The following is a 72,089-nucleotide window of genomic DNA, read 5'->3' on the forward strand; positions in this document are numbered from 1 at the left end:
GCATCATTTGTTTTGTTGACAACATTATACTTATCCTAAGGGAAGAATTGGCATTTTCTAGAAACATTTCACATTGCTTCCATAATTAGAGTCTGGCAGTCTTTTCTGTTGAATGTGTGTGGTTTGTCTTTCTGTGCAGCCTCACAGGATAGAAACTGACAACTATTTGTTGTATTAAGACCACGCCTACAAACCTTTAAAAGCCACATGGGGATGCAAACTTTTACATGACCCTTTTCCCCACTGCTTTTAAGATTTTTACGTGATCAGATATGGGCATACAGGTAGTTATTAAGTCTGTTGAAAAACAGTCTTCAAGAATCAATGAAAGAGGCCATTAAGTCCTTTGTATCTGCTGTCATTCTCTGAGTATTTTAGTGACAATCTCCTGCCTTTTCCCCATAAGCCTGCACATTGTCTCTATTTAAATAATCATCCAATCCCTCTTGAATGACTCAGTTGAATTTTCCTCCACCACATTTCAAGGCATTGCATCCGTAACTATTTGCTATGTGAAAAAGTCTTTTTTCCCTATTCACATTTGCTTCTTTTGTAAAACACTTCATAACTGCCCTCTGGTCCTAGATCCATTTACAAGTGGGAAGTTACTTCCTATCTGCTCTGTCTAGACTCCTTGTGATTTTGAAAACTTCTATCAAATCTCCTCATAGACTTCTAATCTTTCAAGTAAACAGTCCCAACTTCTCCAACCTTTCCTCATAACTCAAGTGTCTCACTCCTGGAAGCATTTTTGCAAACTTCTTCTGCAGTCTCTCCAATGCATTTGCATCTGTCCTGTTATGTGGCACTCAGAACTGTACGCACTACTCTAGCTGAGGTCTAACTTTTATACTTTTGTTATTAACCTCCTTGCTCTTGTATTCTATGGCCCGATTTATGCAATCTAGAAAACTGTATACTTTATTAACTGCTTTCTAGATGGTCGCAAGCCCCTCTAATTTCTTTGCAGATTCATTTCTCTGTATCCTTTCCACTAGCTAAAAGTCTACATGTAACACCACTTAATGCAATTGCACTCTTTTTTTTCCCTTAGCTGTAGCCAAATCAGTTCTATTCTTGGACCCTCTTAAACATCCTCTTTCTCCAGTACTGCAATTCTCACCTTAACCAAAAGTGCCAACCTTACATCTTTTTCTTTGTTTTCTATTGTTTCCAAACATTTTTTAACCAGACATAAGATAACGTTGACAGTCCGGAATCTTTTTCCCCAAGTTGAAATGTCTAATACTACAGGGCATGCATTTAAGGTAAGAGTGAGAAAGTTTAAAGGAGATGTGAGGCGCAAGTTCTTTACACAGAGTGTGGAAAGTGCCTAGAACATGCAACCAGGGATAGTGGTTGAGGCCGTTATGATAGGGGTGTTTAAGGAACTTTTAGATAAGTATTTGTCTAAACAAGAAATGGGGGAATATGGACCATGGGCAAGCAGAAGGTATTAATTTACTTTAGTGTCATGGTCTGCACAACATTACGGGCCAAAGGGCCTGTTCCTGTGCTGTACTGTTCTATGTTGTATGAATATTTAATGCCTTTCCTTAACCAAGATCATGTTATCAGCAGAACATCATAATACCACAAAGCAATCTATGCCTGTAACACTCCTGTCTTATTAACTATATTCCTTGCATTCATATACATGCAGTGTAACCAAAATTTAGCATTTATTACCTTCTCCCTTACTCTCACTCTTCCTATTAACTTACTATTTTCTATTTTAGTGCTCTATGTCTTATAGCCAAGGAAAAATAAAGAGATAAGGGCAGCATAAAACTAAAAGTACTTGCAAAAATGCTAAAAAAAAGCACAGATCCTTATAAATGAGAAAGATATAAAGACCAACAAAGGGCAAAGCAACTTATGAGACCTATAAAAAGGGATTATGAAAGGAAACTTGCCAGGGATATCACAATCATTATATAAAGGGAATGTGGGTGATAAAGAGCAATGTCATCCTACCAAAGTCTGAAAATGTGGACATTGTCAATGACTCTAGGAAAATGGCGAAATGCTGAATATTACTTTGCCTCAGTATTTAGAGTAGAAAAGGAGGATAGATTGCTGGAAGTCCTGAGGAAAATAATTGGGAACAGTGAGTGAATAAAGTTAATGTAAGTGAAGTATCTGTAATAAGGAAATTAATGGAATTAAAGAGTGAAAAATCCTCAGAAGCTCTCAGTTTCCATCGGAGGGTGACAAAGGAAGGGATATATTGTAGATGTTCTAACCATTATCTTTCAGAGCTTCCTCGATAAAGGAGTTATCCCCCTTGATTAGAAAATTACATGTTTCATTCATCACCAGGGAATTACACCAGTTAGCCTTGCATCTGTCAAAAAAACCCAAAGAACTGCAGATGCTCGAAATCAAAAACAAAAATAGAATTTGCTGGAAAAACTTAGCAGCATCTGAGGAGAGAAAGAAGATTTAATCTTTCAGTTCCAGTGACCCTTCCTCAGAAAAGCATTCTGGGTAGATCAGGGTACTTTCTAGATAGTATGAAGTTAAATATAGTGGATGTCCAAAAGAGACTTGAGGGTTCAGGTGCAGAAAATAATCAAGAAGACTATTGGAATGCTGGTCTTACGTCAAGAAGGCTCGGGTATAATGACACATAATGAAAATATGCTACAGCAATACAAAACCCTGGTTCGACCCCACTGGTAGTACTGTGAGCAGATCTGGGCACCACACCTTAGGAAGGATATATTAGTCTTGGAGAGAGTACAATATAACTTCACAAGACACCTGGATTTCAGGGATTAAGTTATAAGGAGACATTTATCAAAATTTGGCCTCTCCTCTAGAATTTAGAAGATTAAGGAGTGATCTGATTGAAGTTTTCAAGATAGTAACAGGAAAAGTCATGGGAGATAAATGATTTCCCCTGGTTGGGAACTCGTGAACAAGGGTGCAGAGTCTAAGAATTAATAACAGACCATTCAGGAAAGGTGTTTGGAAAACACAAAGCATAGTAGATGTTTGGAACTCTCTTCCACAAACGGCAATGGATGTAGGATCAGTTATTAATTTTAAGTCTGAGCTAGGTACATCTTTGTTGGCATGGGTATAAAGGGTTACGGGCTAAAGGCAGGTATATAGAATTAGTCCACAGATCAGCCATGATCTTATTTAATGGTGGAACATGCTTGAGGAGCTGAATGGCTTCCTGTTCATATGTTTTAAGAGCGCTGCTATTATTTTTTAATATTCTTTTCTGCTTCCCAAATCTGCAGCTGAGTTTGTTTAAACTTTTCTCGACAGCACAAACAAATGAACCTGCAAGGAACTCAATTCCAACTCAATTCAGATTCAACCTGTTTGGCTTGTACAAGTACCATCTTCACCATGGACATCCAGTCCCTATACACTTCCATCCCTCATCACGAAGGCCTCAAAGCCCTCCGCTTCTTCCTTTTCCGCCAAACCAACCAGTACCCTTCCACTGACACCCTCCTTCGACTGACTGAACTGGTCCTCACTCTGAACAACTTCTGTTTCCAATCCTCCCACTTCCTCCAAACCAAAGGAGTAGCCATGGGCACCCGCATGGGCCCCAGCTTTGCCTGCCTCTTCGTCGGATATGTGGAACAGTCCATCTTCCGCAGCTACACTGGCACCACCCCCCATCTTTTTCCTTCGCTACATCGATGACTGTATCGGCGTCCCCACGAGGAGGTTGAACAGTTCATCCACTTTACTAACACCTTCCACCCTGACCTCAAATTTACCTGGACCGTCTCAGATTCCTCCCTCTTCTTCCTAGACCTCTCCCTTTCTATCTCGGGCAACCGACTCAACACAGACATTTACTATAAACCAACCGACTCCCACAGCTGCCTAGATTACACCTCCTCCCATCCTGACCCCTGTAAAACGTCATCCCATATTCCCAATTCCTTCGCCTCTGCTGCATCTGCTCCCAGGAGGACCAATTCCAATACCGAACAACCCAGATGGCCTCCTTCTTCAAAGACCACAATTTCCCCTCAGACGTGGTTGACGATGCTCTCCACCCCATCTCCTCCACTTCCCGCTCCTCCGCCCTTGAACACCGCCCCTCCAATTGCCACCAGGACAGAACCCCACTGGTCCTCACCTACCACCCCACCAACCTCCAGATACATCGTATCATCCTTCGTCATTTCCACCACCTCCAAATAGCCCCCACCACCAAGGATATATTTCTCTCCACTCCCCTATCAGTGTTCCAGACAGACCACTTCCTCCGTGACTCCCTCGTCAGGTCCACACCCCCCACCAACCCAACCTCCACTCCCGGCACCTTCCCCTGCAACCGCAAGAAATGCAAAACTTGTGCCCACACCTCCCCCCTCACTTCCTTCCATATCCGACACAAATTCACCTGCACCTCCACACACATCATTTACTGCATCCGCTGCACCCGATGTGGCCTCCTCTACATTGGGGAGACAGGCCGCCTACATACGGAACGTTTCAGAGAACACCTCTGGGACACCCGCACTAACCAACCCAACCGTCCTGTGGCTGAACATTTTAACTCCCCCTCCCACTCCGCCAAGGACATGCAGGCCTTTGGCCTCCTCCATCGCCAGACCATGGCAACACGACGCCTTGAGGAAGAGCGCCTCATCTTCCGCCTAGGAACCCTCCAACGACAAGGAATTAATGCAGATTTCTCCAGCTTCCTCATTTCCCCTCCCCCCCACCTTATCTCAGTCCCAACCCTCGGACTCAACACCACCTTCTTGACCTGCAATCTTCTTCCCGTCCTCTCTGCCCCCACCCCCTCTCCGGCCTATCAGCCTCACCTTAACCTCCTTCCACCCAACACCCCTCCTCCCTACCTTTTATCTTAGCCTGCTTGGCACACCCTCCTCATTCCTGAAGAAGGGCTTATGCCCGAAACGTCAATTCTCCTGCTCCTTGGATGCTGCCTGACCTGCTGCGCTTTTCCAGCAACACATTTTTCAGCTCTGATCTCCAGCATCTGCAGTCCTCACTTTCTCCTAGTCCATCTTTCCACAGTAAAGGTATTCCACTTGGTCAAGCTGCCCAGACATACCTTAACTTATACTTTTAAGTATACTTACTTACTATAATTTTAGTTACTTTAACATGCATTAACCTTACTCTTGTCCTCTTGACTAAAAACTAGAGATTAGAAGAAAGTTGAAATTTTTTACCCTTACAATCAGCTCCCTCACCTGTTCCTAAAAATTCTTTCCTTCCTTGCACACATGGAAATGTATGTATTTTTAAATTACAAGAGTTGAAATACAGTCTCTAACACCAGTGCTTAATAACCAAGGAATTTATGACTTGCCTCTGACGTCACTGATATTTTTCTCTTTTCCTTGTGCTGATTCTTGTGGAATGCAGAAGATCTTTAAACTTGTTGCAACATTGCTGAGAATGGAAAATAGACAATGCACTAATCTGGGTGGCTACTTCTTGCTAGCTTGGCAGCTTCTGATGCTGTGGTCTAATTTCTTGCTTCTGGAGAAAGATGATGGTCCTTCTCCCATCACCACGTTCACCAGGACTTCCAGTTTCCTGTTGATAAAGCAGAGTGTCAACCTCCTTCTTTCCACCATGTTGTTTGGAATTATATAGTAACACACTAGGGCAGTTCCTGGCTTTTAGTGTTTGAAATGATGTGATTTAAATATGGTTCCAATCATGAAAACACTTGAAGATCACAGCACGGATATGCTTCTGTATATGCTGAGTGCAAGGTTGCTTGATAGGAGTGGTTGAATGGTGGTTGGATGTATAATTAATGAGAGGAGCACTGGAGAATTGCACAAAATAGATACCAGCTATCATTGTAGTACCAACTGGTCTGGTCTCCTATACTGTATAGATGAGAGACAGTGTAGTATGGAGAAGATCAACTCTTGGCAATCAGAATGAATGTGTCAAAGACAACATTAATCAAAGTTCCACAAATAACTGTAGCAAATAAAGACCTGAATATACCTGAGGACAGAAGTGTAACTGGGGCATTTGAGGGAGACAGTACCTTAGTGGTGAATACCACATCATGATGCAAATCTCAAGAAAAGGCAATGAGAAATGGTGTTCCCAATACACTTAAAATACCAGATGTTGAAGCCAATGAGAAAAATAAACAGACTTCTGAAGTGTGCCGACAGCCATACATGATTTGACGTCCTCCAGAATGTCTTAGCTACCGACTATTATGTATATGGTTGCAAATATTGTGAATGGTTCCATTGCAGGAACATCTGATGTAAAGATGTAATGTTGTGTATTTGGTAAGTATGGTAGACTGACATTTTGCAAGAGTCAAATCCTGTGACATCATGATGATGATGCCATCAGCCATGTTGGGCAGAAAATAGCTTAGACTAACATTGCTGCTTACTGACTGAACACCTTAAAAAAGCTTCTGCTGTTGAACACTTTGATCCTTCTTGGAAAGTAACAATCCTGATTTGGCCATATATTGCCATTACTTCACTTTCACTGGGTCGAAAGTCTGAAACTCGTTGCTTAACAAAAGTTTGAGCACATCTACGTCAGTTGCTTAACAAAAGTTTGAGCACATCTACGTCAGTTTGATGATGGTGGTTCAAGAGGCAGCTCACCACTATCATCTTGAGGCAATTAGGGATGGACAACAAATACCTGTGTTGCCAGAAGTGCTCATATGAAAAGATTTTTTTAAAAAGCAGACATTAAACTTGTGCTTTTAGGTTATCAAAATTTAGCCAGGATTCCCTTTTCTGATCAACATTTTCAATCTACTGCACAGCAACAAATTTGTGGTGATGTAACATTGAAATAGGTTGTGAGAACCTCAGAGAAAAGAAACCCTGCAGACACCTACCTCCAGTTAAAACATAACTTTCACTTACTGAGTTGGAATATAAAACCTTTTCAAATGCATCAATGTAGCTTCACAACATAGAGGAACTTTCATACGCAGGGTAACCCAGCTGTGTACCCAAATATAATTAGAGAAAATAACAATTGGAGCTAATATGAACTTTCATAGAAGTGACTCATCCTATTTTGAAATAAGTGATAGTTTGCCCATGGTTGTTCCTCCATATCTCTTGGACCGCATCTATACTAGGTAGGAATGGTTATATGTTTCTGGCAACCCTAGCTTGTAACTCCAGTGCGAGATGTTTTGAAAACAAGATAAGACTTTCAAAATTAAGGCAATGTTTGTATGGATGTATGCTTGGACAAAATGAACAGCAATGGGTCAGAATGAAAATCAGCTGCAAAGTTAATGGTACTCCTTCAGAAATAGAAGTTAAGAATAGTGCAACAGAAAATATAGAAGAAACATAGAACAGGAAAGTCTAAATAAGTTTACTTTGTTAATTTTGTGCATATTTCATAGTTTCTTCATGGCTCTTCATTGTGCACATCCATTGGATATAAATTTCTACCAGTTTGTTTCCAGAATTGTTTTGGTGCACTTATGCTAAAATGAGTGCACAAAAAAAGCAATAATAATATAACAAAAATGAATTGCCTGCAAGAAAGTTTAAAACTAAATTGTGACTTATAGTATTTATTATTTACTAGTTAGCTTTGACTCCTCTAGTTATCTTTATTTGACTTAGACTATGTAAGCTTTCAAAATAATAATGTTCTAATGTTTGATTTTGGAGGTAGTGTTTATTTTTGAAGCTACACCATCTGAAACCTGTAGAATTAAAGTATGTCATTTTTCATGCAGGGCATTTGGGGATGTTTTGTTGGACTGTTGGCTTCTTCAGATGATTGACAAAATCAGCCAGAGTTATGAAACTACTTACAATATTTCAATTTAGCCTTTATCAATTGGTCAAATCAGCAAACTAGAGTTGTCATGCGGAGCCATGTCAAAACTAACATATGCTAATTTCCTGTGGTGTGGTCTCAACCTGCTGTTCAGTAAATGTTCTGCTTTCAGTGGGGATTCTGAATCATTACAAAATGAGGACTGTGGGAATTAGTATTAGGTAATTTTTTATACCCTTACTGCAATCTTAGGACAGAAGCTTAAGTATTTCCATATGGAAACATGCTGTGTCTTTACTTTCCATGATGTTTATCCATTATCCCAGTAGTTACGTACAGTTTGGCAAAAGGTATTAAAAAATCTTGGGGGAAGGGAGTTATGTTCTCAACCTAATGCAAATCCTGCAAGTTTAACATTGATCTATTGATTGATTAATTTCCAAAGCCCTCCTAATATACTAAACATTAAGTGATTATTTGTCTTAAAAGTTAGGTTTTTAAAATCTTCATTTGATGTATTCTTATTATGAATGATTTACTACTTAAAATATACTTTCGATATTTGTTTAGGATATTAAATAATTTACTCAAATTAAAGCATAATCCAAGTGTTGGAGATCTGAAATAAAGATAGAAGTACACGAGAAACTCAACAGGTTTGGCAGTACCTGTGGAGTGAGAAACAAAGTTAATGTTTGAAGCCAATAATTTTTTTTCAGAACTAAAATGATTTACCTTCCTCTGTAGTTTTATTTCTTACATAATAACTCAAAGATACAGCTTCTTCCTGTTTCAATCAGTAATCTAATGTGGACTCTGTTGGAGTTTTAGGGATTAAAGGCAAATCATTAGTTTGTTGCTTCATATAGGTGGCAATTTATTGTATTACCTAACATAAAGGAAGGTATTTGTGGCTGCAAGACACTATGCATTGTCAATCTCACACCTGCAGCCTGTGCCAGCAAAACACTTAGTAAACACATAGTATGAGCTTCAAACAAATGACCATGTCTGAAAGTCAAAGGGGATCAGTCCAGTGTTGTGAAGGTGTACAATGGCCAATTAAATCGAGGGTCTCATCTGATCTCAGCCTAGGAAGTTGGCCATGGTTAATCAGATGCTTGGTCCTATTAGAGTGTGTAACCTTGTGTCCTTGTAATTTGGGAGTTAGGCCATGGTCAGTCCTCTTTGTTAAGTGCAGCTCATCTAGGGATAAGAATAGAACAGTCAGGGTGCTGTGCAGACACCACCCTGGGAACTGTGCCACCTTTAGTTGGGGCAGTCCTGCCAAATCAGTCCCAATGTTGTTGGGCCTTAGTCAGTCTCTGGAGGCAGATTAACCATTAAGAATCGGAAGCCTTATAGAGATAAAACAGTACAGCACAGAAACGGGCCCTTCAGCCCTTGATGTTATGCCAAACATGACGCCAAATTAAACTAATCCATTTTGCTTGCCCTTGGCCCATATTTCTCCATTGCTCGCATATTCATAATGTATCTGCCTCTACCACTACTGCTGGCAATGCGTTCCCCACTCCTACCACTCTCTTTGTAAATAAAAAAGTTGCACCTCATATTTCCTTTGAACTGGTCCCCTCTTACCTTAGATGCATGCCCACTACATTGGACATGTCAACTCTGGGGAAAAAGATTCTGACTGTCAATCCTGTTTATGCATCTCATAATTTTATAGACTTCTATGAAGTCTCCCCTCAGCCTCTTCTGCTCCAGAGAAAACAACCTGAGATTTTTTTATCCTCTCCTTATAGCTTATACCCTCTAATCCAGGCAGCATCCTGGTAAAGCTCTTCTGCATCCTCTCCAAAGCCTCCGTATCCTCCCTATAATGTGGCAACCAGAATTGAACACAATACTCTTAAGTGTGGCCTAACCAAAGTCTCATAAAGCTGCAACATGGCATCTGACTCTTGTACTCAATTCCCTGACCAATAAAGGCAAGCATGCCATATGCCTTCTTTACTACCCCACCTACTTGTGTAGCCACTTCAGGTTGCAGTGGACTTGAACCCTAAGATCCCTCTGTACATCAGTGCTTTTCAAGGTCCTGCCATTAACTGTATACTTTTCCTTAACATTTGATCACCTAAAGTGCAACACATCACACTTACTCAGATTAAACTCCATCTGCCACTTTGACAATCATCTACACTATCCACAACTCCACCGATATTTGTATAATCTGCAAACATACCAACAGAGGTCCCAGTACGATCCCTGCAGAGCACGCCTGGTCGTGGACCTCAAGCCAAAAAAACACCACTAACTTTTGCCTGCTATGGACAAACCAATTCTGAATCCAAGTGGCCAAGTCACCATGGATCCCATGTGTCTTAATCTTTTGCATGAGGGACTTTGGTGAACGCTCTGTCCTCATCAACCACTTTCGTTACATCCTTGAAAAATTCAGTCAAGTCTGTAAGACTTGATCTGCACCGCACAAAGACATGCTGACTGTTCCTAATTAGGCCATGCTTTTCCAAATATGCATAAATCCTATCCCTAAGAATTCTCTACAATAGCTTCCCAACCACTGATGTGACACTCATGTATCTATAGTTTCCTGGATTATCCCTATTTCATTTCTTGAACAGAGGAACAACATTAGCTACTTGCCAGTCCTCTGAGACTTCTCCAGTGGCAAGTGAGGATATAAAGATCTTGGTCAAGGTCCACTTTTGCCTCTCACAATAACCTGGGGTAGATACCATCAGGCCCTGGGGACTTGTCCATTTTAGTGCTCTTCAAGAGACCCAACACCACATCTTTCTTGATCTCAAAATGCCCTAGCATATTAGCATGCTCCACACTAATCCCACTGTCCCCCATATCCTTCTCCTGGATGAATACAAATGCAAAGTACACATTTAGGATCTTGCCCACATCTTCTCCCTCTAAGCACAAGTTCCCTCCCTTATCCTTGAATGGTCCTATCTTCTCCCTAGTCATCCTCTTGTTTGTAATGTGCATGTAGAATGCCTTGGGATTCTCTTTAACTTGCCAAGGTCATTTCATGGCACTTTCTCGCTCTCCTAATTCCTTGCTTGATTTCTTTCCTGCTTCCTTTGTATTCCTTATTAGCCCTGTCTGATTTTAGCTTCCTAAACCTTACATATGATTCTTTTTTCCTTTTGACTAAATTCACAACCTCCCTCGTTGTACAAGGGTCATCCTTGTTCTTCCTCCTACATGGAACATGGCAGTCCTTAACTTTGATCAGTAGATCTTTAAACAACTCCCACATGTCAAATGTGGACTTGCCCAATAACAGCTCCTCCCAATTAACATTTCGTAGCTCCTGCCTAATACTGATAATTTGCCGAACCCCAATTTAGTACCTTGCTCCAAGATCCCAATTTATCCTTATTTGTAGCTATCTTAAAACTTAAGAGTTGTGATCACTGTTTCCAAAATGCTCTCCCACTGAAAGGTCAGACACCTGGCCAGGTTCATTAGTCAATACAAGGTCCAGTATGGCCCCTTCTCCAGTTGGACTATGCACACGGTGTTTCGGAAAAACCCTCTTGGATGCATTTAACAAATTCTGCCCTATCTAAGCCTCTTGCTGTAAAGAAGTCCCAGTCAATATTGGGGAAGTTAAAGTCACCCATCTATTGCATCTTTCCATAATCTGCCTACATATTTGTTCGTCAATGTCTATTGGGGGGGTGGGGGAGCAGTTGTGGTTGTTATATAATCCTACCAGAGTGATTTCACCCATCTTATTTTTGAGCTTGACTCATATTGCCTCAGGAGATGAGCCCTGTAGTGTTTCCTCTGAGTGCTAATGAGATATTCTCCCTGATTTGTAATGCAACTCCTCCACCTCTTTTACTTACCTCTCTATCTCATCTAAAATAACGAGAGCCTGAAATGTTGAGCAGCCAGTTCTGTCCCTCTTTCAACCAAGTCTCTGTGATGGTCACAACCATATAGTTCCAGGCTCTAAACTCATCTGCTTTATATATAATACTCCTTGTGTTGAAATAAACACACTTCAGCCCATTAGTACCATGGTGTTCATTTACCTATCTTTGCCTGTCCATCCTTTCTGACTTACTGATCTCCTCAATCCCTCCACTTGCTGACCTGCTGCTCTGGTTCCCAGCTCCTTGCCATCCAAGTTTAAACACTCCCAAGGAGCACTTGCAAACTTCTCTGCGAGGATATTGGTTTCCATCCAATTTAGGTGCAACCTGTCCCTCTTGTACAGGTCACCCTTGCCCCAGATGATGTCCTAATGATCCAAGAATCTGAAAATCCTGCCTCTATCACCAACTCCTGAGCCACACATTCATTTGTCTCTTTCTATTCCATGCTTCACTAGCATGTGACACTGGTTGTAACTCAGAAATTATTACCCTTGAGGTCTTGCTTTTCAGTCTATTTTCTCAGTGTACACACACCGTAGGACCTCATCCCTCTTTCTAACTATGTTGTTCGTACCAGTGTGCACAATGACCTCTGGCTGCTCACTCTCCCCCTTAAGAATTTCATGCAACTGCTCAATGACATCCTTGATCCTGGCATAAGGGAGGTAAACATACCATCCTGGAATCTTAAATGCAGCCGCAGAAACATTTGTCTGTGCCCTAAATAATGAGTCTCCTACCACTATCACTTGCTTGGACTTTGCCTGAGCCTGCTCTATAGCAGAACCAGTTGTGGTACCACAGACCTAGCTGCTGCTGTTATACTCTCCCATCAGTATCCAAAAAGGTATACCTGTTAGAGCGGGGAAGTGCAGGGGAGTCTCCTGCACAACCTGTCTGCCTCTCTTGGTAGTCAGTCAGCAATCTGACTGAACCTGTGGTGTGACCACCTCCCCACAATTAGTGTCTATCACACACTCTCTGCCCTTGTATGCTCCTCAATGCAAGTCAAACTGAATCCTCAATTTGTGAGGAGATGCAGCCAGTCACATTTACTGCAGATGTAATCATCAGGGACTCTCTGATCTCCCACATCTGGCAGGAGGACCACATCACTGCCCTAACTGCCATCTCTACCCCTTTAGACTAAGAAAGATAAAATAATCTTATCAATTCAAAGCCTGGGAATCCAAGGAAAAGTGGGAAGCAGAGGTTTGGTGTTTGGGTTCATTAGTCTGTGTTGCTGGGGAAATAATTATCATGAAATGGGGCTTTTTGACCATAGGGGTTGTTTGGGCAGCTCTGATATTTGGAGGTTCTCACAAGTCTCAATAGCTGTACCCCACCATGAATAGATAACATGGATAGATTTACATTGCTTAGAGCTCCAAATTAAGGCATGACATTGGTGTCCTTGCGAAGCCTCCTTAACATCCTCTGTCAGGGCACAGCATGATATTTCATAGTGATTGATGTGAGGGATGAGGAGAACCATTACTGATAAAATGTTCTATGTCTGAACTTCCAACAGATTGACACATCTGAGATGGATCCCATAGTTAGAAGAATCTTTGTGGTCTTGGTTCAACTCCCAATGAAAGCATCAAAGGAGAACAGCAATTGTAATGTGGTCAATAAACCCAACAAGATCAGCAAGTTTCAATATCTACCATACAATCTGGAGGGTGAAGAGCCCCCAAAGTGATGAAGAAAACTGACCAGGCTCTGAATCTACCGACCTTGCTGACATTATTTATAGCTCTTGAAAACCAAGTTCAGTCAGGCAACTAAGGATGTCTCCGGTTGAACTCACCAAACTGTGTCAGCTACTACAGCAGGACCTGTGCTCAGAAGAAATGGGTAGCCATCAAGGCTACATCTACCCTGAATATTTATGTCACAGATTATTCCAAGAAGCACCTAGGGACCTGTGTAGCATCTCATAAACCTCAGCCCACAAATGCATTTGGATGTCATTTATGCCATTTTCTCCAGATTATACTAGTTTTATCCTTCTCTTATGATAAGAGTCAAGCACTTCAGGCAATGGGAGCCTCCAATACTCCTGGCCTTCCCCAGTTCCACATATGTCACTTTGAGAGAGCCTAATCATCAAATTGCAGAGCCTGTCAACTGAAAAGGCATCCATTCAATCAATGTTCAACTTATCTATGACAATGCTGACTATTCTTCTACCACAGCAATCTATCAGGACAACAGTGAACAGACAATAGTTTTCCTTAAGATGAGGATTTGAAGCCTGGACCACTCCAGGTAGGATTTTGCAGCACAACCGAAAAATCAGGTGCTATATTTTGTGCTCTTCAAATCTTGAGCTGCAAAGAAAGGGATGTCCTGGTTGCAGTGGAAATGAGGAATCAACAGGATGAGCATTAGGACATTGATCGAGAGAGGGAGTCAAAAGACCATGAGTTCCAGAAGTGAGGTGAGAGTGACCACTCTTGGCATCAAGTCAGTATTTGACTGAGTGTCGCAGCAAGAAGCCCTAGCAAAACTGGAATCACTGGTAATTAGGGGGCAACATCTCTGCATATCGGAGGATGTTTGTGGCTGTTGCAGATCAGTCACCTCAAATCTATGAATTTGTCAAGGTAGTGTCCAAGACCCAATCATCTTCAACTGCGTCATCAATGATCTTCCCTCCATCATAAGGTCAGACGTGGGGATGTTCACTGACAATTGCACAATGTTCAGCTCCACTCGCAACTCCTCAGGTGCTGAAGTAGATCATGTTCAAATTCAATAAGATTTGCACAATATCCAGACTCGGGCTAACACACCACACAAAGGCCAGGCAATAACCATCTCCAAAAAAATAGAATCTAACTACCGTTTCTTGACATTCAATGGTGTTACCATCACTGAATCCCCCTGTCAACATCCTGGGGGTTACCATTGACCAGAAATTGAACTGGTCTCACCACATCAGTGATCCCATATTCTCACTTATAGAGCAGGAATTATGAATAATTTTAATTTTAATTTGGAAAAGTACATAGAAAAGTACAGCACAGAACAGGCCCTTTGGTCCACAATGTTGTGCCGAGATTTAATCCTAATGTAAAATATAGTAACTCTAAACTCACTGCTATCCATGTGCATGTCCAACAGTCGCTTAAATGTCCCCAGTGACTCTGCTTCCACCACCACAGCTGGCAACGCATTCCATGCATTCACTACTCTCTGCGTAAAGAACCTATCTCTGACGTCTCCTTTATACCTTCCTCCTAATATCTTCAAACTATGACTTCTTGTACTTCTCGTACCAGTCCATCCTACCCTGGGGAAAAGTCTCTGGCTATTGACTCTATCTATTCCTCTCATTATTTTGTACACCTCGATCAGGTCTCCTCTCTTCCTCCTTCTCTCCAGAGAGAAAAGTCCGAGCTTATTCAACCTTTCTTCATAAGGCAAGCCCTCCAGTCCAGGCAGCATCCTGGTAAACCTTCTTTGTACCCTCTCCAAAGCCTCTGTATCTTTCCTACAGTAGGGCGACCAGAACTGGGCACAATATTCGAAGTGTGGTCTCACTAGGGACTTGTAGAGCTGTAGCAAAACCTCGCGGCTCTTAAACTCGATCCCCCTGTTAATGAAAGCCAAAATGCTTTCTTAACAACCCTATCCACTTGCACACCTAGATCTCTCTGTTCCTCCACACTGCCAAGAATCCTGTCTTTAATCCTATGTTCAGCATACGAGTTTGACATTCCAAAATGCATCACTTTGTATTTATCCAGGGTGAACTCCGTCTGCCATTTCTCAGGCCAGCTCTGCATCCTGTCTCTGTCATGCTGCAGCCTGCAGTAGCCCTCTATACTGTCAATGACACCTCCAACCTTTGTGTCATCTGCAAATTTACTAACCCACCCCTCAACCTCCTCATCCGAGCCATTTATAAACAGCAAAGGCCCAAGAACAGAGCCCCGCGGGACCACTGACCTCCAGGCAGAATACTTTCCATCTACAACCACTCTCTGCCTTCTGTCAGCCAGCCAATTCTGAATCCAGATAGCCAAATCTCCCTGTATTCCATACTTCCTGACTTTATGAATGAGCCTACCATGAGGAGCCCTATTAAATGCCTTGCTGAAGTCCATATACACCACATCTACTGCTCGACCGCCATTGACCTGTCTTGACACCTTCTCAACGAACTCAATAAGATTTGTGAGGCATGATCTGCCCCTCACAAAGCCATTCTGACTGTCTTCTCAGTTTTGGAAAGAATTCTGAGAATTCTGAGGGATGTAGTCAAGAAGATACTTTTTTGAAAGTAGTCAACTTCTACATGCTACAGATTTTATCCTGCACCAGAAACATTATTATACATCAATCATGTGGTAAGCACAATATTTGACACAAAATTGACCAGTTCTGAGGAAGGGTCCCTGGACTTGAAACATTATCTCTGCTTTGTTTCCACAGGTGCTGTCAGACCTGCTGAGCTTCTTTAGCAATTTCTGTTTTTGATTCAGATTTCCATCATCCACAGTTTTATTGTTTCGTGTACAGCTCTTTGAAATTTCCCTAATATTGGTTGTTAGCATACTTAAAAACTGACTGAAAACATCACAAAACTACACCCATGAACTCTGCTGCTTCTGAATGCCATACATTTAACTGCAAATCCCTTTATTAAAGAACTCATGCTGAGTTTGTTTTCATGACTATCCAAAGGTGTCTTTGTATGTCTAGAAAAAATGACCAAAGCTGCAGTTGAATACCTCCAACTGTCTTCACAGAACTCAGTTTCCTACCTTTTATTCAGGCATTATATTTCATGTGAAATTATGACCATACGAACAAGGAGCAGGAGTAGGCAACTCAAATCCTTAAGCCTGTTCTCTCATTTAACAAGATCATGGCTGATGTATTTATAACTTAAAATCCACTTTCTTGCTTACCTCCATTAACATTTCACTCCCTCTCTACCTCAAAAACATTAAAGATCTTGCTTCCACCACCCTTTCAGGAGAGGAAAGTTCCAAATGCTAACAAGCCTCTGAGAGAAAACATTACACTTCATCTGTGTCTTAATTGGGTGACCCCTGACTTTTAAATAGAGACTCCGAGTTCCAGATTCCTCAATTAGAGAAAAATTACTCTCCGCATTTACCCTATAAAGACCCTTCAGAATCTTATATGTATTAATCAAATTGCACCACAATCATCAGAATTCCAACAAAAATCCAAGTGGAGTCCATCATTCTTTCCTTATAAAACAACCTACCCATTCCAGGTACTAGTCTAGTAAACCTTCTCTGAACTACTTCCAACACCTTTCATATAAATCTGCAAATATGGTGACCAATACTGTACATAGTACTCCTTAGATGTGGGTCTCACCAGTGCTCTATTATTGAAGCAAAATCACCATACTTTTGTATTCAATTTCTTTCATAATAAATTATAACAATCTATTAGCTTTCCTAATTACTTGCTGTACCTGTTTACAGAGTTTTGTGATCCATGCACTAGAGACCTCAGATCCTTCCAAACCATAGACCTTTGCATTTTCCACCATTTAGAAAATATGGTTCATTTTTAAATTCTTCCTGCCAAAATGAATAATTTTTTTTCAATGCCTTTATAACATGAAGTGTCATCCTGTGTAAAGGCAGCAGGACAACTGATCAATATGTGAATTATTTGCAGGATTAGGCCACTTGGCCCTTGAGCCTTCTTCTCCATTTGATAAGATTTGTGTCGATCTGATTGTATACCCTTGTATCTTGTATCTAACTCTGCTGTAAATTTTTTCAAAGACCTGCGACCACTGGGGAAAATAGTTCTAAGGCACCAGGCATCTAATGAGAAAAAGAAAATCTCCTCATTCAGTCTTAAATAGGAGACTCCCTTAATTTTTAAAAGTATCCCCTAATGTTAGTATTGCGAAAGAGAAAACACATTCTTGATTATCCATTCTGACATTTTATGTTTTATAAAATCTCCTCTCATTTTTCTAGTCTAATAGATACATGCTCAGCCTGTCCAATCTTTTCTCATAAGCTAACTCATTCATCCCATTTGAGTGAACACTCTCTGAACTGTTTCTAATGCAATTACATTTTTCCTTAAATAAGGAAACCAAAACTATACACAGTAGTGTATGAGGCCTTTCCAGTACATTGTGCAATTGTAGCATATCATCACTACTTCATTTTTCCAATCCCCTTGCAATAAACAACATTATATTTAATTACATAATAGGTATAGTTAGTAAGTTTGCAGATGATATCACAATTGGAGGTGTCGTGGACAGCAAAGAAGGTTATCTCAGACTACAACGGGATCTCGATCAGATGGGCCAATGGGCTGAGGATTGGCAGATGGAGTTTAATTTAGATAAATGTAAGGTGCTGTATTTTGGAAAGGCAATTCAGACCAGGATTTATACACTTAATGGTAAGGAACTCTGGAGTGTTGCTGAACAAAGAGACCGTGGAGTGGAGGTTCATAGTTCCTTGAAAGTGGAGTCGCAGGTAGATAGGATAGTGAAGAAGGCACTTGGTATGCTTTCCTTTATTGGTCATTGCATTGAGTATAGGAATTGGGAGGTTATGTAGTGGCTGTACAGGACGTTGGTTAGGCCACTTTTGGAATATTGTGTGCATCAACTGGTCTCCCTCCTATTGGAAGGATGTTGTGAAACTTGAAAGGATTCAGAAAAGACTTACAAGGATGTTGCCAAAGTTGGAAGATTTGAACTATAGGGAGAGGCTGAATAGACTGGGGCTGTTTTCCCTGGAGAGTTGGAGCCTGAGGGGTGACCCTACAGAGGTTTGTAAAATCATAAGGGTCATCGATAAGGTAAATAGACAAGGTCTTTTCCTTGGGTTGGAGGAGTCCAGAATGAGAGGGCATAGGTTTAGGATGAGAGATGAAACATTTAAAAGGGAGCTAAGGGGCAACGTTTTCATGCAGAGAATGGTGTGTGTATGGAATGAGCTGCCAGAGGAAGTGGTGGAGGTTGGTACGATTGCAACATTTAAAAGGCATCTGAATAGGTATGTGAATAGGAAGGGTTTCAAGGGAGATGGGCAGAGTGCTGGCAAGTGGGACTAGATTAGGTTAGGATATCTGGTCGGCATGGGCGAATTGGACCGAAGGATCTGTTTCTATACTATATCTCTCTATGACCCCACAAAGAGTAACCCACCCAGACCCATTCCCCTCCAAGGTGTGCCTGCATACTAACTTTATATGGTCATGTACCAGGATATCCAAATTCCTCTGTACCTCAGATTTCTGGAATCGTTCACATTTAAATACTATGCTGCTCATTTATTCTTTCTTCCAGATTGGACAAGTTCACAATTTCCCCTATTGTACTTTATCTGCCAAATTTCTGCACTTACAGTTAACCTATTTATGCCCCTTTCAGACTCCTTAAATTGTCTTTACAACTCATTTTCCTATATATTCTTATATCATCAGTAGAGTTAGCAATTTTAAATTTGGTCTCTTCAGGCACAGCATTGATATAAACTGTAAATAATTAAGGCCTTCCAGCGCTGATCGCCATGGCATATCACTCATTACATCTTGCCAACCTAAACTCATTTATGCCAGTGATCAGTTTCCTTTTAGCTAACCTATATTTCATCCATGTTAATATGCTGCCTCCTAGATCATGAACTTTTTTTTAAATGTAGTAATCTTTGACATGGCACCTTGTCAAATGGCCTTGCAAATCACCACACTCACAGGTTTCCCTTTATTCACATTATTTGTTACTGTCTGAAAAGAACTCTAATAAATTAGTCAAATACAATTTCTATTTAAAAAAAACACATTGACTCTAATCTATTTGCATTGAGATTTTCTCAGTGCCCTCGTGAATTGTCTTCAAGGATAAATTCCAACATGTTCCCAATGACTGACATTGAACTAACTGTCCTATTGAGACATATCTTCTCCCTCCTTTCTCAAGTAGAGAAGTTATAGTCACTATTTCCCAATCTACTGGGATCTTCGCAAATTCTTTGCAGTAAAAAATTTGTTTTTGAAAGGGATCATCACTTTTCCTAAATTCTGCAATCACAGAATTGCTGAATTGTTATGCTAGAGGAGGCCAGGCTTATTCCCGAAACATCGATTCTCCTGTTCCTCAGATGCTGCCTGACCTGCTGTGCTTTTCCAGCACCACACTTTCGACATTTGGCCAATCATGTTTGCATTAACTCTCCAAAAAACAATAAGACTTAGTGACATTTGCCTGTCTTTTTCCCATACCCTTGCACATTGTTTCTATTCAAATAAGCATTCATTTCCCTCTTGAATGTTTCAGTTTACTCTCTTGCCACCACCACATTTGTAATCAGTGCCTTCTGAACCTAAACTACTCATTGTGTAAAAAAAAGTGTTTCTGACGTCACATTTGCTACTTTTGTAAATCACTTTAAATTTGTACCTTTTCATTATCAGTCCTTTTACAAGCAGAAACCACTTTACCCAGTCTCCTCTATCCTCACTATTTTGAAAACTTGTATTTTCTCTTAATCTTCTTCTCTCCAAGGAGAGCACTGGCAACTTCTCCAATCTCATTTCTAGGATCTCTCACTCCAAGAACCATTTTTGTAAATCTTCCCCACACTATCCCCAGTGTGTTCACATTCTTCTTATAATATGACATCCAAAATTGTACACAATTCTCCAGCTCAGGTCTAACAAGTGTCTTGTATAAATTCAGTATAATATCACTTTTGTAATTGTGCATTTATTAATGAAGGGATACTGAATACTTTAGTAACTGCTGTCTCCACCTGTCCCACCATTTTCAATAGTCTGTGCACATATACACCCAGGTCCCTCTGCTTCTGCAACCCCTTAAATATTATACCCATTATTTTATGTTGTCTTTCCATATTCCTATGAACATGCATCACCTTACACTTCTCTTAATTGCACTTCAATTGCCACTTATCTACTCACTCAACAACTTGTCTATGTCATTTTGAAGTTTTACACCATCCTCTGCACACTTTGCACTGTTTCCAAGTTTTGTATCATCTGCATGCTTTGAAATTGACTCCTGCATTCCAAACCCTAGAGTATTAATATCAGGAAAGCAAGACACCCAATACCAATCTCTGGGAGACTCCACTTCAAACCTTCCTCCACCCTAAAAAATATCCGTTGATCATTGCTGTTTGTTGTAACAGAAGAATAATGAACATATGAATAAGGACAAGAAATACCCATCCATGAAGCAATGTATTAAACTGATGCCATTTCAGTCTGGTGTAACTTCTGCTCACCATCGCCTCTGGAGAGCTGCTGTCTCATTAGAGAGAAAAAACTGGTGATGGTTTATCCTGAGGATCACCATGCTTCAGGCAAGGAGAGTGGTTGAGAACGTGAGTCCTTCATGATAGCTTCAGCCAGTACAGGGATTGAACCCACTGTGTTGGCATTACTAACCATCCATTCAGCCAATCAACTAACCAACCCTTATCATCTTTATTCCCCTTCCATCACACTAATGTCTGGAATAAAAAGTAGACCAACATATACATTACCCTGTATTACACAAACCATCAGATTAGAAAGTATAATAGAATTAACTTACAGGCAGTGATCTTACCATGATTAACTTTTTTTTGGAGTAATGATCCCGCAAGCCTCTTTTAAGATCAATTTGAAATTTGGGATATAAATCTATCACTTTTACAGCTATGTTACCAATAATTCTAAAGTATTAATTTACATTCACAATCTAATAATAAAATATTTGATTATTCATTAAGCACATCTAAATATGATATTAAGCAGTTTAAATTAACATGAGGTCAAGCTAAAATTATTAACCATTCAGCATATTTTTAAGCACTAAGTTTGAAATGAATATTCTTCCTGAATGCAATTTGCAAAGCATTTGTTCACCTAGTGAGAGCAAGTGAACTAGTTAGTACAGGTCCGTAAGGTTCGCAACAAACATTGTTTTTATCACATTCATAAAGTCAGTGTCAGTATATTGCTATTATCAATTCATTTGGAATTCTTTTGAAGTGCAAGATTTAGTTTAAAAATAAAACTATGGTCTAAAGGATTGAAGTAGTTTAGAAGAGAAATCCCATGTGAAAAAAAGGCTGTAATTTTTTCCTCATGATTGTAAAGCAGATACACATCCTCAGATCTCAAGGACTGAAACTACCAGTTAAAGTAATGCACTAATAAATATATTGAACATACGGACATAGTAACTTCTATCTGTACAAGGTCACTGAAATACAACAATTGACCAAGTGCCATATTTCAAAAAGTGAACTTTCTACAAATGCCATTGCTTTAAATGGAACTGCAATCTCATAAAATTTCGTCCTGATTGTCCTTCAATAAGTATTTCCTCTTTATGTATTAATAACCATCAGACTCCATTTTTAAATGTTGCAGAAAACACAAATAGTTTTGATAAAAGCAGTGCACATCTATATCACTGATTTGGATGAGAACATACAAGGCATGATTAGCAAGTTTGCAGATGACACTAAAATAGGTGGTATCGTGTACAGTGAGAAAGTTTATCAGAACTTGCAGCAGGATCTTGATCAGCTGAGGAAGTGTGGTGAGAAATGGCAAATGGAGTTTAATATAGGTAGGTGTGAAGTCTTGCATTTTGGAAAGACAAATCAAGGTAGGAGTTTCATAGTAAATGATAGGGCCTTAAGGAGTGTAGTGGAACAGAGGGACCTTGGAGTTCAGGTGCACGGTTCTCTGAAACTGGAGTCACAGGTAGACAGGGCAGTGAAGAAAGCTTTTGTCACACTGGCCTTCATCAGTCAGGACATTGAGAATAGAAGTTGTTGCATTTGTACAGGACATCGGTAAGGCTGCACATGGAGTATCATGTTCAGTTTTGGTCACCTTGCTGTAGGAAGGATGTTATTAAACTGGAAAGAGTGCAGAAGAAATTTACAAGGACATTGGCAGGACTCAACATTCTGAGTTATAGGGAGAGTTTGGACAAATTGGGACTTTTTTCTTTAAAGCCTAGGAGATTGAGGGGGGATCTTACAGAAGCGTATAAGATCATGAGAGACATAGATAGGGTGTATGCAGTCAGTCTTTTTCCCAGGCTTGGGGAATCGGGGATTAGGGGTCATCAGTTTAAGGTTAGAGGGGAAAGAATAAAAGGGAACCTGAGGGGCAACATTATTGCACTTATGGAATGAGCTGCCAGTGGAAGTGGTTCTGGTGGGTACATTAACAACATTGGGCAAAAGTGAAGACTGCAGATGCTGGAAACCAGAGTTTAGATCAGAGTGGTGCTGGAAAAGCACAGCAGGTCAGGCAGCATCCGAGGAGCAGGAAAATCGGCGTTTCGGGCAAAAGCCCTTCATCAGGAATGAAGGCTTTTGCCCGAAACGCGATTTTCCTGCTCCTTGGATGCTGCCTGACCTGTCGTGCTTTTCCAGCACCCTCTGATCTAAACATTAACATTATTTAAAAGGCATTTGGACAAATGCATGGATCGGAAAAGTTTAGGAAAGTGTGGGCCAAGTCTATGAAAATGGGGTTAACGTGGATGGAAATTTTCATCAGCATGGACTAGTTTGTGCCAAAGGGCCTGTCTCCATGATGTAGGACTCTATGACTCTTTGATTCAATGACAATGTCCCCGTTATTCCATGTCTGTGGCTCTAGAACTATGTTGCTGCTGTAGAATTTATCTTTGCTGAAACTGCTGTATACAAATTACTGCAAAACTCAAGCAATCAGCTGTATAAAATTATCAAGCACCACCATGATATGAAGAGTTAATTATCATAGTAGGAACAATTCAGATCTGGTGAGTCCTGGTAGTCAATGGAATTTGGCGAATTGAGGTATTTCTCAGTCAGGGATTTGGATGCTGAAAACTACCTTTCTGCCCTGGCCTCCAACCCTCTTGTAACTTCTAACAGTGAGCCATATTTCACCATGACTCATGTTTGCCTTGGTTCCACTTACCACTAGCAGTCACTGCTCCCACTGGCGCTTGTGGCATGAGGCCCTGTAGGCTTCAGTTTGTGCAGCTGCTGTTAGTGGCTGGGACTTCTGCAGCCATGACCTCAATCATGGGGAAATTGTGCTGGTGACAGTTAAGTGCTTGAAGGGCATTTGATTCCATTGAATGCCAACAGAATTGAGATGTCTTTCCTGTCAATTCTTCAACCAATGGGCAAAACCCCCACTGCCCTGACAAAATCCCAGAATTGTACCATAGGAACTATATATGTACTGTTCAGTTTATAGGATGAATTGTTATTAAATGAAATTTGTGGACACAGGAAAAGAAATAAATGTAATTTGTTTGATACAAAAACAGAAGTTGTTGGGAATACTTAGCAGGGCTGACAGTACCTGGACTGTTCTGAAGACAGGTTGTTAGACCCGAAATGTTCACTCTGATTTCTCCCCATGGATGTTGCCAGACTTGCTGAGCTATTCCAGCAATTTCTATTTTTGTTTCTGATTTCCAGCATCTGAAGTTCTTTTGATAATTTGTTGAAGTTTGTCTTTTAATTCAGGATTGTTGGTCTTCATCTTTGGGAAGTGGAGTAAATTGGACATGTTGGAGTCATTTTTACTCAGGATCATGGTGAGTTTGAAAACATAAAGGAAAGAGTGATATCTGAAGAAAGTCATAAATGTATTGGTTGAAGAGCAGGAAAATGGTCAGTAACATACAGGTGATTATTTCGACTGTATAGTCTTTAAAAGATATACTTAAATTGTACAATTCTGGTGTCTCTCCAATTGGAAGGAGAGAGTTCTTCAAGTGCTCCTTATTAATCTTTCCTGCTATTCGTATATCATCCAGATAAATGGAAAGCTGGAGTCGCGCTTGTAAAATGTTCTCCATGGTGCGCTGGAAAAGGGCACTAGCTGATGATACCCGAAATGGCAGTCTTGTATATTGGTATAAACCTTTAAGGGTATTAATTGTAGCATACTTCTATGAATCTTCATTTAGTCACAATTGCAGTGAATCTTTTTAAAGACGGCTTCTGCAATCACAGATACAGCTGCCTCAGTATCGACCTCCATGGGAATTGGATGACCATTTAACCAGACTTAATTTTAATCGTTCTGATTTGGACATCGCTATGCAATTTAATTGTTCCAACCCACATATAGGGCACTCTCCTATACAAACACGCTATAAGTTCCCTTATTCAAATCAGGCCTTGTAAGACTCCTTTGCTGTCTTGAGTCCACATACCAGAAGCAACGACAATGGCTTAGATGAATTAACATTTTGTGATAATGTATACCACATTACACAATTGACTCGTGTCCAGCATCATAAAGGGCAGCCCCTTCGTGAATTTTGCCTCTATGTGAGAGATTGGTGTGAGAAGCAGTTTACCATTTGCTTAAAATCCTCACAAAGGCGAAATGAGCAGTAAGGTTTCACAACTGATATGACGGGTGCTGCCCATTCTGCAGACTACACTGGCTTGATGATTCCTTAGATTTCCAGCTACCTGACTTCGGCCTCTACTTTTGCCCACAAGACAACTGGCATCGGGTGGGCCTTGCAAAGTCCTGATTGCTTACTGGTCAACATGTAAAGTAGCTTTGGCCCTTTTGATGGTCCCAAGCCCTTCCTGAAAAACTCCAGAGTATTTCACGAGGACTTCATTGAGGCAGCTATTTTCTAAACGAAGAATGTTGTGCCAATCTAGGTGAATCATTCCCAATGAATTCTGCCCCAATAGTCTTTTACTACCATCAATGGTACCTGCACCAACTGCTTCTCATAGGAGACCAGAACCAAGATCTTACCCTTAATCTGTAATGGTTCCCCACTGTATGTTCTCAGTCTGGCTGAGGTCTTGTGCAAACGTAAGGTTTGGAGTCCTGAGTGAATCTTTTTAAAGACGGCTTCTGCAATCACAGATACAGCTGCCTCAGTATCGACCTCCATGGGAATTGGATGACCATTTAACCAGACTTAATTTTAATCGTTCTGATTTGGACATCGCTATGCAATTTAATTGTTCCAACCCACATATAGGGAGAATTTCCAGGGTATGCACTCTCCTATACAAACACGCTATAAGTTCCCTTATTCAAATCAGGCCTTGTAAGACTCCTTTGCTGTCTTGAGTCCACATACCAGAAGCAACGACAATGGCTTAGATGAATTAACATTTTGTGATAATGTATACCACATTACTCATTTATGTGATGGGCAGGATAATCTGTGGTAGACTAAGCACTTTTCAAGACCAAAAGCAGTTACCTTAGGTTTATTCATGAGTCTGTGTGAGAGACTGTGAGGAATGATCCAATTGAGTAGCGATTATCTTGCAGGTAACTTTAATATGCCCTATTTCAGCAGGTTCTACAGTGATCTGGTCTCACCAGGTCCTGGTTGTGATGGCCCTTCTGTTTTGTCCATTACCACCAGCTGTTTTAGTTTTTCCAGGACTGGATCTTTTTGTGTTCACAATCAGATATTGTCAGCGGTGACTGGAAGGGTGTCTGCCAGTGGGAGGCAACTGAAGACATCTGTATTAGCCACTTGGTCTCCTGGATGGTTTTACAAATTGTAATTGTGTGCACTGAGAATAAGGGACCAGAAACTATGGCAGCACCACGTTGTCTTCTTTAAGTAGCCCTGCAGGGTTTATGGCCCATTACTATGACAAATTCATATCTGTAAAGGTATTGGTGGACCTTTCTTACTAATTTAGTTTGGGAACAAGGTCGACATGGACTAGTTATGACTCTATGACTATGACTTTCTCTGGGAATATGGGTGTTTGGTATCAGCCAAATTCAGGGAAACATATGCTATCGAGTGTTTCCCTCCGTTGGGTCACCGGTGAGCCAACACTACCCTGATACTATTCAGGAAGGCATTGCATGTCAGCATCACCTCTCGCTTGGGATCATAGTGGGCCAACAACTTGGATGATGATATTTGCTTTTTCACTTCCCTAAAGCTACTTCTTGGCTACGTGACCAATTCCAGGGTTAGCGCTTTTCCAATGGCAGGTATAAGGGTACCAAGATGGATGCCTGATGAATTTCCTGTAATAAATCACCAACCCGAGGAAAGACCTAAGCTCTGCTACAGGTATGGGAGCCGGGCATTTTTGATAGCCCTCACATTGTCTTCCAAAGGGTGTAAACTGGCTTTGTCGACTCTATAGCCCAAGTAGGTCACTTGGTGCACCTAGAACATACATTTTTCCCTTGTAAGGCGTACAACCATCAGGGAGAAATGTTTAAGCACTACGTCCAAGTTCCTCATATGCTCCTTATTGGTCTTCCCCATTCTTACAAGTCATCCAGATAAATGGCAACCATCATCCACTGGAAAAATGCGCAGGCCGATGATAACCCAAATGGCAGTCTTGAATATTGGTACAAACTTTATGGGTATTAATTGTGGCATACTTCTGGGAATCCTAGTCGCAATAGCAGGTGGGTGTGGCTCATGTCCAGCTTCATATAGGACAGACTGCTGCTAATTTTGTGTACAATTCCACAATGCGAGCGATTGGGTATTATTCCAGCTGCGAGAAGCAGTTTAACATTTGATTAAAATCCCCATCCCGGCAACTGGTGCTGCCCATTCTGTAAACTGTACTGGTTTGATGATTCCTTCGTTTTCCAGCTCCTGATTTCTCCCTCTGTTTTTGCTTGCAAGGCAAATGGCACTGGGTGGGCTTTGCAAAATCACAGAATTGCTTCCTGTTAAACATGTAAAGTGGTCTTGACCTCTTTGATAGTCCCTAGCCCTACCTGAAAACCGTCCGGGTTTATACTTAGGACTTGACTCAGACAGCCAATTTCTAATCAAAAATATTGAGTTGATCAAAGTGAATATTTCTCAACCAATTCCACCCATGCTTCTTACTAAAATCAGTGGTAACTGCACCAACTGCTTCTCATAGGAGAATGGAACCGAGATTGTACCCTTAATCTGGGTTCCCTGGTGCACATTCTCAGTCTTGCGCAACCTTAAGGATTGGAGTCCAGAGTGAATCTTGTTAAAGACTGATTCTGCAGCCATTAATGCAGCTATAATGTTATTGACCTCCATGCACACTGGGTGACCATTTAATCAGACATTAATTTCAATTAATTCTGATGTTTCAAAGCAATTTAACTTTACAACCCACACGTAGGATGGGTCAATCTTCCCAGGATGTCCACTCTCCTGGATACCATGCTATGAGGTCTCCTACTCAAGTCAGGCCACGTAGACCTCCTTTGCTGTTTTGAGTCTGCACATTGGCAGCTACTACAATGGCTTGCTGGCCTGGATCTTTAAGAACGTTTTAGCCATTTGGCCAAGGCTCAGTTTTGTTCTGGGGTTTTGCTGTGGGTTGGCCTAACATCCCCCTGCTCAGGAAATGCCCTGCGTGATGCTCTGCAATTGCCTACACTCAGGTAGTGTTCCCTCAGCTCAGTTTGACAGGTAAGGGTGTCCACTTCTGTTGGGATGCCCTGCAGCTCCCATGCTCCTCTAGCCACATTTTTTAATGACAAAGCCAGTTGTAGTTTGAAGTCCAGTTGGGGTTCAGCAATCAGGTGCTTTTGTATAGCTACATCATTAATCCCACATATCAAACTGTCTCTCAGCAGCTCGTTCAGGGTTAACCCAAAATCACATGCCTCTGCCAGTCGTCTTAACCTTGTCAAAAATCCCAATGCCATTCCTATGGCAAATAAAGCCAATAGCATTTCAGAATTGGAGAAGGTTATAGCGTTGTAATATTCCTTGACTAAATCCATCAACTCTCAGAAGGTTTTAGTGTATGGTGCCTTGGGAAAGTTAAGCCCCTAATAACTGAAAATGCTGCAGGTTCATTCGCAGTCAGAAGGATTACTCATTGCTTTTCATCTGCCCCAATGTCATTTTCCTGGAAAAAATATCACATTGTTTCCACATACTGGGCCCAGTCTTCGATGGCAGGATTGAATGAGTTAAGCTTCCCAAATAAAGTCATGATGACAGAAATGCCTCCACCAACTCAAAGACAACAGTTGTGAGTGAATGTTCTTTAGGTACATACTGTTTTCTCTTGTTGCCATTGAAAAAACTGCACAGGGGTCGGTATCCCATCACCAAGTTACCTTTTATTTACTTGTGCATAGTTCACTGGCTCTGACCAGCCAGCTCCAAGTCAGTCCCTAGACTGAGGAGACCTTTTGAATCACCTATTTATATCTGTCAGCCTGGGCTCCCTGATTGGCACAGGTTAACAACCCCAAACAGGAATCACATAGTCAATGAGATCCAACTGGCCCTGCTTCCAATCTCTACAGATATATAGTAGGAAAGAATAAAAAAAAGTTTTGAAGAAGGATCACAAGATCTGAAATGTTAACACTGCTTTCTCTCCACAGGTAGTACCAGACCTGCTGAGTTTTTCAAGTAATTTCTGTTTTTGTATTAAAGAACACCCCGGTAGATTTCTCAATGAATGTTTATTTCATGGCTCCATTTCAAATGCTTGTTCCCCTTTACATTATTATTCTTGTGCATTGTCTTGATGAATGCAGGACAAAAGCTTCAACAGTATGTATAAATTATCAGCAACACACAAATATAGCTTCATTATATTTATTGCTGTAGAATGTTAGAGGATAAATAATATGATTGCAGTCATTAGGTTTATTACCAAAAGTATTTTTTTAGATTACTTACAATGTGAAAACAGGCCCTTCGGCCCAACAAGTCCACACCAACCCGCCGAAGTGCAACCCACCCATTCCCCTACATTTACCCCTTCACCTAACACTACGGGCAATTTAGCATGGCCAATTCACCTGACCTGTACATTTTTGGATTGTGGGAGGAAACTGGAGCACCCGGAGGAAACCCACGCAAACACGGGGTGAATGTGCAAACTCCACACAGTCAGTCACCTGAGGTGGGAATTGAACCCGGGTCTCTGGCACTGTGAGGCAGTAGTGCTAACCACTGTGCAACTGTGCCGCCCTCGTGCCACCGTGCCGCCTAAATGCATGCCCTAAAACTATCTTCTCTTTTGTTTGGCTGAACATTTTGGATGATTTCCAAAGATGAGGAAGCATGTCCGCTTGAATCAAATCCTAGGGAAATTTCAAAGTGACTGAATGAAATTTGCACTTTCCATTCATTCTTCCATTTACGCAATTATGTAATTGGTTCGAGAGGGTTACTTGTGAAGCTTTATGTGCAGCGCAGTATGTTGACCCTATTCCATATAATTAGGACATGATAAAGAAATTGAGTTGGAAATTTCTGATATCAGATGCTAAATGCAATTTTTTTTTAAGAAATGCAAGAGACCATTTCACTTAAAAAATGTTTTCCTTCCAGAAGATGAATAGTGGTAAGTAGTGTGACCTCTGCCAATATATCTACTTCCTATTTGTGCTTGGGACATTGAATCAAAAAAACTGTCATATCCTTGATATGATTAGTTTTTGAATGAAAACTTCCTGTTTACTATGCACATTTAATGGTTGTTAAGAAATTTGCTGAATTGTAGTTTCCTTTCAGGTTTGCTGCATCCGCTTTAATTCTATTCCCTGCTTTGAACATCCTTACTTTGATGCCAGTTGATAAGAATCATAGAATCTCTACAGTGTAGAAACAAACTTTTCAGTCCATCCAGTCTACACCGTTCTCACGAAGCATATCCCACCAAAACCCACCCCTCCTATCCTATCGACATTTCCCATGGCTTATCCACCTAGTCTGTGCATCTATGGACACTATGGGCAATTTAGCATGGCCAATCAACCTAATTTGCGCATCTTTTGGACTGTGGGAGGAAACCAGATCACCTAAAGGAAACTCACACAGCTATCAGGAGAATATGCAAAGTCTATATAGACAGTCAATCGAGGGTGGAATCAAACCCAAGACTTGGCACTGTGAGGCAGCAGTGCTACTTACTGAGCCACCATGCCATACATAAGGTTTAATGGTATCTAGTAATGGGGTATTTTCATACATGTGAAACAGGCAGGTTAATTTTATTACTTGATGAACAAAAGTGTTAGTTGATTTGTCAGTTCTGATTTATTTCTTTCATAAAGTGAATGAAAATAATAAGTAGTTCTGCAGATCCTTTACGACCTTACCATTTGGAATGTTTGCTTTTTTTGCACCAACAAAGCAGTAAGATTTATTAGGAAACAGGCTTGTACAAATGGAGTTTGTCTTTATGTTTTTATGTCATCTTTTAATGCTATATGGACTTCAGATGATAGTACCAATGTTTTTAAGCCATAAGACATAGGAGCAGAAATTAGACCATTCAGCCCATCGAGTCTGCTCTGGCATTCAATCATGGCTGATAAGTTTCTCAACCTCATTTGCCCACTTTCTCCCCATAGCCCTTAATTCCCTTGACAGTCAAGAACCTATCTCTGTCTTAAATATAGTCAATGGCCTGGCCTCCACAGCCTTCTGTGGTAGTGAATTCCATAGATTCACCACTCGCTGGCTGAAGAAGTTTCTCCTTATCTCTTTTCTGAAAGATCTTCCCTTTACTCTAAGGCTGTGTCCACGAGGTCCCCTAGTCTCTCCTATTTATCGAAACATCATCCCAACATCCACTCTGGCAAGGCGTTTCAATTAATTCCCCCTCATTCTTCTAAACTCCATTGAATTATAGACATAGCGTCCTCAAACGTTCCTCATTTGTAAATCTTTTCATTCCTGGGACTATTCTCATGAACATCCTCTGAATGTGCTCCAGGGCCAGTACATCATTCCTGAAAAATGGGGCCCAAAACTGCGAACATTTCTCCAAATGGTCTGACCAGAGCCTTATGGAGCCTCAGAAGTACATCTCTGCATTTATATTCAAGTCCTCTCAAAATAAATGCCAACATTGCATTTGCCTTCCTAACTACTGACTCAACCTGCAAGTTTACCTTGAGAGAATCCTAGTCTAGAACTCCCAAGTCTCTTTCCACTTCAGATTTCTGAATTTTCTCCCCATTTAAAAAATAGTCCATGCATCTACTATTACCTAAGTGAGTGGCCTCACACTTTCTCACATTGTATTCCATCGACCACTTCTTTTCCCACTCGTGTAATCTTTCCAAATCCTTCTGCAGCCTCCCCACCTCCTCAATACTATCTGTCCCTTTACCTGTCTTTGTATCATCTGCAAACTTAGCCAGAATGCCCTCATTTCCTTCATCTAGATCATTAATGGAGAAAGTGAAAAGTTGTGGTTCCAACACTGATCCTTGCAGAACACCACTTGTCACTGGCTGCCATCCTGAGAAAGACCCTTTTATCCCCACTCTTCTGCTTTCTGCCAGACAGCCAATCTTCTAACCATTCTACCTTGCCTCTAACACTATGGCTGAAAAATGTGTTGCTGGAAAAGCGCAGCAGGTCAGGCAGCATCCAAGGAGCAGGAGAATCGACGTTTCGGGTATAAGCCTTCTTCAGGAAGAAGGGCTTATGCCCGAAACGTCGATTCTCTTGCTCCTTGGATGCTGTCTGACCTGCTGCACTTTTCCAGCAACACATTTTTCAGCTCTGATCTCCAGCATCTGCAGTTCTCACTTTCTCCTAGTTGATTCTAACACTATGGGGCCTTATCTTGCTCAGCAGCCTCCTGTGCAGCACCTTGTCAAAGCTCTTCTTGAAATCGAAGTAGATAACATCCATTGGCTCATTACTTCCTCAAATAATTCTAGCAGGTTTGTCAGGCATGACCTCCTTTTGATGAAACCATGTTGAATTTGCCCTATTTTACCATACACTCCCAATTATTCAGAAATCTCATTCTTCACAATGGACTCCAAAATCTTATCCAAGACTGAGGTTAGGCGAATTGGCCTATAATTTTCCATCTTTTGCCTGACTCCCTTTTTAAACCAGGGTGTCATGTTAGTGATTTTTCAGTCCTCTGGGACCCACCCTGACTCTAGCGATTCCTGAAATATCACCACAAACACCACTAGCTCTTCAGCTATCTCCTTTAGAACTCTGCGGTGTAGTATATCTGGTCCAGGTAATTTATTCACCTTCAGGCCATTTACCTTTTCTAACACCTTCTTCTTGGTGATGGCCACCATAGTCAGCTCTGCCCTCTAACTCTCTTGAATTATTGGGATATTACTCATGTCTTCCACCATGAAGACTGACACGAAGTAATTATTTAGTACCTCAGCCATTTTTAAAATTCGATTAGATTAGATTCCCTACAGTTGGAAAGAGGCCCTTTGGCCCAACAAGTCCACACTGACCCTCTGAAGAGTAACCTACCCAGACCCATTTCCCTCTGACTAATGCACCTAACACTATGGGCAATTTAGCATGGCCAATTCACCTGCTCTGCACATCTTTGGATTGTGGGAGGAAACCGGAGCACCCGGAGGAAACCCATGCAGACACGAGGAGAATGTGCAAACTCAACACAGACAGTCACCTAAGGCTGGAATTGAACTTGAGGCCCTGGTGCTGTGAGGCAGCAGTGCTAACCACTGAGCCACCGTGCCACCCCCAGTTGCCACACAACTGCCTTTCTAGCATCATTTTCAGCAGTGCAATGTCCACTTTTGCCTCTGTTTTGCCATTTATACATTTAAAGAAACTCATATAATCTTCCTTTATATTATTGGCTAGCTTACCTTCATAGTTAATCTTCTCCCTCCTTTTCTTTAGTTGCCCTCTGTTCATCTTTATAAGCGTCCCAATCCTCTGGTTTTCCATTGTGCTTTGCCACATTATATGCTTTCTCTTTTGTTTTTATGCTATACCTGACTTCCCTAGTCAGCCATGGTTGCATCATCCTCCCTGTACCATGCTTCTTTTGTCTCTGGATTAATTTTTCATGTATCTCCTGAATCACTCCCAGAAACTCCTGTCATTGCTGTTTCACTGTCTTTCCTCTCCCAGTCAATTCTGCCCAGCTCCTCCCTCATGCCTCTGTAGTTGCTTTTCTTCAGCTGTAATACTGTTACCTTTGATTCTGTCTTCTCCCTCTCAAATTGCACAGTAAATTCTATCATATTATGGTCACTGCCTCCTCAGGGTTCCTTCACCTTAAGCTCTGTTATCAAGTCTGCCTCATTGCACATCCAGTATTGCCTGATCCCTAGTGGGGTCCACTGCAAGCTGCTCCAAAAAGCCATCTTGTAGGCATTCCACAAATTCCTTTTCTTGCAATCCACTACCAACCAAATGTTCCCAGCCCACCTGCATATTGAAATCCCCCAGAATCACTGTTACTTTGCCTTTTTTTTCATAGATTCCCAACAGTCTGGAAACAGGCCATTTGGCCTAACAGGTCCACACTGAAGTTCTTGATTGTCATGGGGAGCAAAGGTTATGGGGAGAAAGTGGGAAAATAGGGTTGAAAAACCTATCAGCCATGATTGAATGGCAAAGCAGACTCGATTGGCTGAATGACCTAATTTCTGCTCCTATGTCTTTTGGTGACTTCTCTCAGTCAAATTTGACATCCTTGCTTCAGATCAAACTACCTCACTTTAAACCATAATGTTAAATTCTATCACATTGTGACTACTCCTCCTTAAATGTTCTTTTACTACAAGGTTATTAATTAGTCCCTTTTATTTTAATCATTCATGGGATGATGGCATACTTAAAGGATCACTCCATTTATACTCACTAGCATTGTTACCCATCCCTAATTGCCCAGAGGGCAATTAAGAGTCAAGCACATTACTGTGAGTCTGGAGTCATGAGTGGGCCAGATCAGGTAAAGACGGCACATTTCCTTCCCTAAGGAAGGTAGTTTTCCAGATGGGTTTTCCCAACAATCGACTCATGGTCATCATTAGATTCTTCATTCCAGATTTGTATTAAATTAAAATTCCACCATCTTCTGTATTGGGATTTGAACCCAGATCCCCAGAACATTACCTAGGTCTCTGGATTAACAGTCCAGCAATAATACCACTAGGCCATCACCTCTGCTTTCATTACATAATACTAGATCCAAAATACCTTATCCCTCAGTTGAGTCTTCAAAATGCTGCTCTCATAAATGATTCCTAAGGCAATCCAGAAACTCATCCTCCACAACTTGTGTGCGTAGTTGCTTTACTGTATCTATATGCAGATTAAAGTCACCACGGTTACTATGTTGCACATGCTACAAGCTTCTTTGTCCTGATTTATAGCATGCCCAAAACTACCATTGCTCCTTAGTGGCCTATAAATTACTCCAACCAATGTCTGCTACCCTTTGCTATTTCTTAGTTCTACTCAAATACATTCCATACATTCTACTTCTGATCTGAGATCCTCCGTACTAGTATACTGATTCCTTTTTGTCTGTCATTCCTAAACATCAAATATCCTTGAATATTCAGTTCCTGGTTCTGTTCACCATGCAGCCATGTTTCTGTAGTGGTAATTATATCATAATCACTTACCTCTATTTGTGTCTTCAGATTATCTATCTTGTGTTTCCTGCATTGATTCAGGTAGAATGCCCATAACCTTTTCTTTTTGACATCATTCCACATTCAAAGCATACTTAATACCTGTCCTTCTTTCTCCCTCACAGATGTTTTACTTCCTATTACTAGTTTAACTCTGTTTCAATTTCAGTTACTCTCAAGCTCCCATTCTCCTGACAAGTTTGGTTAAACCAACCACAGTATCATGAGTAAATCTCCCTGTGAGGATATCAGTCTCAGTCCTGTTAAGATGTAACAACTTGTACAGGTCCCACCTGCCCTTGAACTGATCCCAAAATCTCAGAAATTTGATGCCCTCCGTCATACACTAGTTCTCCAGCCACGTATTTAAAGGATCAATCCATTTGTTCTTATACTGACTAGCATGTGACACTGGGAGTAATCCTGAGATTACTGCTCTTGAGGTTCCAATTTTAAATTTCCTTCCTAATTTCCTGAATTCTCCTTTCATGACTTCATCCCTTGTAGGGTACCCAATGTCGAACATGACTTCTAGTGGATCTTCCCTTCCATAGATGGATGTCCTGCATCTATTCTATGACAAGCTTGGTCTTGGCAACCTCAGTAAGGCAACACACCAACTAAAGTCATAGTTCATGCTGCAAAAACACTTGTTTGATCCTCTGATGATGGAATTTTCTATCACTAATCCATATTTATATCTTCCCCTGTGCAGCTGAGATGTACTTAGTGCCATGGACTGGCTGCACTTCCCTGAGGAATAACCATCTTCACCAGTTTCCAAAATAGAATAATGATTGATAAGTACTATAAACCAGCACTGCCTGCTAGACACCCATTCACTCTTTTCCTGTATACTTCTAATCTGCAGTGTGACCACCTCCCTATGCATGCTATCCATATAGAGCTATGTCTGGTAGATGAACAACAGTGACTGTAGCTACTGCTCAAGTTCTGAAACCCAGAATTCAAATTTGAATTGCCATTGACACTTACCATAGGTGTGCTTGCCTGGGACATGTGGTACATTCATGATTTCACACATACCACAGGCTATATACTCTAGTAGTCCACGGTGACTTGCCATCCTACAACACAGAAAACAATTTCTATGCTTTAAATAAATATAAATTTACTATAAAAGCCGACAAGTTTATTAACTTCATTTGCCTTAATTTTTACTTCATTAGTTTACTTTACTTTTTCTTAATTTTACCTGCCTTTAGATTGTGTTCATTCTTGAAATCTAGGTAGCTGCTTTTCCTTTATAAATAATGTAGCTTTTACGTTTAAAACATTTAGTCTCCCTCCATATTGGTATGTGATCATCAACCAATAAAATTACAGATTTTCTGTGCCATCTTTAGTAGCAAAAACAGGAAGATAGATTATCACCTGAATGGCATTAGATTGGAAAAAGGAGACATGCAATGAGACCTGGTGTCCTTGTACACCAGTCACTGAAAGTAAGCATGTAGGTGCAACAGGTGGTGAAGAAGGAAATGTTGGCCTTCATTGTGAGAGGCTTCCAGTACAGGAGCAATGAAGCCTTGTTAAAATTGTACAGGGCCTTGATGAGACCACACCTAGAGTACTGTGTGCAGTTTCAATCTCCTTATCTGAGGAAGTATGTTCTGGCTATGGAGAGAGTCCAACAAAGATTTGCCAGACTGATTCCTGGGTTGGCAGGATTGCTGCATGAAAAAAGATTTGATTGGTTAGGACTATATTTACTGGAGTTCAGAAGAATTCTAATACAATTGTTTTAGGGGACACTCTAGTCTAAGGCACAGACCGACATTTCTGTGGCCAGCAGCGAAAAATTAGAATGGTGTGTTGCCTCCTTGGTGCAGGATCAAGGATGTCTCAGAGAGGGTGCAGAGTGTTCTCAAGGGGGAGCGGGCCCAGCAGGAGGTCATTGGACACATTTGGAACCAATGACATTGGAAGGGAAAAGGTTGAGATTGTGAAGGGAGAATGCAGAGAGTTCGGCAGGAATTTAAAAAGGAGATCCTCGAGAGTAGTGATATCTGGATTACTCCCGGTGCTGCGAGCCAGTGAGAGTAGGAATAGGAGGATACAGCAGTTGAATGAATGGCTGAGGAGCTGGTGTATGGGAGAAGGATTCACGTTTTCGGATCATTGGAATCTCTTCTGGGGCAGAAGTGATGTGTACAAGAAGGACGGATTGCACCTGAATTGGAAGGGGACTAGAAGACTGACAGGGAGATTTGCCAGAGCTGCTCAGGAGGATTTAAACTATTAAGGTGGATGGGTGGGACCCAGGGAGATAGTGAGGAAAGAGATCAGTCTGAGATTGGTACAGTTGATAAAAGAAGTGAGTCAAACAGTCAGGGCAGGCAGGGGCAAAGCAGAGAACAAGTTAAGGATTGATAAATGAAACTGCATTTATTTCAATGCAAGAGGCCTAACAGAAGGCAGATGAACTCAGGGCATGGTTAGGAACATGGGATTGGGATATCATAGCAATTATAGAAATGATGCTCAGGGATGGACAGATTTGGAAATGTTCCAGGATACAAATGTTACAGGAAGGATAGAAAGGGAGGCCAGAAAGGAGGGGGAGTGGCACTTTTGATAAGGGATAGCATTACAGCTGTACTGAGGGAGGATATTCCCGGAAATACATCCAGGGAAGTTATTTGGGTGGAACTGAGAAGTAAGAAAGGGATGATCATCTTATTGGGATTGTATTATATACCCCTTAATAATCAGAGGGAAATTGAGAAACAAATTTGTAAGGAGATCTCAGTTATGTATAAGAATGATAGGGTGGTTATGGTAAGGGATTTTAACTTTCCAAACATGGACTAGGACTGCCATAGTATTTAGGGTTTAGATGGAGAGGAATTTGTTAAATGCGCACAAGAAAAATTTCTGATTCAATATGTGGATGTACCTACTAGAGAAGGTGTAAAACGTGACCTAATCTTGAGAAATAAGGCAGGGCAGGTGACTGAGGTGTCAGTGGGGGAGCACTTTGGGGCCAGAAAAAGAAGGAAGCATATGTCAAGTATAGACAAGATACATTGAATTCTTAGAAGAGTATAAAGGCAGTAGGAGCATACTTAAGAGGGAAATCAGGAGGGTAAAAAGGGGACATGAGATCATTTTGGCAAATAGGGTTAAGGAGAATCCAAAGGGTTTTTGAGGACAAAAGGGTAACTAGGGAGAGAATAGGGCCCCTCAAAGATCAGCAAGGCGGCATATATGTGGAGCTGCAGGAGATGGGGGAGATACTAAACTAGTACTTTGCATCAGTGTTTACTGTGGAAAAGGATAGATAGAGAATGGAAGATAGAGAATGTAGGGAAATAGGTGGTGACATCTTGAACAATGTCCATATTACAGAGGAGGAAGTGTTGGATGTCTTGAAACACATAAAAGTGGATAAATCCCCAGGACCTAATCAGGTGTATCCTAGAACTCTGTAGGAAGCTAGGGAAGTGTTTGCTGGGCCCCTTGCTGAGATATTTGTATCATCGATCGTCACAGGCAAGGTGCCGGAAGACTGGTGCTGGCTAAAGTATGCCACTGTTTAAGGAGGGTGGTAAGGACAAGCCAGGGAAATAAAGATGAGTGAGCCTGACGTCAGTGGTGGGCAAGTTGTTGGAGGGAATCCTGAGGGACAGGATGTACATGTATTTGGAAAGGCAAGGACTGATTAGGGATAGTCAACATGGCTTTGTACGTGGGAAGTCATGTCTCACAAACTTGATTGAGTTTTTTGAAGAAGTAACAAAGAGAATTGATGAAGGCAGAGTGGTGGACGTGATCTATATGGACTACAGTAAGGTGTTCAACAAGGTTCCCCATGGGAGACTGGTTAGCAAGGTTAGATCTCACGGAATACAGGGAGAACTAGCCGTTTGGATACAGAACTGGTGCAAAGGTAGAAGACAAAGGGTAGTGGTGGAGGGTTGCTTTTCAGACTGGAGGCCTGTGAGTGGAGTGCCACAAGGATCGGTACTGGGTCCACTACTTTTCATCATTTATATAAATGATTTGGATGTGAGCATAAGAGGCATAGTTAGTAAGTTTGTAGATGACACCAAATGTGGAGGTGTAGTGGACAGCAAAGAAGGTTACCTCAGATTACAATGGGATCTTAACCAGATGGGCCAATGGGCTGCGAAGTGACAGATTGAGTTTAATTTAGATAAATGTGGAGTGCTGCATTTTGGGAAAGCAAATCTTAGCAGGACTTATATGCTTAATGGTAAGGTCCTCGGGAATGTTGCTGAACAAAGAGACCTTGGAGTGCAGGTTCATTACTCCTTGAGAATGGAGTCGTAGGTAGTTATGACAGGTAGAAGGCGTTTGGTATGCTTTACTTTATTGGTCAGAGTATTGAGTACGAGAGTTGGGATGTCATTTTGCGGCTGTATAGGACATTGTTTAGGCCACTGTTGGAATATTTCATGCAATTCCGGTCTCCTTCCTATTGGAAGGATGTTGTGAAACTTGAAAGGGTTCAGAAAAGATTTACAAAGATGTTGCCAGGGTTGGAGGATTTGAGCTGCAGGGAGAGTTTGAATAGGCTGGGGCTGTTTTCCCTGGAGCATCGGAGGCTGAGGAGTGACCTTATAGAGGTTTATAAGATCATGAGGGGCATGGATAGGGTAAATAGACAAAGTCTCTTCCCTGAGGTTGGAGAGTCCGGAACTAGAGGGCATAGGTTTAGGGTGAGAGGGGAAAGATATAAAAGAGATCAAAGGGGCAACCTTTTCATGCAGAGGGTGGTACCTGTATAGAATGACCTGCCAGATGAAGTGGTGGAGGCTAGTTAATTGCTACATTCAAAAGGCATCTGGATGGGTAGATGAATAGGAAGGGTTTGTAGGAATATGGGGCAGGTGCTGGCAGGTGGGACTAGATTGGGTTGGGCTATCTGGCCGACATGGATGAGTTGGACCGAAGGGTCTGTTTCCGTGGTGTACATCTCTATGTCTATGACTAGATAGGGCAAATGTAGGAAGGATATCCCTGTTGACCAGACAGTCCAAAACCAAGGACTACAATTTAAGGATACTGGGTAGCTATTTAAGGCTCAGATTAAAAAAATCTTCGTCTAAAGAGTGGTGAGCCTGTGGAGTTCTCTGCCACAGAAATCAATTGAGGCTTAAATATTGAATATTATCAAGGAGTTAGATATAGTTCTTAGGGCTAAAGGGATCAAAGGGTATGGGGAGAAAATGGGAATGGGGTACTGAGTTAGATGATCACATTGAGTGGCAGAGCAGGGCTGAAAGACTGAATGGCCTATCTCTGCTGTTTTCTATGTGGAGTCAATGAGCAAATGGCAGAATAGATTGTTGACTGGTTTCTAGATAGAAAGTGGGGAGTGGGAATTTAAGGGTGCTTATTTTATCAGAAGACGAGAAATGATGTTCCACAGGGATCAGCCTTGGACCACTACTGTTGGGAGTTTACATTAACGATTTAAGCTTAAAAATTATGTTTTTGATTCAAAATCTAGAAATGAGACCATGTTTGTACGATAACCAACATTGAGGAAGACTGCATGAACTGCAGGAAGATATTAGTAAACTTATAGGATGGTCAAATTAAGTTCAATACAGTTGGGGTATTCTGTTTTGGTAAGAAGAATAACAAAGCCACATTATTCGAAGTACAAGTATAGCAGTCATGACAAATTGCACAACAGATTGGTAAGGCCATTAAGAAACAACAAGCACTAGACTTTATTTTTTAGTCATAGAGATGTACAGCACAGAATCAGACCCTTCAGTCCAACTCATCCATGCTAACCAGATATCCTAAATTAATCTAGTCCCATTTTCTTGAGAGATAGAATTGAAAAGTGAGGCAGTCATGGATCTGGAAAGAGTGTCCTGAAGTGAACATCATAGTGAAGGAATCTGGAAAGAGTGTACTGCAATTAGCATTGCAGTGAAGAACTCTGGGAAGAGTATCCTACAGTCAGTCAGTTCTTCAAAAGTGACATCTCAGTTCATTGGCAGAAGTATTGAAGTTTTGGAAGGTTACCTGAGGAATCAGAGAGACCACTTATCTAAGAAATCTGGTTAGACCTGTGTGAGTAACTACAAATAGAGTGAGTAAAACAAAGAATGACATCACAGAAAAACCATAAGTTCATTGGCCTATAAGAAACTGCTGGTCAGGATTGTCAGCAAAAGTGTTGTATAAAAAATGGTAAACATAATCTTTGAATTAATTAACTCTTTGAAGAAAGTGGGGTGTCTTTCTGGTTTATTTTGATTACAAAATAATAATAAGAGTATTCATCACATGAACCAGACTGAGAGGATAGGACAGTTATAAATGTACATTAGTGTGAAAAGAAACTCACCAGCTGATCTACGAGTAAGGCTCCTGAGTAATACAGTTTTAAGAAAATTCTGTCACTCATTAACAGTAACGCCACAGATCTTTCAGTGTTTCAAAGTTCTCCCTCCACACCTAGCTGCTTTTACTGCTGTTTCTAATAATTACATTGCATTGTTAATGTTAGAAAATTCATAGATATACAAAATGTTTTTATCATGAAAGCTATATCATAAAAAATCGCCAGAATCTAATCCTAAAATAGTAGGTCAAGGAATCAAAGGCAAAGTCTAACATTGCTAATAATTACTTCTAGGTTTCAGTTTAATGCATTAGTTTTTTTAATTCCAATTGATTTCAAATAACATTTTGATAATTTTACAAATTTCCCTGGTGAATTTAAAGTCATAAGGTTCAGTATAAGAGGTGTTATGACTTCCAGTACAACAATTTATTTTACTGCAACGACCTTCTCAGAAGATAGACACACAATATGACCGATAGAGTACCCTTCATCTTCCAGTAGTTCCGCAGAGTGGAGAGACTATGCAATGGGCATCACAGCATTCAACATGTCATCGATGATGATGAGCATCTCGTCAAATCATCCCTACGTCTCCACTTCTCGCCTTCAAACAATTGCCAAACCTTAAACAGACCATCGTTTGCAGCAAATTACTCAGTTTTCAGGACAACATTGACAACATTACACAGCCCTGCCATGGCAACCTCGACAAAACATGTCAGATCATCAACATGGATACTAACATTACATGTGGGAACATCATCCGCCACACATGGCAGATACTCATGTGACTTGGCCAATGTTATCTGTCTCACACACTGCAGGAAAGGATGCCCCGAGGCATGGTGTATTGGTGAGACCATGCAAACGCAATGACAACAAATTAATGGACACCGCGCAACAATCGCCAGACAGGAATGTTCCCTCCCAGTCGGGGAACACGTCAGTGGTCAAGGACTTTCAACTTCCGATCTTTGGGTAAGTGTCCTTCAAGGCAGCCTTCAAGATACACAGCAATGCAGAATCACCTAGCAGAAGCTGATAGCCAAGATCCATACCCATGAAGATGGCCTCAAACATGATTTTGGCTTCATGTTGCGCTACATGTGACCCCACCACACCACCTTGTATCTGTAAAATCTTCCTTACTGTCTGTTTTGACACCATCACCTCGATAACTTGTTATGATCGCTTTAGTTTGTATAGTTTTGGATTACTTATTATTTTGGTTAGACCTTTGACATGCAACTGTTCTACCTGTCATGTTATTTCAGTCAAATAAAAACCAAAGGAACTGAGGATGCTGGGCTTTTCCAGCAGCTTCTGTTTTTACTCCAGGGTCTGGGTGAGGGAGCTCTCCCGTCTCCCTCACACACACACACAACTCTCCCTCACACACACACAGCTCTCCCTCACACACACACACACACACACAGCTCTCCTGTCTCCCTCACACACACACACACACACAGCTCTCCCGTCTCCCGTCTCTCACACACACACACACACAGCTGTCCCGTCTCCATGTGGGCGGCACGGTGGCCCAGTGGTTGTGGGCGGCACGGTGGCCCAGTGGTTGTGGGCGGCACGGTGGCCCAGTGGTTGTGGGCGGCACGGTGGCCCAGTGGTTAGCACTGCTGCCTCACAGCGCCTGTAGACCCGGGTTCAATTCCCGACTCAGGCGACTGACTGTGTGGAGTTTGCACATTCTCCCCGTGTCTGCGTAGGTTTCCTCCGGGTGCTCCGGTTTCCTCCCACAGTCCAAAGATGTGCGGGTCAGGTGAATTGGCCATGCTAAATTGCCCGTAGTGTTAGGTTAAAGGGGTAAAGGTAGGGGTATGGGTGGGTTGCGCTTCGGCGGGTCGGTGTGGACTTGTTGGGCCGAAGGGCCTGTTTCCACACTGTAAGTAATCTAATCTAATCTAATCTATTCCTACCATTTGGTTTGTCTCCAGCACCACTCTATTTTTAATTTATTGTAATTATCTCTCTACCTCATTTAATTGAATGATAGGTCATCCCTTTTGATTGTTATTCAACTATTGACACTTTACTCACACCCTTGGTCACCTGCAGAAACTTATTATTCAATGCTCCAATCATTCCAATTATGTGATCTTTTGATTTCTCTGACCTTGATCTCTCTACCCATAAATTCTGGGTTCTGTGTGATTTCCTCTCATTTCACCTGATGAAGGGACTACACTCTGATAGCTTGTGATTCCAAAAAACCTGTTGGACTATATTATGGTGTCATTTGATTTCGGAATTTGTTTGGTTTAATTCTTTTTATTATGATTTGCAGCATGTAGAATCTATCATTTAAAAGTAAACTATATTGCTGTGGCTCTGGAATCACATGTATGCCAGACAAGGTAATGTTTGCAGATTTTCCTTCCCTGAAAGGCATTAGAGATGCCAATGGTTTCATGAACACCATTAAAATAGCATCAAATGTCATAATCTGTCATTGTGGGATTCAAATGCTTATCCCCAGAGCATGAGTCTTGATCTCTGGATTGATAGCCCACCACCACCTGTCCCTATTGCCTGTTATGGATTATCTGCAGTTTTCAGTTTCAGTTAGAGACCATAAGACATCGGAGCATAATTAGACCATTCAATGCGATCATGACTGATCTGATAATTTCAACACCGTGTTCCTGCCATTTCACAATACTCCTAATTCTCTTATTGATTAAAAATCACTTTATATCATCCTTGAAAATGCTTAATGAACCGTATTTTGCCAGCCCTCTGTGGTAAAGAATTCCACAGATTCGCTACCTTTTGAGTGAAGAAATTCCTCCTTATCTCTATTTTAAATGGCTTATCCCTTATTCTGAGATGATTCACTCTCATTCTAGACCTTCCCACAGTGGGAAGCATCCCATCTGCATTTACCCTGTCAGGTTCCCTCAGCTTCTTGTATATTTTGATAAGCTATTCTCCTTAACTCGAATGAGTACAGGACCAATTTGGTCAGCTTATTAGGCAGCCCCTCCATATCTGGGATCAACCTAGTGAACGTTCTCTCAATTGCCTCCAATGCCAATATATCTTTTCCTCGATAAGGGCCCAAAACTATTTACAGTATTCCAGTTGTGGTCTAACTAGCGTCTTGTATAGTTTTAACAAGACCATCCTGGTACTGATTGTAATGAGGTTAGTCAGCTGGGCCTCATAGAATATGAGTTCCCTGATTGGAGCTGTTAATCAGGGAGTTCTGGCTGACAGTGATAATGAACACTTTGGTGTCTAACTCTGTATGAGGCACTACTATAGTCAAAGACTGTTCATGTGTAAATAAAAGTTGTCTTGGTGGTGGGATACCAGCCTCTGTGGAATTACTTCACTCCATCTGTATTCACCTATATTCCTATTTCAGACTTGTCTGGGTTGAACAGTGAACTTTCTTAAACTTCTCGTTGTGTTGACAATTCATTAAAAAAAATTTGCACTTTCTGGAGTGAATTACTGATCAGCAAAATTTGATTAATTGTTTAAAAATACTTTTAAAAATTTTATTAGCCAATCTTCGAGATTTCTGTGTGTTAAAGAAGCTTTGCAGGGTATTTTAATTACTTTATTATCATCTCAAATTCTCCACAGTTCTTCAATACCTAACCATATGTAATGCAAAACCTGAAAGCATAGAGGAAGTATTTGAGTGATATTACCACTCTTTGTCACAAAAGATGTAACCTTACAAAGATTAATTATTTAGTTCAGAATTGTAAGGACATCCTAATGAATACACAAAGCATGAATGATAACAAGTGAGTTTCAAGGAAGCTACATACTTCCGTTGAAATTGTATGCAGAAGGAAAAGACTGAAACGAGTGCGCTCAGTCACCTGAATCTTGAGAAGCTTGGTAAGATTTCATCCTCAGGTTTTTGGTTATCTAACTGGGTGGAAATGCATATCATTGCTTTCCATCTAATTATAGTCCGAAAATTTCTGCTCCTTCATTCCTGCTCTTGATTTTTACTTTCGGTGTCACCATGGATCTAACTTAGGTTCCCCTTTTTGTGTGTATATATAATGTCCCTCAGTGGTATCATCTGAAAATATTACTTCAGGTTCCATGCATACGCTGGTGATACCTAGTCTGAACTCACTCTCGCCTCCCTCAAGATCTCCATTGTCTCAAATTCATCAGAATGGTTGTTTGACACCCCGTACTGAATGAGTCGAAATCTTCTCCACCACCAATTTAGTACCCTAGTCATTGACTCCAACCCCTTCTCCTGGCAATTGTTTAAAACTGAACCAGACTGTTCTCAACCTTGATGTCATATTTGACTCTGAATTCCGCATACAGCCATTTGGGTAAAAAAAAGGTTTGCACTGAATTCCCTACTGATTTCTTGATGAGTATCTTATATTGATGTTTTTGATTATGTTCTTCCTACAAAAGAAAACAGTTCTCTGAATCCATTCTTTCAAAACCTCTGATAATTTCTTGCTTTAATCTTCTACAATGCATTTCTCATACCAAACTTACTTATATTCTTCTCTCCAGTTTCTATATTGTTTTATAATATGGCAACCAGAACTGCATGCAGTATTCGATGTATTGTCTAACCAAGTTTCAATACAAGTTTAACAAGACTTCCCTACTTTGCAATGTTATTCCTTTAGAACTAAAGCCTAGTGTTTTGCTTGTTAATTCATATGGATTGCTGACCTGTGCCCCACCTTTGATTGACTGATGCATTTGAATTATGAGATCATTTTCCTTCTTTACCCCAACAAGACTTATATCTTCCAAGAAATACAATGATCTCCCGATTCTTCTTACCAAAATGTACAACCTCACATTTATCACATTTGTTGAGTTTCATTTGTCACTTATTTGCAATTTTAGCCAGTTTATTAATGTCCTCCAGTAATTTATTGCACTTCCTCAGTAAATATTTTTAATCAACTTGTTCAAAAGTGTTATGACACATCTCTGGAGAGGGTAGAACTTGAGTCCAAGGCTTCTGGTCCAGAGATAGGAATATTACCATTGCACCTAAACAGCCCCTTTCATCCTCAGCATTGACTATTCCCCAGTAATTATCAAGGAGAAGGAAGGCAGATTGGATTTATTTCATATGCATCGTTTGAAAAAGATTGTTGGGATCCAATGGGAGTAGAAGGTCTCCAGCACAAAAATATTGCAGATTTCTAACTCGGAAAGTACAATGGTAATGCTCAAGGAACAGGAAAGACTTCCATTTTATCCATACTCAAATTATATATGACCACCGACACCAAGGGAGGTTGGCACCAAATATCCTGACAGTTGCCCTGACCATTAAATACAAAAGAAACCACAGTTTCCTATCTCCTTCCAAGGTCGTCAGGCTATAATGCTTGGCGGTGAAAGTTAGCCAGTCCAAACATGTCTCGTGTCTCCGTCTCCATAAAATGCTTGCAAAATACAAATTTCCATAAGGTTTTGGTGAAACAGGGTTAGGCCTCAAGTTAAGGTTCTGATGTCTCGACAGTAAAATCCAGAGAGCGTATGCTGCATCATTATGGCATACTGTGCCCTTCACAACTCAAGCTGACCAATGAGGATGCAATCAAAATGGGGAAAGACAGCAATTTTCTAAGGTAAGTGTCAGGACATTTACCAGGAAGCCATTCAAGAAAGTATGGTACTGTACTGGTAACTGTACAGCCAGATAACCTAATCAAAATTCACTTACAGAATAACTGACCTGGATTTGGACATTGTTTAATTGCTTCAGATTCTTATTTCTAATATGGCGAGCAGCCCATGCCTAGTGGAAGGTACTTAAGGGCCTTGTTAATTTTGTGGTCCTTGACAATTTATGTGCCTGAATAAATGTGTCATTATCCATGCGATTGTATGCTTGGTATATTTGAATGATCCCTTGGAGATAGTTTGGGAAACAAGGAAATGGCAGACAAGTTAAAGAGATATTTTGCGTCAGTCTTTATCGTGGAAGATCCTTCAAACATCCCATTAGTGTCAAAGAATATGGGGAGGAATTAATTAATGTCATAACACCAGAGAAGTGATATTGAATGGGTTAAAGACAGATAAGTCCCCTAGCCTGATGGGGATCTTAAAAGAAGTAGCAATAGAGGAACTGAATAGTTACTTTACATAAATCTTTACAGTGGAAGACACCAGCAGCATACCAGAACTTCAAGAGAGTCGGGGTGCAGAGATAAGTGCAGTGGCCATCACTAGGGAGAAAGTGCTGGGGGGAACTAAAAGCGTTAATGGAAAAACACAGATCAACCATGACTCTATTAAATCATGGAGCTGGCTTAGGTGGCCAAATCACCAACTCCTGTTCTTAGTTCTTATAGACTATGGTCATAGATATCTGCACATTACAGTCATACTGACTTAAGAAATTAGCAGCAGTCAATAAGACAGTACATGAACATTACATGGGGCTAAAGATAGGTAAGCCTTAAGACATTCATCAGGATATCATATCGAGGAGTTGTGAATTCTCTCATGATGGTCTGAGGTTGTGAGGAATTCTGAGGAATTTCCATTTGATCCTTCTATTGTTGATAACCCTTCAATGTTTCAAAGTGCACATAGGCTGCTAGGTTGCCCTAAAATGCTTCAGTTTTCTCAACAACACTGTTGAATATGTAAGAGAAAACACTTTGTGCAGCTTTTCTCAGCAGACCAATGAGCTATGAGGTGGAATTGATATTTGAGCTGCCATTACACATCTCCCATGCTTGAATGGCACTGTTCCTCCTTTAAAAGCTGATACATAGAATGAACTCTTGACTGCGAGATTTGAAGAATCCTCACTGATTCTATATTTTCACATATGTAAATTTGAAATAATGTGTGCAGGCCAGATTCTAGCATTTCCTTTCAATTTGCATTTAGCCTCAGTGTTGTTCACAAATAAGTACAACATCTTGGCTGAAGTCCTCACTGAGACTTCAAGGATTCCTAGCATTTGAGGATATCGATGTTGGGATCACAGGCACAGAGAAAGTAGACAGATTCAACACTTCTGTAGTGTCCTGACAATCAGTTTCTGGGGGCCTTTCTCTCACTACTCCAACCAGTGAGTGTCTGCTGACACTACCCTGTCTACTTTAGACGAAGAGACATTTGAATGAGCAAGGTTCCTTGGACTCCTCTCACTTTGCCATTGATGCTGAGCGTTATGGCTAGAATGAAGAATTGCAGGTGCATATGTATATCCAGCGGAAAATGAGTGTGCTGAACCTAGTTCTTCATGGCAGTCACTAACCTGTTCAGAGAGACAGTCAGATGTATGTTTATTGCTCAGTGATAGAGTCATAGAGTCATTCAGCATGGAAATAGATATCTGGTCCAATCAGTCCATGCCGAATATAGCCTCAACTGAACTAGTCACACCTGCTGGCTCCAAACCTTTTCTATTCATGTACTTATCCCTGTGTCTTTTAAATGTTGTAACTGTGCCCACATCCACCACTTCCTCAGGACGTTCATTCCCCACGCAAACCACTCCTAGTGTAACAAGTTTGCCCCTCATGTCTTTGTAACTCTCTGTCCTCTCACTTAAACATATGCCCCCTAATCTTCAAAACACCATTCAAGGGAAACGACATATACCTTTAACCCTATCTATACCTGTCATGATTTTATAAATTTCTATAAGGTCACCTCTCAACTCATGTGCTGCAGTGAAAAAAGTCTCAGCCTATCCACCCTTTCTTTATAACTCACACCTTGCATACCTGGCAACACCCTGGGAAATATCTTCTGAACACTCTTGGTGCTGGCCTATTTGTGGATGTTTACTGTGTGCCATTGGTGCTTGCAAAAGAGACAACAGAGAATTTCTAGGAGTAGATGGATAAAACCTTGCGAAGATTAAGAATGAGTTGGCACTGGTGGTAATTGGAAAACAGTGCAGCACAGCACAATGAACGTTACTCGATTGGTTAACCATTGAAGTCTCTCCATCACCACAAGGATGATTGTGCTGTTCTCCAACCAAGTCCAGGATTTTCCCTTCATAGAAACTAAGGAGACTGAATATCCTTTATACCCTACCTAGCAAATCTTGGACCTCTTGGCCTGTTTATGACCCATTTTTTCTTGCCATGATACAAAAGGAGGTATTGAATATGATGGAAGTAGATGCAAGAGCAATTAGTGGTAATGCATTATCTGGAGAGATGACCATGGTGAGTTACTAGGAAGTGCAAAGGGCAGGAAATGGGGCAGCATGGTGGCTCAGTGGTTAGCACTGCTGCCTCATAGTGCTAGGAACCCGGGTTCAAGTCCACCTTGGCTGACTGTGTGGAGTTTGCATATTAAGACCATAAGACATAGGAGCAGAAGTAAGGCCATTCGGCCCATCGAGTCCACTCCGCCATTCAATCATGGCTGATGAGCATTTCAACTCCACTTACCCGCATTCTCCCCGTAGCCCTTAATTCCTTGTGACATCAAGAATTTATCAATTTCTGCCTTGAAGACATTTATCGTCCAGCCTCCACTGCACTCTATGGCAATGAATTCCACAGGCCCGCCACTCTCTGGCTGAAGAAATGTCTCCGCATTTCTGTTCTGAATTTACCCCTTCTTATTCTAAGGCTGTGTCCACAGTCCTAGTCTCCTCGCCTAATGGAAACAATTTCCTAGCGTCCACCCTCTCCAAGCCATGTATTATCTTGTAAGTTTCTATTAGATCTCCCCTTAATCTTCTAAACTCCAATGAATACAATCCCAGGATCCTTAGCCGTTCCTCATACGTTAGACCTACCATTCCAGGGATCATCCGTGTGAATCTCTGCTGGACACGCTCCAGTGCCAGTATGTCCTTCCTGAGGTGTGGGGACCAAAACTGGACACAGTACTCCAAATGGGGCCTAACCAGAGCTTTATAAAGTCTCAGTAGCACAACAGTGCTTTTATCTTCCAACCCTCTTGAGATAATTGACAACATTGCATTCGCTTTCTTAATCACGGACTCAACCTGCATGTTTACCTTTACAGAATCTTCAACTAACACTCCCAGATCCCTCTGTACTTTGGCTTTACGAATTTTCTCACCGTTTAGAAAGTAGTCCATGCTTGTATTCTTTTTTCCAAAGTGCAAGACCTCGCATTTGCTCACATTGAATTCCATCAGCCATTTCCTGGACCACTCTTCCAAACTGTCTAGATCCTTCTGCAGCCTCCCCACTTCCTCAGTGCTACCTGCCTGTCCCCCTAACTTTGTATCATCGGCAAACCTCGCTAGAATGCCCCCAATCCCTTCATCCAGATCAGTAATATATAATGTGACAGCTGCGGCCCCAACACTAAACCCTGCGGGACACCGCTTGTCATCGGCTGCCATTCCGAAAAAGAACCTTTTATCCCAACTCTCTGCCTTCTGTCAGACAGCCAATCCTCAATCCATACCAGTAGCTCACCTCGAACACCATGGGCCCTCACCTTGCTCAGCAGCCTCCCGTGTGGCACCTTATCAAAGGCCTTTTGGAAGTCTAGGTAGATAACATCCACTGGGTTTCCCTGGTCTAACCTACTTGTCACCTCTTCAAAGAACTCCAACAGGTTTGTCAGGCATATTCTCCCCATGTCTGCATGGATTTCATGTGGGTGCTCCGGTTTCCTCCCGCAATCCAAAGATGTGCAGGTTAGATGGATAAGCCATGCAAAATAACCCATAATGTCCAGGGGTGTGCAGGCTAGGTAGATTAGCCATGGGAAATACATTGTCATAGGGATGGGGTGGTTTTGGGTAGAATATTATTTGGAGGGTCAGTGTAGCCTTAATAGGCAGAATGGTCTGCTTCCACTCAGTAGTAATTTTATGATAAAAGTGTTAATAGTTTCGGAGATGAGATTGATGAGAGCCATTGAGTGAACATAGAGTCATAGAGATGTATAGCATGGAAACAGACCCTTCGGTCCAACCCGTCCATGCTGACCAGATAACCCAACCCAATCTAGTCCCACCTGCCAGCACCCGGCCCATATCCCTCCAAACCCTTCCTATTCATATACCCATCCAAATGCCTCTTAAATGTTGCAATTGTACCAGCCTGCACCACTTCCTCTGGCAGCTCATTCCAAACACATACCACCCTCTACGTGAAAAAGTTGTCCCTTAGGTCCCTTTTATATCTTTCCCCTCTCACCCTAAAACGATGCTCTCTAGTTCTCGACTCCCCCATCCCAGGGAAAAGACTTTGTCTATTTATCCTACCCTCATGACCTCTATAAGGTCACCCCTCAGCAACTTTCCGATAGGAAGGAGACCAGAATTTCACGCAATATTCCAACAGTGGCCTAACCAATGTCTTGTACAGCTGCAACATGACATCCCAACTCCTGTACTCAATACTCTGACCAATAAAAGAAAGCATACCAAACACCTTCTTCATATCCTATTTACCTGCGATTCCTCTTTCAAGGAGCTATGAACCTGCACTCTAAGGTCTCTTTGTTCAGCAACACTCTCTAGGATCTTACCATTATGTGCATAAGTCCTGCTAAGATTTGTTTTCCCAAAATGCAGCACCTTACATTTATCTGAATTAAACTCCATCTGCAACTTCTTAGCCCATTGGCCCTGCTGATCAAGATCCTGTTTTAATCTGAGGTAACCTTCTTCGCTGTCCACTACACATCCAATTTTGGTGTCATCTGCAAACTTACTAACTGTACCTCTTATACTCGCATCCAAATCATTTATGTAAATGACAAAAAGTAGAGGACCCAGCACCGATCCTTGTGGCACTCCACTGGTCACAGGCCTCCAGTCTGAAAAACAACTCTCCACCACCACCCTCTGTCTTCTACCTTTGAGCCAGTTCTGTATCCAAATAGCTTGTTCTCCCTGTATTCCGTGAGATCGATCCTTGCTAACCAGTCTCCCATGAGGAACCTTGTTGAACGCCTTACTGAAGTCTATATAGATCACATTTACTGCTCTGCCCTCATCAATCCTCTTTGTTACTTCTTCAAAAAAACTCAATCAAGTTTGTGAGATATGATTTCCCATGCACAAAGCCATGTTGACTATCCCTAAACAGTCCTTGCCTTTCCAAATATCCCTCAGGATTCCCTCCAACAACTTGCCCACCACCGACGTCAGGCTCACTGGTCTATAGTTCCCTGGCTTGTCCTTACTACCCTTCTTAAAGAGTAGCACCACGTTAGCCAACCTCCAGTCTTCCGGCACCTCACCTGTGACTATTCACTTGTCACTAGTGAAAGTTATATCCAATAGATTAGATTCCCTACAGTGTGGGAACAGGCCCTTTGGCCCAACCAGTCCACACCGACCCTCCGAAGAGTAACCCACCCAGACCTATTTTCCTCTGACTAATGCACCTAGCACTATGGGCAATTTAGCATGGCCAATTCACCTGAACTGCACATCTTTGGATTGTGGGAGGAAACCAGAGCACCCAGAGGAAACCCACGCAGACACGGGGAGAATGTGCAAACTCCACACAGACAGTCACCCGAGCTGGAATCCGAACCTGGGACCTTGGTGCTGTGAGGCAGCAGTGCTAGCCACTGGGCCACCGTGCTGCCCCATGAGCCTTGGTAAGATGGATGTAGTGGCAGAATGAGAGTGAGTGCTGGTCCTGTGAGTGTGAAGTAGCAAATAGAAAATAGTGACACTTAGTCTTGCAGTTATACAGATGATCATTGACAGTCTTGCTGTACATTTTGGATGTAACTTTGCACACAGCTTACAGGACTGACCTGGGCTGCAATTTGTATCCAGGCAGTTTGATTCTGGTGGCATGGCCTCCTTTGTGGTCGGCAGGATCAAGGACTGTCCGCCTGTTCACCACCCCATTTGTCAAACCTCCAGGTCCTTGTCCACAACGCAGGCAGTGAAGTTTTCTTTTCTCTGTGCCATGTCTTCTATTTTGAGGCTCAAGCACAGTGTCAGGGCTACTTCCAGGTCTTCAGGTCTGAAATGGTTTGCAGCTGGGCTTTAAGTGTAGTTCCAGATCTGTGAAAGCCAGAAGATTCTAGCAGCGGCAAGTGCTTCTACCTCTCTAACTTTATGTTTTCCTGAGAATGGTACACAAGAACCTGGTTCCATAATTAATGAGTGAAGAGTAAAGGGTTTCATGAGCAGTCACTATAAACCTAATGGACCAGTCACTCACTCAACAAAAGACTTTAACTGTACATAAGAAAATACCGGCCATTATTAATTCTTTATGTTTTTAAAATCTTCTTTCGGGGGTCAATTTTTACTTGCTCTTTATTAGTTAAGTTTTGTTTACAAACACGTAGAAATAAATTAAGCATTCATATTTCCATTGTTGCCCACTAAACCAAAGAGAAACTAAAAGAATGACTAAATTCTTGAATTTTGGACCTCAGACAGCCTCAAGTCATCCAAGTGCAATCTGCAGGATCTCATGATGGGTGACAAGTGAAGATAAAGTTAGTTGTGGCCATTAGTTTGAAAATTCCTTCATGAATACTTTACTTAATTGAAACAGGGTAAAATAAGGCATGTCAGAGTGATCATTTTTCTCTTGAATGACATTATCACCAACTTTTGTTTATATTGCTTACTATATTTTCAGACTCTGGCTTACCTGTGAAACTGTGGAATGTTAGGCTATATGTTTCAAAGCTTTGCTACTATTTTAGTCTGATATGCTACATTGCTATTCTTGACTCTTCTCCATAAATATTGCAATGAGCAGCATTTTTCTTCCACCAATGGTGACTGGAAGTGCATGTGGTTTACATCACTATGAACCTAATATTTTTGTTAGAAACAACTGGCAAGAACAAAGATGCAGAAACAGTAATTGCTTGAGAAACTCAGCAGGTCTGGCAGAATCTGAGGAAAGAAAACAGAGTTAACGTTTTGAGTCCTGTGACTGTAATTTAAGCTGATGGTGGGTGGAAAAAGTGAGTGGATAGGTGGAGAGGGAGCCCACAGAGTGGGAAAAAGCAGGTAGGCAGACAAAGTGATCATAGGCCAGGGAAGAAGCGAAGCTAGTTAAGCAATAATGGGAACTATGACAAATTGAAAATGGTTCTCTGTACTGAAAACAACCCATTTCATGGCAAGACCTGGGATAGTTGGGGCAGGTAATAGATAAGAAAGTGGGGGGAGTGGCAGTGTTCATGCTGTAAAATTGTTAAGCTCAATGTTGGGTCCTCAGGGCTGTAAGGTGTCTCAGTGGAAGATGAGATTTTGTGTTGTGTTGTGTTGAGCTTCGTATGAGCACTCAATAAGCCAAGACAGAAATGTTGACATGGGACCAAAGTGGTGCATTGAAGTGGCAAGTAATTGGAAACTCAAAGTCATTTTTACAGACAGAATGTGAGTGTTTTGCAGTGGTCACCCAGTCTGCATTTTGTCTCCCTTGTGTAGAGTGCTTGCATTGTGAATAGCAAATATAGTGGACTAGATTGAAAAATTGCTACTTCACTTGGAAGGTGTGCCTGGGGCCTTCATGGTGAGGAGGGAGGAGGTATATGAGCAAGCTTTTCACCTTCTGCAATTAGATTTCACCTTCTGCTGTGGGATGTGGGGAGATGTTTGGAATGGAGAAGAAGTGGATCAGGGTGTCTGGAGGGAACAGTCCTTGTGGAATGCTGACAAGGGAGGGGAGAGGAACATGTGCTGGTAGTGGTATCCTGCTGGAGATGGGATAAATGGTAACTTATGATTCTTTGGGTTCAGAGGCTGGTAGGATGGGTCATAATACAAATTAGATGCAGAAACGTCATTCCCAGACGTTTGGAGCAATACAGTGTCATGGTCTAATTGACAAAGGAATAAATGAATCATCTTCATTCTGGGCAGGAATTGTCATCATTCTTTTCCTTTTGAATTATGTCTGTATTAGTTAAGTTAGATCATGACTGTCACTGCTGGTTGTACAGCTGACTATTCTTTTTCTTATATTGGGCCAAATTTCAATTTGAGTTATTATAACACGTAAGAAATTCTACCCATAAATCTTGATGCATGAACAGTTTACAGACTATTCCTTATTTATAAAATTTGGACATTTATATATGGAAATGAACAGAAATACAAAATAGGTAGGACTTGGACAGGATTAATGGTGTTAAATGGAGGAGCACAAGATTCAATGTGTAAGATATATGTAGTGAAAGGAAGGATTACTTTCAATAAAATACACCATTCACATTACACCATTATTTTATTCTCTTTCTGCATGGGCAGAATTTTTAAAGTTTTGTTATCTTTAAATGAGTTAGATTAGTAGCTCTGCCATTTACATCAGTTACTATGAATTTGAGTTTGATGATAATAACATTGCATAATTAGGCTACACAGCGGTGTTGTTTTTAAAAAATGCATAGTATAATGTAGACAACAGGCAATCTGACAGAAGACTTCTGCACTTTGTTGCATATTAAAAACAAAAGCATACAAAGGATTAATTTAAATATGAAAGTATGTTCCTCATTTAGTTTTATAACAGAAACTAGGTTTGTGGTAGAGGAAATGCTTTAACAACAAAATCTCTTCCATTTCAAAGTCGAAATATACCCCACTGTATAGTTTGAATTTTTAAAAAAAATTGGATTCTGCAGGAGCTGTCAGTTTAAATATTTATAAATGAAGCAGCATTCTTGATGGCTCAAGTAATGCAATTTTAACTCTTTATCAGTGACAAGGAGAACATTTATGGAACATTGGAAATTATTTAAAAATATTCAGCAGGTCTTTGCACATGTTTAAATGGAAAAAAGATGGTGCCAGTTTAATAAAACCTTTCATCAGAATTGTTGATTATCTTTTGAGGTTTTGGGTGAGCAATATTTTTGGGTAAATATTTCATTTGCTCCAATTTTTGGGAACAATTCGTGCCCTTGCCTATTCAAATGGGTACAGGTAACTCAGGCTGCATTTGGTAAGAAGAGATGGTTGCTAGTTAGAAAGCTGAATGAAGAGCTTGACTTGGGTGTGAGACTTGTGCTGAACCTGTATGCCACATATTTGTGATTCATGCTCAAGGACTCCGAAATCCCTCTGCTCTACAGATTTCTGCAGTCATTTTCCATTGAAATAATATTCAGCTCATCTATTCTGCTTGCCAAAGTGCATAATCTTAAATTTACTCACATTATATTTCATCTGCTAAATTTTTGCCTACCTGCTTAATCCGTCCAAATCCCTCTACAGAGTTAATATTTCAGGTCCAGTGATCATTCTTCAGAACAGCTCAATAAAAAAAAATGGAAGTTGATTTATACATATGGATGATGTGGATGATATCAAATAGAATCTGATGGGATCTAGTCCAAACTTTGGAAAAAAAAAACTCAAAACAACAGCAGTTTTAAAAGGGACAAGAACAGACAAAGGAAGCACATGGTGAGGTCATTGCAGGAGAGAGAGAAGCTGCACAGTTACTGCCTTTGCTGTTTGAATTCATGTATCGTTGGACATTGGAGTGTATCTGGGAAAATTAACAAACAGTGAAATTTACAACTGATCTTGGAGGAACTGTTGGGCGAAGTTCACAGCACAGAATTAGATCAGTTAATCGTTGTTTTAAGTGTGGCCTACAGAGAATCTGCAGTAGTGAGTAGAGTGGGTTCTTTCTTGATTATTTGTTTTTGGAGATATGTCTCTTGATCAAACTTAAAATATAAGCCATAACTATTAATTTATCCTGGGGCAGTGTTTGTAGAGGAATAAGACGGTGTTATTTTCTGGGTCTGTAGATTGTGAAGGAGCAAAAATGGCCTTAAATAGAGTGATATGTACTTCTTGTCAGATGTGGGAGTTTAAAGAGAGTTTAAGGGTAACTGCGGATTATATCTGTCATAAATGCTGTTGGCTGCGAATCTTATCAGATCGAATGGATCGGTTGGAGAGACAGTTAGAAGCAATGAGGAATTTGCAACAGCAACAGTATGTGATGGATGGCAGTTAGAGGAAGGGGGGAGTCTCAGATACAGTCACATAGATGTGTTAACTCCAGGAAAAGTAAGAGAGGTAGGCAGTTAGTGCAGGAGTCTTTTGTGTATATAACCATTTCAAACAGGTATGCTGTTTTGGAAAATGTAGGGGGTGATGGATTCTCAGGGGTATGTAGCACGAACAGCCAAGTTTCTGGTATTGAGACTGGCTCTAATGCAACGAGGGGTATATTGGGTTCCAAGAGATCAATTGTATTAGGGGATTTTCTAGTCTGAGAGAGTAGTAATATCTGGATTACTCCCTGTGTTATGAGCTAGTGAGGGAAGAGTTAGGAGGATAGAGCAGATGAATGCATGGCTGAGGAGCTGGTGTATGGAAGAAGGATTCACATTTTCGATCATTGGAATCTCTTTTGGGGTAGAAGTGACCTGTACAAGAAGGATGGATTGCACCTAAATTGGAAGGAGACTAAAATACTGGCAGGGAAATTTGCTAGAACTGCTCAGGAGGATTTAAACTAGTAAGGTGGGGGGGGGTTTGTCCAAGGGAGATAGTGAGGAAAGAGATCAATCTGAGACTGGTACAGTTGAGTACAGAAGCGAGTCAAACAGTCAGGGCAGGTAGGGGCAAGCTAGTACTAATAAATTAAATTGCATTTATTTCAATGCAAGGGGCCTAACAGGGAAGGCAGATGAACTCAGGGCATGGTTAGGAACATGGGACTGGGATATCATAGCAATTACAGAAACATGGCTCAGGGATGGACAGGACTGGCAGCTTAATGTTCCAGGATACAAATGCTACAGGAAGGATAGAAAGGGAGGCAGGAGAGGAGGCAGAGTGGCGTTTTTGATAAGGGATAGCATTACAGCTGTGCTGAGGGAGGATATTCTCGGAAATACATCCAGGCAAGTTACTTGGGTGGAACTGAGAAATAAGAAAGGGATGATAACCTTACTGGGATTGTATTATAGACCCCCTGATAGTCAGAGGGAAATTGAGAAACAAACTTGTAAGGAGATCTCAGCTATGTATAAGAATAATAGGGTGGCTATGGTAGGGGATTTTAACTTTCCAAACATGGTCTGGGACTGCCATAGTATTTAGGGTTTAGATGGAGAGGAATTTGCTAAATGTGTACCAAAAAAATTTCTGATTCAATATGTGGATGTACATACTAGAGAAGGTGCAAAACTTGACCTACTTTTGGGAAATAAGGCAGGGCAGGTGACTGAGGTGTCAGTGGGGGAGCACTTTGGGGCCAGCGACCATAATTCTATTCGTTTTAAAATAGTGATTAAAAAGGATAGACCACATCTAAAAGTTGAGGTTCTAAATTGGAGGAAGGCCAATTTTTACGGTATAAGGCAAGAGCTTTCGAAAACTGATCAGGGGCAGATGTTCGCAGCTAAAGGGACGGCTAGAAAATGGGAAGCCTTCAGAAATGAGATAACGAGAATCCAGAGAAAGTATATTCCTGTTAGGGTGAAAGGAAATGCTGGTAGGCATAGGGAATGCAGGTTGACTAAAGAAATTGAGGGTTTGGTTAAGAAAAAGGAGGAAGCATATGTAAGGTATAGACAGGATAGATCGAGTGAATCCTTAGAAGACTGTAAAGGAAGTAGGAGTATACTTAAGAGGGAAATCAGGAGGGCAAAAAAAGGGGACATGAGATTGCTTTGGCAAATAGAATTAAGGAGAATCCAAAGAGTTTTTACAAATACAATAAGGACAAAAGGATAACTCGGGAGAGAATAGGGCCCCTCAGAGATCAGCAAGGCGGCCTTTGCGTTGAGCCGCAGAAAATGAGGGAGATACTAAATGAGTATTTTGCATCAGTATTTACTGTGGAAAAGGATATGGAAGATATAGACTGTAGGGAAATAGATGGTGACATCTTGCAAAATGTCCATATTACAGAGGAGGAGGTGTTGGATGTTTTGAAATGGTAAAGCTGGATAAATCCCCAGGACCTGGTCAGATGTACCCTAGATATCTGTGGGAAGCTGGAGAAGTGATTGCTGGGCCTCTTTCTGAGATATTTGTATCATTGGTAGTCACAGGTAAAGTGCCAAAAGACTGGAGATTGGTTAACATGGTGCCACTGTTTAAGAAGGGAGGTAAGGACAAGCCAGGGAACTATAAACCAGTGAGCCTGACCTCGGTGGTGGGCAAGTTGTTGGAGGGAAGCCTGAGGGACAGGATGTACATGTATTTTGAAAGGCAGGGCCTGATTAGGGATAGTCAACATGGCTTTGTATGTGGGAAGTCATGTCTCACAAACTTGATTGAGTATTTGTGTATGTAACAAAGAGGATTGATGAGGGCAGAGTGGTAGATGTGATCTATATGGACAATGGTGTTCGACAAGGGTTCCCCATGTGAGACTGGTGAGCAAGGTTATATCTCATGGAATACAGGGAGAACAAGCTATTTGGATACAGAACTGGCTCAAAGGTAGAAGACAGAGGGTGGTGGTGGTGGAGGGTTGTTTTTCAGACTGGAGGTCTGTGACCAATGGAGTGCCTCAAGGATCGGTACTGGGTCCTCTACTTTTTGTCATTTACATAAATGATTTGGATGCAAGCGTAAGAGGTACAGTTAATAAGTTTGCAGATGACACCAAAATTGGAGGTGTAGTGGACAGCGAAGAAGGTTACCTCAGATTAAAACAGGATCTTGACCAGATGGGTCAATGGGCTGAGAAGTGGCAGATGGAGTTTAATTCAGATAAATGTAAGGTGCTGCATTTTGGGAAAACAAATCTTAGCAGGACTTATGCACTTAATGGTAAGGTCCTATGGAGTGTTGCTGAACAAAGAGACCTTGGAGTGCAGGTTCATAGCTCCTTGAAAGAGGAGTCGCAGGTAAATAGGATAGTGAAGAAGGCGTTTGGTATGCTTTCTTTTATTGGTCAGAGTATTGAGTACAGGAGTTGGGATGTCATGTTGCAGCTGTACAAGACATTGTTTAGGCCACTGTTGGAATATTGCGTGCAATTCTGGTCTCCTTCCTATCAGAAAGATGTTGTCAAATTTGAAATGGTTCAGAAAAGATTTACAAGGATGTTGCCAGGGTTGGAGGATTTGAGCTATAGGGAGAGGCTGAACAGTCTGGGGCTGTTTTCCATGGACCGTCAAAGGCTGAGGGGTGACTTTATAGAGGTTTACAAAATTATGAGGGGCATGCATAGGGTAAATAGGCAAAGTTTTTTCCCTGGGGTCAGGGAGTCCAGAACTAGAGGGCATAGGTTTGCGGTGAGAGGGGAACGATATAAAAGAGACCTATGTGGCAACATTTTCATACAGAGGGTGGTCCGTGTATGGAATGAGCTGCCAGAGGAAGTGGTGCAGGCTGGTACAATTGAACATTTAAGAGGCATTTGGATGGGTATATGAATAGGAAGGGTTTGGAGGGATATGGGCCGGGTGCTGGCAGATGGGACTAGATTGGGTTGGGATATCTGGTCAGCATGGACGAGTTGGACCGAAGGGTCTGTTTCCATGCTATACATCTCTATGACTCTATGAATGCACCTCGAGAAATGTTTCAAGTTCTGGCCCCTGAGGAAAATGAAGATTTGATTTGATTTGATTTGATTTATTGTCATGTGTATTCTCTGGTGCCATCTTACCATACAGAAAATAAACCCAAATACAGAAATAAAACCATAAAAATAAAACAATAAAGTTCACCTTGTAGTCTTATCTCAATAAAGTTAGGTGGTCTTTGGACAGCTCCTGTTTGTGGGTCAGCTGTGGGCCTGTATTTGGGCTCCTCTGCCACCATGCCTTGAGTCCCTGCTGCTAAGCCAACAATACTGCTGCAACTGTGCTTCGCCACACCACTGCCACTGGAACAAAGAGTCCTTGGTTATGCAATGAGATAATTCAGGAAAAACTGCAAAACTGCTGGGAGTGTGGGGAATCATCCCAGCTGGGAGGCACTGGCCCTAAAGTTGTAAGGCTGCATGTGGGTGAACCAAAATCTTGCCACATTCCTGCCTCTGCCCGAATTAAGTTCTGAGGTGAGGAAGTCCAATCTCCACCTCCTGTCTTGCTGCCAAATGAGGTCATGGAGGGAGGTGTCCCTCAGTATGCCCTCATCTGTGGACAAGTCGATGGATTGGATGCAGGGCAGAGGATGGTGACTGAGAGCCACTCCCTTTTTCCTTGCTTCCAAACATTCCCTGTCCCCAAACCACACTTACATTCCTCCATCACAAGAGTTGAGGATGTCCATCAACCATGAGCTTCACTGTGGCACTCCCAATCTCTGATTGGCCGACAGCTCCTGGCAGTCATGAATTCCTTGTCCTGGATTCTAATTCTGGTAGAAAGTCCACCAGCAACCAATCAGCTGCCTGAATGCTGAAAGATCTGCCTGCTATCTTGTAAAATATTGGATAGTTGCTTACCGTGAGATCACTTATGGAACTGATGGATACAATGATGGGAAGCTACAGGATATTGCTGGATGACCGTAGCACAATGAGTGAAATTGCTGTCCTCAATTTCTTATGACAACGGACATTACCTTAACTTTTGTTTGTTTTGATTAATGGGTTCAAAAATGTAATACTTATGTTGAATTTGAAACATTGTTGTGTGTCATTTTGTGAAAACTGACTGAATCCAAAACCTTTCATATGTATTCATTTGAAGCACGCTGTACACTGGTGTGCATTGGGACTTAGGTTTGGACCCGTCATCTCCACATGCAGTGTTCCAGATTTCAGGGGAAGCACTTAGTGGAAGCCAAGTGTTTTCATACAGGGAGAGGAAAACCAAGAAGGAGAGTTTATTTTTAAGTATACTGCTGTCTCATTTCAGAGCAACACTAACAGATGGCTAGCAGTGGATTATTTCAATGTCCTTTTTGTTGTAAATAATGTTTGTGCTATTGGGTGGGAGAAAAGTAGATAATTTTGCTGACAGATTCCTGAAACTTTAGGAATTGTTAGATCTAAATTTTTACAGCTTGCTAAATCTCATTGTTGTTAAGTAACATTCGAATATAATCAAGTTTGTTAAGATCACAGGATTAACATCAAGCCAAGTGGACAAAAAAGAAATTATGGTGTCCACACCCTAAATTTTGTTTTAAAACTCCCTTGACAAACATGAATTATTGAATATGTAATTTTGAATGCACCAAAATACGGTGAGCTTACATTAGAGAAAATCTAGATGACATAACTTCAAACTGTACAGTTAATATACCCAAACATTCAAAAGTTGCAGCATCAAAAGATAATTTATATTTAAGTAAAACACTTCTTCTGAGTTTTGATTGCAGTTATTGTACACTACTGTAAAGAACAATAAAAACCTACCATCATGTCTCTGGGCAAGTGAAATTGACCAATAAATGCTATCCACTTCAAAAACAAATAGTGAAGTAATCAATTGCATGTATAAAACAATTTCTATAAAACAGGAATAATGGATGCAGCCAGAAACAGCAACCTTTCACTTTTCAATCATCAGGTACTTCAGAAATATACTACAATTAAAGGACTGAATGCTGATGAACTGCTTTACAGTGAAAGAGCTAGCCACAGAATAATTTGCATATAATCCTTACAGTTTGCAGCCAAGTCCTGCGTTTTCTCAACTGTTTGATGGATCATTGTTATCCATCAAAGACGCAGTGAAATGTACCCAGTAAGGACAGGTGAATTTTATTAGCAGTCAAACCTATAGGATTTGAACCAAACTACTGGTTGGGAATAACAGACTGGACTGTCTTCCTCATATATCATTCTTGCCCATGGTTAGAACACCTGTTGTTACACACAACACAGAATAAACAAAAACAATACTGTTCCATAAAACTCCTGCATAAATATAATTCCATAACATCCATCACTTTGTAGTGCTACAAAAATGAATTTGTTCAACATGTTTATGTTGAAAAGAGTTGCTTTTTTAACTGGTGCTTTTGGTTTTCTTATAGTCTAATATTTCTTTGGTGATTTTTCATTTTCCTGGTTAAATTTTCTATACCTCAAATACCAATCACTAAATAGATTTTGTTTTAATTGAAAGTTACTTTAGTTTTCCTTTCTATTATCATTCATTGGTGGCATTAATCCCTGTCGAAATAAGAAGGGTCACTGCTGAAGAATACAACGTTTTCAAAATTAGCTAAGTCAACTCTCAAGGGAATGGAAAATTTAAACTGGTGCATACACTGACCATTGTTGTGATTGCCTGACCAAACAAGATTGGCAGCTTAGTAAAAATAAATGAAAATTTATGTGTTCTTTAGTATTGTGGATATGCTACAGGAGTGATAAAGTTCACATTTATTTTACCTGGGACCTGTAAAATCAGCAATGAGTGGACTTGAGTGCACTGGTCTCAGCAGATTCAACTTTGGGCAGCTGTTATAACAGTTGTCAATTCAGTACACCACTTGTTATACCAGGCCAACAGTAATGCTATATATAAATCCTATCTTGGAACCGCAATTAGATTAGATTCAGTGCAAGATTCAGTGTAGGTACAGAAGTTTTTGTCCCATATCTTCCAGTTATTTTCCTGCTTTCTGTGTAAGTTGACTAATTTAAAGTGAAAGAGCTGTCTTATATTGCCTTTGGAGGAGCAGATAAGTGTAGAATTCTTCTCAATTGAATCTAAATAACCCTGTATAATACAGCTACAGCTGACCAAATTGCAAAAGGCTTAACCATGGACTCCAATTGAAATCTGTGTAATGTTAAAAGAAAAAAAACCATATTTATTTAGCACAATTCACTTCTTTATGATATCTCACAGTAGAGTCATAGAGTCAGAGAGATGTAGAGCACGGAAACAGACCCTTCAGTCCAACTCATCCATGCTGACCAGATATCCCAACCCAATCTAGTCCCACCTGCCAGCACCCAGCCCATATCCCTCCAAACCCTTCCTATTCATATACCCATCCAGATGCCTTTTAAATGTTGCAATTGTACTAGTCTCCACCACTTCCTCTGGCAACTCATTCCATACACGTACCACCCTCTGAGTGAAAACATTGCCTCTTAGGTCTCTGTTTTATCTTTCCCCTCTCACCCTAAACCTATACCCTCTAGTTCTCGGCTCCCCCACCTAAGGGAAAATACTCTGTCTATTTATCCTATCCATGCCCCTCATGATTTTATAAACCTCTATTAGGTCACTCCTCAGCCTCCAACACTCCAGGGAAAACAGCCCTAGCCTATTCAACCTTTCCCTATAGCTCAAATCCTCCAACCCTGGCAACATGCTTGTAAATCTTTTCTGAACCCTTTCAAGTTTCACAACATCTTTCTGATAGGAAGGAGACCAGAATTGCACACAATATTCCAAAAGTGGCCTAACCAATGTCCTGTACAGGCACAACATGACATCCCAACTCCTGTACTCAATACTCTAACCAATATAGTAAAGCATACCAAACGCCTTCTTCACTATCCTATTTACCTGCGACTCCACTTTCAAGGAGCTATGAATCTGCACTCCAAGGTCTCTTTGTTCAGCAACACACCCTAGCACCTTACCATTAAGATTAGATTAGATTAGATTACATTACAGTGTGGAAACAGGCCCTTCGGCCCAACAAGTCCACACCGACCCGCCGAAGCGCAACCCACCCATACCCCTACACTTACTCCTTCACCTAACACTACGGGCAATTTAGCATGGCCAATTCACCTGACCTGCACATCTTTGGACTGTGGGAGGAAACTGGAGCACCCGGAGGAAACCCACGCAGACACAGGGAGAACGTGCAAACTCCACACAGTCAGTCGCCTGAGTCGGGATTTGAACCTGGGTCTCTGGCGCTGTGAGGCAGCAGTGCTAACCACTGTGCCACCGTGCCGCCTACCATTAAGTGTAAAAGTCCTGCTAAGATTTGCTTTCCCAAAATGCAGCACCTCACATTTATCTAGATTAAACTCCATCTGCTACTTCTCAGCCTATTGGCCCATCTGATCAAGATCCCTTTGTAATCTAAGGTGACCTTCTTCGCTGTCCACTACACCTCCAATTTTGGTGTAATCTGCAAACTTACTAACTATACCTGTTATGCTCACATCCAAATCATTTATATAAATGATGAAAAGTAGTGGACCCAGCATCGACCCTTGTGGCACTTCACTGCTCACAGGCCTCCAGTCTGAAAAACAACCCTCCAACACCACTCTCTGTCTTCTACCTTTGAGCCAGTTCTGTATCCAAATGGTGAGTTCTCCCTGTATTCCATGAGACCTAACCTTGCTCACCAGTCTCCCATGGGGAATCTTGTCGAACGCCTTACTGAAGTCCATATAGATCACATCTATTGCTCTGTCCTCATCAATCCTCTTTGTTACTTCTTCAAAAGACTCAATCAAGTTTGTGAGACATGATTTCCCATGCACAAAGCCATGATAACTACCTCTAACCAGTCCTTGCCTTTCCAAATACATGTACATCCTGTCCCTCAGGATTCCCTCCAACAGCTTACCCACCACCGATGTCAGGCTCACTGGTCTATAGTTCCTTGGCTTATCCTTACCATCTTTCTTATACAGTGGCACCACATTAGCCAACCTCCAGTCTTCCGGCACCTCACCTATGACTATCAATGATCCAAATATCTCAGCGAGAGCCCAGCAATCACTTCCCTAGCTTTCCACAGAGTTCTCGGGTACACCTCATCAGGTCCTGGGGATTTATCCACTTTAATGTGTTTCAAGACATCCAGCACTTCCTCCTCTGTAATATGGACATTTTGCAAGATGTCACCATCTATTTTCCTACATTCTATATCTTCCATGTCTTTTTCCACAGTAAGTACTGATGCAAAATACTCATTTAGTATCTGTCCCATCTCCTGCAGCTCTACACAAAGGCTGCCTTGCTGGTCTTTGAGGGGCCCTATTCTCTTCCTAGTTACCCTTCTGTCCTTAATGTATTTGTAAAATCCCTTTGGATTCTCCTTAACTCTATTTGCCAAAACTATCTCATGTCCCCTTTTTGCCCTCCTGATTTCTCACTTAAGTATACTTCTACTGTCTTTCTACTCTTCCAAGGATTCACTCGATCTATCCTGTCTATACCTGACATATGCTCCCTTCTTTTTCTTAACCAAACCCCCAATTTCTTTAGTCATCCAGCATTCTCTATACCTAAAAGCATTTCCTTTCATCCTAACAGGAATATACTTTCTCGGGACTCTCGTTATCTCATTTCTGAAGGCTTCCCATTTCCCACCATCCCTTTACCTGCAAACATCTGCCCCCGATCAGCTTTTGAAATTTCTTGCCTAATACTGTCAAAATTGGCCTTCCTCCAATTTAGAACTTCAACTTTTAGATCTGGTCTGTCCTTTTCCATCACTATTTTAAAACTGACAGAATTATGGTCGTTGGCCCCGAAGTGCTCCCCAACTGACACCTCAGTTACCTGCCCCGCCTTATTTCCCAAGAGTAGGTCAAGTTTTGCACCTTCTCTAGTAGGTACATCCACATACTGAATCAGAAAATCTTCTTGTACACACTTAACAAATTCCTCTCCATCTAAACCCTTAACAGTATGGCAGTCCCAGTCTATGTTTGGAAAGTTAAAATCCCCTCCCATAACCATCCTATAATTCTTCGAGATAACTGAGATCTCCTTACAAATTTGTTTCTCAATTTTCCTCTGACTATTAGGGGGTCTATAATACAATCCCAATAAGGTGATCATATCTTTCTTATTTCTCAGTTCGACCCAAGTAACTTCCCTGGATGTCGACGCCACATCGAGGGCTGAACTGTGCTATAACTTTCTCTGTTCTATGTTCCACCACTTCCTCTGACTGTCCATTCCAGACATGTACCACCCTTTGTGTTGAGAAGTTGCCCCTTAGGTAGGGAAGTGAAGCGTGAAGAGGACATATGGAACCTCCAAAGGGAAATAAATAGGCCATGTAAGTGGGCAAAAATCTGGCAAGTGGAGAACAATGTGGGGAAAATGCAAAATTGACCATTTTGGCAAAAAGAAAAGAAGTAGTTAACTAACTCATGAGAGATTGCAGAGCTTCTGAGATGCAAAGAGATCTGTGTGTCCTACTGCAAGAATCATAGAAGGTCAGGATGCAGGCTTGGCAAATGATCAGGAAAGCTAATAGAAAATTATGGTCAATTGCAAGAGCAATTGAATGCAAGAGTAGAGAGGTTATGTTTCAGTTATACAGGGCACTGGTGAGACTCTCATCTGGAGTGATGTGTACACTACTGGTTAGTGTACTTATAGGAAGATGCTGATGCATTGGAAACAGTCAGAGAAGGTTTACTTGACTAATACCTGAAATGAACGGACTGCCTTATGAGGAAAGTTTAAACAGGCTAGACCTGGATACAGTGGAGCTCAGATGAGTTAGAGGCGTCTTAATTGAAACATACAAGATCCTGAGGGGATTTGACCAGGTGGATGTTGAAAGGATGTTTCCTCTTGTGGGAGAATCCAGAACTAAGGGCCAAAGTTCAAAAATAAGGGCCCGTCCATTTAAAACAGACGAGGAAACTTTATCTTTTACAGAGGGTTGGAAGCCTTTGGAATTCCTCAAAAGTCAGTGGATGCAGAATCTTTAAATATTTTTAAGACATAGTACATAAATTATTGATTACCAAGGGGATGAAAGATTATTGGGGATATCCAGGAATGTAGAGTTGAGGTTAAAATCAGATCAGCTATAATCTTATTGAATGGTACAGTGGGCTCAAAGGGCCAAGTGGCCAACTCTTGTCCCTTGTTTCTATGTTTGAATTGCACCCCCAATTTTATATGGTACTTCATAACCAGTGAATTATTTCTAAATTATGGATATTATCACAATTAGATGAGGAAGGGTGATTTGACTCCTTTTTTCTTAACCCTCATTTGGTCAGTCACAACAAATATTTTTAATTCCTGTTAGTAAACAACTATATCACACATTAAACAAAAATGCAATTAGTTGGATCAAAATGAAAGAACCTATTAAAGGTTTCCTTGAATGTGTGTATAAAACAAAATGCTATTACATTTCATCCTGTGAAAAATGTAAAGTGTGACATCAAAACCACACACAGACCTTTTTAGCAAAATAGGAGAAGGTGTCGAGTACAAACAGGAAGAATAAAGGCTAGACAGTTTCAAAATCCTTAAACTCATTGATGTGTTGACTTTTAACTTGACACCAACAGTTGATTAATTGTTGAGTTGTAACAACCAGTATCAGAATCTGTAGCTTCTTTTGAGTCCTCAATGAGTTATTGTTTTCCCAATATGATTTTTCACCAAGTGGCGTCTTCCTAGATGATGAGGAAAAGAATAAGTAAATGAATCTTCCAGGTTCATTTCTTCTCTCTGCTCCATCAAAAGTGCTTGAAATATGGTTTAATGTGCAATACTGAGTCTAGCTTCACTTTCTTTCAAAGTTGGAGAAATTGCAGGTGAACTTTGATCTCCCAATATGTGACATTATCATAAAAATGTGAATGAAAAGTGGAGGAACAGAACTTACTTCGTTCCCTAGTTTCAATGTCTTGAGATAAAAATGATAATTTGAGTTCAAATTATTTCATTTATTCCAAATTTGTTTCCTGGACTTGCCTCAATCTTTGGTTAAGTGTTCGTGATAGCTATTTGAGATCAGTATTTGACCTTTTTCAAAATGATTTAAGTCCATGAAAGGTTGCAGTTATAACAATCAGACGGCCAAAGCTGAATATCAATCATAACAATATAGCTATTTCTAGTTCTAGAAATATTTCTAGAAACAATATTTCTAGTCAAATTGGCAATATAAGTTATGCACAGCAAGGTTCAGCAAACAGTAATTAAATAAATGACTGTGTTATTGATTGTGCAGGAAAATTTCATGTTTTGAAACGTGTCATAGAATTTTTTTATATCCACCTGAGCAAACAGATGGGGTGTTGTTTCCATGTCTCATTTTTAAAAATGTACCTTGTTCACTACTGAAACTTTCAGTTTATTTACATGTTATGCTAAGTTATTTTCTCAATTCTGATGTGACCTTGATATATACACTCTTAAAAATGATTATACATTTCCATTGCAAACCATATAACAACCAATCAAAGAAAAATTATACAAACTATTAATATTTCCAATTACAACTGTATGTATTCCATTTTATTTATGCAGAAGTCTTTTAAACATTAATATCTAACTTGCAATCTATGAGCTGGGCGTAAAATATTGTCAGCTCAGTAAATGGTACACCTATTTGTTAAATTCTGAATCTGAGAGTCTTGAGCATAAGTGTGCAATTTTAGATCAATCACAAAGGTAGAATTGTTACTTTGATAATAAAGTATGTGCTGAAAATGTGTTGCTGGAAAAGCGCAGCAGGTCAGGCAGCATCCAAGATACAGGAGAATCGACGTTTCGGGCATAAGCCCTATGTCGATTCTCCTGTTCCTTGGATGCTGCCTGACCTGCTGCGCTTTTCCAGCAACACATTTTCAGCTCTGATCTCCAGCATCTGCAGCCCTCACTTTCTAATAAAGTATGTGCTCTATCTTTCTAGCAAACTATATTAGATATAAATTGTCATTTCAGTTCCATGCTGCACTGTAGATAAACCAACAGAGCAAAAGTTCCATATTTAACAAAGTTTTAAATGACGTATAGTATGACAGGTTTTTTACATATCAGATTTTAGTCCTTTGCATAATTATAGGCAGAATTTTACCTTGTCTGGGAGCTTGGGGTAAATCAGGGCATTAAGCTGGGGGTAGGGATTAATATATTGAAAATTGTAAATTGGTTGGGAATCAGCATGAACCTGTTCACTTTTGAGTTTAAGTGGGGCAAATTTGGAGGCAAATGGAAAACCTCCACAGAGCTGTTGGTAAATTTTTTTAAGTATTTAGAAAGCTTTAACTGACAGTAAATGGGTTTCTCGAGCTTCATGGAACTCACCAGAGTTAACAGGACAAGAGCATTACAGAGAGCCGTTGTTTAATAAAATTGAAGTACTTGAAAGTCTTTCAACAGTAAAGCTAGGAAGGGTTCTTTGGTGCAGTTGCAGTGTCCCTACCCCTGAGTCAGGAGGCTTGGGTTCAAGTCCAAAATATCCCAGAGCAGGATGATTTAAAAAAAATATATGAACAGTGAAGCTGAATAATGGTTGCGCTGTAGATGTGAAAGGCATATGCTCACAGCACTTGTTCAGGGAGCCAGGTTTTATTAATTCACAGATGAGTTCCAATATTTTGACAGTAATTTCATTTATTTTGGACTTCACTTACTTACTTGCTTACTTTGCACACTGCAAAGTAATGCTTTACCTCAAATTGGCAAAAAATGTAGAAAGGCCAGATTGTGTCATACATCTACCAAGGCATTAGTTGAATGTATAGCATATGCTAACGGTTTGATTTATCATTGTCACATGTACCATGATACAGTTATTTTGCATGCTATACAGGCAGATCGTACCATACTAAATGCATCTGAATAGTGGAACGGAGTGTCGAATGTAGTGTTACAGCCACAGAGAAAATGCAGGGCAAAAGATCAGAAGTAACATTTGAGTGGTCCATTCAAAAGCCTGATAACAGCAAGGAAGAAACTGTTCCTGAACTTGATTATACATGTATTCAAACTTTTATGTCTTCTGCCCAATGGAAGACAGGAGAAGAGAGTGTAATCATGGTAGATGGGGTCTTTGATTATGTTGGTTGCTTTCCCGAGGCAGTGGGAAGTATAGATGAAGTCAATGGATGGATAGTTCATTTGTGTGCTGGACTGGGCTGTGTTCACAACTCTGATATTTATGTTTGTTTCTTGGATTCTAAAATGGATAGAACTTATACATTTATAATTTCTGACTTTATAACTTAAAATTTATAGCTTTAAGTTTGATTTGCATTTTTATATTGGGTGCAAAGAAGGGAGAAACATAGTTTTAGTTTCATTTTAAATTTTGGAACCTGCAAATGGTGTTGCGTTTTTCTGGAGTTTGTTTATGAGCATTTAAATGAAGTCTTCAAAAGGTGAATAATTCGGTGCTTTAGAAAACAAAGGCAGGAGAGAATAAAATTGGAATGTTGCATGGCAACAAGGTGTCAAATGACAGAGAGAGACAGAGACAGAAACTAGTTTCCTTTTAGAAAGACAGAAATATCCAAGAGGTTAATGAATGCAGGTTTTTGTCAGAGAGAATAAGTCTATGGCAGCAAGAAAATGCAGTTAGCGTAAGGGTCTCCAAAACAGTTTGGGCTGAAAAGACATCCTCAGTGGCGTAAAAACCAATAAGACAAAAGAAAAGGAAGGGTTTTAGGATGAAACCCTACAAAGCTGATGAATCATGAGTTTAAGTCATTCAAGATATAAATGAGCTGTATTAACAGTCTGTTTAGAAAAGAGAAATTTGGTAAATTATATAGCATTGTGTGAATGCAGGTATTTGTTGGAAAGAAATCAAATACAGCCATATCCATTGAACAAAAATTTTTAAATGATCTAGATGACCCTTCACTGAGGTTTGAGTATTTGTAAGATTGTTATTAACTGTAATAGGGTTGAATCTTTATCTTTGATCTTTTGCACTAAGATTGTCTCAAATAGGTCCTATATTATGTAAAATAGTTGATGTATTTTCCCTTTTGTGTAACAAACATTGATGTTACATTGGCAGTCAATTGTGAATGTCTTCAGTGGCAGATCACACAGCAAACGATAAAACTTATGGCCTACCAAATCAGATTTACCTCTAGAACTTGACTTATCATAGAATCCCTGCAGAGTGGAAGCAGAGT

Source organism: Chiloscyllium plagiosum, unplaced genomic scaffold (genome assembly GCF_037043375.1).
Source record: "Chiloscyllium plagiosum isolate Xiang-an unplaced genomic scaffold, Cpla_swu_hap1 HiC_scaffold_21, whole genome shotgun sequence".
Taxonomy (NCBI): domain Eukaryota; kingdom Metazoa; phylum Chordata; class Chondrichthyes; order Orectolobiformes; family Hemiscylliidae; genus Chiloscyllium; species Chiloscyllium plagiosum.